Below are 67,639 nucleotides of genomic sequence, written 5' to 3'. Positions count from 1 at the left end.
GAGCCTCCATCTCACCAGAGCCAACCTCTCACAGTCCAGCACCTGCCTGGCCTTGACGCTGGCACCCACCGTCACCCACACCCACCCCCCAACCACACCACCTTCGCCATCCGCCGCCCACGGCTGGATCAACCTGGCCGTGCATCGGCTCATGTGGCCAGAGTCTAAGCTCCCAAGGGGCCACTGAGAGCCTGAGAGCTTTCCATGTCACTACTCTAGGGTCCACAGGGTTGTCTCATCCTGGCAGGGCTCCTACTGTGGCTCTCAGACATCCTCTCCCTGTCTCTGCCCACATCTCCCCGACTGGTTCCAGAGGATGGGGTCACTGAGATCAACCAGACTCACCATGGGGCTGGGAGGGCAGTCAGTGCCCGTGGAACGGCTGTTGGGCGAGCTCGCCAAAGGGCCCCAAGGGCTTCATGGAGTCCCTAACGTCCCACACTCACATCGCTCCTGGGTCCCAACAGCCCGAGGACACTGTTAGCTCTTCTCACTGGTCTCTCTGATACCTCAGAAAACCAGAAAAGACGTGTTCGATACCCATGAGGAAATACCCAGCTGCCCCCCCCCAGGGCCACGGGGGGTGCGGACCAGATGGAGAGCAAATGAATAGGGGAGAAATCGTGGTGACAGTATGATTATCCCCAAATTAATGTTGTACCTAACGGCAAACCTGATTTGGGGGGAAGGTGTGAGTCATAGGCAATTTACATATCTTCTTAAAAGAATAAAATTACAATACAAATATATTTGCTTCTATTGGTGCAAATGACCTTTTTTTTAAATTCTGATTATGCAGTTGGCCCACGATCAACACGGATTTGAAGCACGTGGGTTCTCTTACACCCAAATCCTTCTCAGTAAATGCAGTCTGGGCTGTAAATGCATTTCCTCTGCCTTGGGATTTTCCTACCAACATTTTCTTTCCTGCAGCTCCCATATGATGAGCACACAGTCTGTCACGCACAGAACACAACACCTGTGAGTCAGTCGACGTTTGATCAGTACGCCTTCCAGACAACTGCAAACTATTAGGAGTTCGGTTCCGAGGGCCTCCAGAGGTAAATGTGGCTATTAGGCTACACCGGGGGTGAGGCCAGGGCCCCTTACCCCTGCGTCGTCCAAGAGTCAAAGACACAAAAATCAGAAAGTGCTGAAAATTCAAAAGCGGGAGTTAAAATCTCTCTTGGTCAGCCCCACCCGAGGGCAGTGTTTTCATTATCAGTTTATGGTGGGGCCACCCGGCACGTGGTTACATCCAAGGGCTCAAAAAACCAACACAAGACAGAAAGGAGGGAGAGACTCCAGGGTGTGGGTATTCAAACCCCCCACCCCTGGAGCGGTCCCATGGGAGCCCCAGTCTGCACCAGCCTCTGAGGTCCCCACCCCCCTCTGGCCCCACCATCCGTTCCATGAAAGGGGACAAGAGTCACGGCTCCTCCAAGGTCAAGGCCAGCGGCCCCCATGTGCCTCCCCGAAAGCTGCCCGGTCCTCTTGGTGTGAGCGAAGCTTTAGTGTTTGCCGGTGAGGGAGGCTATGATTTTCGGTGGGACACATCGAAGTCGTATTAGTGATAGAACAGGGACATGCTATTGGAATATCGCCCGCATGGGTGGTAAAGAAATTCTGACGCTGTTGGCTGCCATGAGCCCTGGGGAGGGACTGCGGGCAGCACGGGTGCCAGGGGATGGCCACGGGACCATCACTGCCTCGTCAGTGGGTGTTGGCGGCAACAGTAGGTTCCTGCGCTGCTAACGTGTGAACTCGGCCTCCCCCAGGTCTTCAGTAAATTCCGATCTCCAAAGAGCCCGGCAGGACCGTGTGTGGTTCCAGACCCTGTGGCCATCTCCCGGTTTCTTTATAGCCCCCACACCTCCGGTGAGACTTGCCAAACGGCTGATGTCCTAAGTATTGACCTACTTCTCTGAGTCTGTCACCAAACAGGACTTTACTGAGCAGAGCTGTGGTGTCCAGCTGCAGAGAGGAGCCTCCCAGCGCTCAGCGGGCGTGTGGACAGAAGAGCAGGTGCTTGGGTCCCAGGACAGAGAATACGGCCTCCTGCACTCGGCGCCTGGCCTCGGGGCCCCTCCTGGGACGTCTCCAGCTACCTACCCCCCAGCAGCTGGGGTGCGGGGCGGCGGCGTGAGAGGCCCTCGGGGTGGAGGCGGGGGGCCTGGTTCTGCCCGGCTGGGCCCGAGAGCCCCGGGGGCACACAGGGGTGGTCTCCCTCAGTGGCTCCAGCTCATGGCACCTCCCTCCCTGCTGCTCCCCGGGCCTGACTCTGGGTCGTTAGGGAAAGTGCCCGGACGGTCGCCCTGTAGTTCAGAGGGCGTTTGGGGCACTTATCGGGCTGACCCTCAGCCCCCTGCTCCGAGCCCTTCCCAGCTGTGGAGGGAGGGGTCCAGGCCCCTAGGAGGAAGCCTGGCTAAGAGGTTAGCGTGTCCATCATGAGCCCCCTGCACCGGCCGCTGATGGAGCCTGTTGGCCGCTGCCCAAGGCCCATCTGGCAGGACCCAAGGACTGACCGCCTCGGGGAGCCCGCCATGGCTCCGGGACAGCGCCTGTGATCCCCTTCTCGAGTGAGGGGGTGAGGAGCTGTGGGGAGCAACTTGTGCTGGGGGGAGGGGAGAGAGAGGTTGGCGAGGCCGTGTCCACTGGCATCGATCTAGCTGCCAAGAGAGGAGGACACGGATCTGAGGTGGCCCCAGGCACATACCCGTTCGTGTGACATTCACGGTGACACAGAGCAAACCAGTGGAACAAAGGGGTCCTGTGTTCAGAAAAGCCAGGCACCCAGCAGGAGCTCAAGGAAGAGGAAGAGCTGGGACACAAACACAGCTGACCTTTCCTGCAGGCGGCCCCTTGGCAAACACAGGGCCCTCGGGATGCCCGGCCGCTCCCTGGGGCTCCGAGGTCAAGTGCAGCTCAGCTCCAGCGGGCTACCGCCCGGCCAAGGCTCCTTCTGGCCCCAGTCCTGAAGGAGCGCGTGAGCCAAATAATGGAGGAGGTGGAGCGGAGCCGACCTGGGGACGAGGCTCCTTCGAGGCATGACCGTCAGCTGCGGCATGCAGCCCCGTGTGGACGCTGCGGCCGGCCCCTTCCTCCCCAGGAGGGGGTGGCCATCCTGGGCTTCACGGGATGGCAGAGACCAGAGGGACACCGGGAGGAAGATGGACAGCCCAGAAGGCGGGGCTTGTGGGGTCGATTCGCAGGGCCCCGGGGGCCAGTCAGGTGACAAGGAGGTTCAACGGGGACAAACCCACCCAGACCGGAGGGAGAGCAGAAAGAAGGCAAAGTGTGAACCTCAAACACATATGAAAACAGGTACCTGTGTGGAGCGCGGAAAAGCATTAAAAACGCTGTTTGACCTCTGCAAATCTGAGAAAAACCGTATAATTTGATTAGCTCCTGCCTGCACACCCCGTGAAACAGCGGTGTCCCCTGATAGCCACTGGCCCCGAAGGCCGCTTCTTCAGACACCGACTTCCTCCTGTTTCCCTTAAGAGAAAGAGACGTCGGCCTCGGCCCCAGCGAGGGGCACCGGACCCTCGTCTCATGCCCGCCGGGCACGGTGCGAGGCGCTCGGTCTCGTCCGGCACCAACGTGCTCTCTGGGGACCGTGGCCGGCGTGGCACGTCAGCGAGGCCTGACCGAGTCCAACTGTGGCGCTCACTGTCCAAAGAGCATAGGTGTGGGCAGCACCCGGCGGTTTCCGACAGTGAGGGCTTGCGTGGAGACGGGCCGACCGCAGGAAGGGAACGCTGTTTCCCGTCGTCTCAGTGCAGGGCGTGGACAAAGCCGCCGCACACTCGGGCCAGGCCGCCTGGAGCTGAGCTTGCCCCTCCTCCGAGACCCATCCGCTCACCTCGGCACGGTGACCCGCAGCTGACGGTCCTAGGGGGACGCCAGGGGCACCAGCATGGAGGGCAGTAGGAATCCTCCCAAAAGCCATGACCACCCTGGGAAGCCAGCCACAGCCCTACACACTCAAGTGACCGTCCCACCGTCCCACTGAGCCCCAGACACTGCAGGCCACTGTCCATGGCCCTACCGTGGGGTGGCAGTGTGCGCCAGTGGCCGTGGATGACAATTCCCATGCGCCACATGCTAGTGATGCATACCCTGATGGGGGGGGCTGCGGCCAGATTTCCTTTGCCCCTCACCCTGCGTCTCACCGGAGCGCCCCTCATGCCCTCGCAGCCCCTCAGGAGCCCCGACTCCCAGCACCCCTCGCACCCTTTGCCCAGTGCGTGGAGACAGGCTGTCCGAGGGAAGGGCCTAGTCCCTCGGTCCCCGTGGGCCAGGCATCATACAGAAGCATCGCATGTGCACATGCTGTAAGCCTGTTCCTCTGCTCTGGTTGCCTTTAACCCCCATTTGTATTTTTATGGCGTTTCTCGTGACCCCAAGACCTACCTCCAGGTCATAACGGTACTAGCTCAACTTTTCTTTTCGGGTCACCAAAGCCTTGCTTCCCATAATTATACCTCGCCGTCTGCCTGGAACTCTGTGCACGTGTGTGAGTGTGTGTGGTGTGAGGCAGGGACATCATCTTCCGAACCTCGTCCCCGCAGGCGAGCTCCATCCAACCCATTCCCCGCACAGACGTTCTCGCTGCATTTCAGACCCCGCTCAGGTTTGGTCCTCAGCTGTCTCCTCGATTTTCAGGGTCCGTCGGGGCAGCCCAGCGACAACACACCACTCTCCTCGAAGCTGCGGCCCCTCCCGTGGGGGCTGAGACCGGCCAGCGCAGGGCGTTCACCGCTCGAGCGTCTCCTGAGCCCCAATCTGAGCTCCTATCGCCTCCTCATCCCGATGCTGTTTAATTGCTTTTCTTGTTTTTCTCATTTTTCTCACCAGTCTGGCTGAAAGTTTGTGGTCATGCACTGTTCCCAAACAGCCAGCTTAACCGCTGTTGGTTTTCCCCCATTTAAAAAATATTCTCGTTCCGTTCTTTATAGCATCTTTATAGCGTCTTGGTGTCTCGTTTCTCTAGGCTGCTGGTGTTATTCCTGATTTAGATGCGCAGCTCACGCGTTTCCGTCATTCCGCGGCTGTTTGAGAAAGGCAGGTGGCGCCCGGGAGGGCTTCCCGTGATTGCCCACCGAGGGCACAGGCTGGGGCTCAGCTGGCCGGCGATGCCTTCTCAGAGTTCGGAGGCTGGGAGCCCAGGATCGCGACGCCCGTGGATCCGGGGTCTCCTCCCTGGCCGAGGTCTTCTCGCCGTGTCCTCACCTGCTGGAAGGGGTGAGGCGGGTCTCTGGGTCTCTCGGCAAGGTCAGGACAAGGTCAGGAACCCGGTCTGTGGGGGCCCCGCCAAAACCCCAAAACCCCACCTCCTCGCCCCGTCTCGCTGGAACTAGGAACCCAACGGAGGAACCCACGGGGCCGCACGCATCCAGCCCAGCGTGCTCTCGGGATGCCTGGCTGTTTGCAGCGCCGTTGCAAGTCCTGTATTTTCCCCGTGATTTCCTCCTCAAGGCACGAGCGGGGGGAGGACTGGGCCACGGTCGCCTTCGCATACAGCCCTGCTCGCCAGCTCCATTCTCACAGCTTTGCGGCCAGAAAGGGGGGCCCCTGGTATTTCCCACGTTACCTGGGATGTGGGCCATTTTCCTGACTCTTCTGGGCGCGTTTTAACAGAAAGGAAGTCTTCAGTGGCCGGGCAGGGTCTTCGGACGCACGGATGTTGTCCTTCTGGTCTGGCGTCTTCTGCACTGCTGTGCGCTTTTACACCTGGGACCTCTGCGCCTGGTGCTGCCTTATCGTCTCCCACTGGGACCGTGGGTTCGCCAAGAGCCCCAGGTTCTTCCCGCTGGTTTCACTGCTTGCGTTTCGACATGGCCGGCTTTCGACTTCTTTTTTTTTTTTTTTTTTAAAGATTTTTTATTTATTTATTTGACAGAGAGAGATCACAAGTAGACGGAGAGGCAGGCAGAGAGAGAGAGAGAGAGGGAAGCAGACTTCTTGCTGAGCAGAGAGCCCGATGTGGGACTCGATCCCAGGACCCTGAGATCATGACCTGAGCCGAAGGCAGCGGCCTAACCCACTGAGCCACCCAGGCGCCCCGGCTTTCGACTTCTTGACTGTTCTGCCTTCTTGCTAGACTGCTCCCTGCGCTGTTTTTATATTGGTCTCTTTTTGTCCCTACGCAATGCTTCTGACCTTACGTTGTGTTTGGTCCGGGCGCCTAGGGGGCTCAGTGGGTGAGCCTCTGCCTCCGGCTGAGGTCGTGGTCGCAGGGTCTTGGGATCGAGCCCAGCATCGGGCTCCCTGCTCAGCGGGGAGCCTGCTTCCCCCTCTCCCTCTGCTGCTTCCTCTGCTCACACGCTCACTCTCTCTCTCTCTCTGAAATAAATAAATAAAATCTTTTTAAATAATTGTGTTAGGTCTGCCCTGTTCTGCCGTGATGTGTGGGGAATCAGAGATGATGTTGTCCGATCGCAGGCGGCTGGTCTCCCTCTCTCTGTAGGCTGGTTCTCTCCCATCCTGATACCACGTGTGCATGTGCACAATGTCGTGTGTGCGCATGTGCGTGTGATGCCATGTGTGCACGTGTGCTCTGATATCGTGTGTACACATGTGCATGCGATGTGCGTGATGTCATGTGTGCACGTGTGTCATGATGTCATGTGTGCACGTGTCTGTGATGTCGTGTGTGCTGTCGTGTGTGCATGTGTACTTGTGGTATCATGTGTGCATGTTGCGTGTGGTGTCATGTGTGCATATGTGCACGTGTGTGTGCGTGTGGTGCCACATGTGTGTTACTACACACCTATCTCCGCCCATCGCGGTTCTCCCCTTCTACCGCGGATCGATTCTGCTGTGTACACACAATGGACAGGCTACGTCAAGCTGCCCGCTCGGCCGGAGTATAGATGAACTCCTTAAATTCACGAGGTAAGTCCCTTCTTGATGCTGAATTCAAGGTTAGGGAGCCTGCCCGGGATGCAGGAGGGTCAGTGAGACCAAGCCCACAGCCCCCTGGTCCAACCTGCACCCTCTCTCTGGCAGCCAGCACGTCGGCCCCGCTGGTGGGGATGGAGGGTGCACGCCCTGGCACTTCGTGTGATCCCTGACGGCCTCCCTCACAGAGCGCCCCCGCCCCCGGCACTCAGACTCGCTTCCCTCCCAGATAAGATCTGCAACTCTGTCCTCTGGCCAGTGGCCCTTCTCTGATGGTCCGTGGCGGTTAACAAGATTTGTTTGGTCCGACAATAATGACATTTTATCCGCTCCACTGCAGAACTGGCCGCCGTTTATGGCCGGGAGGGGAGTGGCCGGCTGTCTGTGCCAGGTCTCCTGGGGGCCCAGGGCCGAGGGGTATAAAGGCAGCTGTGTGAAGAGTGGGCACAGCCTGTCTGAGCCCCAGAGAGCGACCTGCTGGCAGCCGTGAGCCCAGACTGAGAGATGACGACCCTGCTGCTGACCGTTGGGCTCAGCCTTATTGCTGTCCTGAGGGGCCAGGACCCCCCAGCCTCAGAAGAGGACCCCGTAGATGTGAGGCTCAGATGGGGCAGGGAGTGCTGGAGGGGGCTCAGGGAAAGGGGAGACGTTGTAGGGTCAGGCACTAACCTCTGTCCCTGGGGGAATGGTCAGAGCAAAAGGGGTCTGTGCCAGATAGGCCCCAGGGGACAGGGGGCCCTGGAGAAGGCTGGCCACAGGTGGGTCTGGCAAGGGCACTGAGCATTTGCTGGGGAGGGTGGTGGGCTGAGAAATCCTCATGCCTCCAGCGCTGGGGGGTTGGGGAGAGCCTGGAGCTGCAGAGGAGGAGGGGGACCTTGGAGGGGGTCGGCCTGAGCCCTGAGGAAAGGGAACCTTCTCCAGGTGTCAGGGAAATGGTATCTGAAGGCCATGACCGCAGACCAGGACCTGCCCGAGATTAAACCCGAGTCAGTGACTCCCATGATCCTCACAGTCCTGGACAGGGGTGACCTGGAAGCCAAGATCACCATGCTGTAAGTGTCAGAAGCCTGGGGGCCTATGACCGCCCCCAGCAACACCCCCCCCCACATACCGGAGAGCCAGCGTCTGGGTGGGACAAGCAGTGCACGCTGGTGCCCTCGTAATGCCGCCTCACACTTAGCACTGGGCAGCGTTGGGGGACCATGCCGGGGCTGCCTCACTGGTGGGGCCACGGATTAGGGGGGAAGCCCCGGAGGGCCAGAGTGGCTGATTGGGGGTGAGATGGCCCCGTCTCCTCCCCTGGGGAAGCCCTGGGGAGTTGCCCCACGTGGCATGTGGGTCCAGCAAGGACTTAGGGTGGGAGATGCCTGTGGCTCTGTTTCAGACCCAGGACATCACAGGGCGTTGTCCTAGGGCTGCTGGAGGCAGGAGGAGCACCCCAGGGCAGCATCCCCACGTGGCCCCTGTGTTCTAGGATAAACGGTCAGTGCCAGGACATGGAAGTCGTCCTGCAGAAAACTTCCGAGCCCGGCAGATTCACGGCCTGTGAGTCCTGGAGGTCGGCCAGGCCGCGCCCCCCCACACGGGCAGAGGGGGCTTCCAGCCTGAGAAGTCTGCTCCTATCTGACCCCTTAAACCTGCTGTCTCCTCTCATGAGCCAAACTGCCCTACAGACACGGACGGGCCCCAGTTCTAGGGGCACATTTGTCTCCAGGAGGGACGGGACTGTCCAGGGACTTCCAGTGATAGCTGTGCCCATGTCAGGGGCCAAGAGCACAGTCATGTTTGGAGATCGGGGGGCTGAGTGCCCCGTGCCCCAAGCTCTTCAGAACCCACAGCCCAAGACTTCTCTGGGACCCACGGGTGGGGTGCGGGGTGCAGGGACTTGGGGCAGGGTGGGGAGCCCAAGAGAGCGTGTGGGGGCTGGGTGGTCTGCCAAGCCGAGCCTGGGTGTGAGCGGGTTCTTTCTGGAGAATCCTGTGGCTCCTCCCGGATGTGTGCTGCTGTCCTCCCACAGACAACCGCAAGCGTGTCGTGTACATCTGGCCATCGCCGGTGAAGGACCACTATGTCCTTTACTGTAGCGGCGACTTCCACGGGAAGCAGGTCCAAATGGCCAAGCTCGTGGGTAAGGGTCACACATCCCTGCAGACGCTCTCCCTCCCCTGGGTCCCTCTTCAGCCTCCCTCTGGCTGCCCTCATTCCCACTCCTGGGCCTCAGGACCTGGTGCACAGCCCAGGTCCCTGCGGTGGGAGCCCAGCGGGAGCAGAGAGCTGCTGTGGGCACGGGGACTCCCGCGTCAGGGATTGGCCGTGCCACGCCCGGGGCGGCGGGGGTGAGGGGTCAGCTCCACCTCCTCCCTGGGGGCCCAGACCTCCAAGTGCATGGGGTCCCACCTGGGAAGGGAACGCCTCTGGGGCGGGGCGGGACCGCAGCTGCTTTCCTCCAGGGACATGTACAGGTGTGCTCCTCCCAGGCCGCCGCGCGGGCTCCCACTTGATACCCACAGCAGCCCAGCTCCCCTCCCGGCCCAGAGCCCTGGGTGCAACCCCCACGCGGGTGCGCGGGCTCCCACCCAGGCTGCGGTGGAGATGCCTCCCGGGCGTGCCCCTCAGCCTCCTGTCTCCTGGTTCCCACGACAGGAAGGGACCCCGAGAACAACCAGGAGGCCCTGGAGAATTTTCAGAAGTTCGTAAAAGCCAAAGGACTCAACCAGGACATCTTGGAACCCACACAGAGCGGTAGGAAGGAAGCCCGGCCCGGCCCGCCCAGTTGCCCCCGCCCCCCCCCCCAAACAGTGGGGCCGTGGCAGACGCTTTCGGAGCACACACTGCATCTGACTGTGGCTTTGCTCTCTCCGGGCCTGGCGGACACGCTGGGGTGCTGGCGGGCTCCCTGGGATCTTCTGGGTCATGTGCGTCTCCTTGTTCCCACAGAAACTTGCTCTTCAAGAGGAGACTAGGGTAAGTGGACAGTTGCCGGGGACCCATGCGAAAATGGCCTTGGAGCCCGTGGGATCTCAGAGGCACGTGGTCTGCCCCCAACCCTGGATCCCACCTGGGCCAGACAGACACGGCCACCAGCCCAGGGGGCATCGCCTACAGACTCCGCTTCCTAGAGCAGCCCCCCACCCCGGCAGCTGGAAAACCCCTTCTGGGCGGTTGCGCCATGGGGCGATGTGCAGCCAGGCAATGGGCCTCCCGACAGGCCCCAGGGTGTGAAATCCCTCCTCGTCCCAAAACGGTCGTTGTGACTCTGCTCACACGATGAGTCGCTTCAAAGATCCAGAAATACGGCGTCCGTGTGTGGGATTCTGCACATCTCCTGGGTCCTTCCCTGGCTGTGTGTCAGGAGTGGGGAACCCCCAGTTGCTGTCAGAGCCAGAATCGAGAACCGCATCCCGGCTCCTCCTCTGACCCTCCCCCGGGAGGGCAGTCACCTTGTCACAGGCTCACACCCCGGCTGAGAGCCTCGGGGAGGCCCATGGGAAGCTTCTCCGTCCTCTGCTCAGACGCTCTGCAGCCCCCTCGAGCCCGCCCCGGCACCCTGTGCGGCAGCCCCCGCCCCCCGGCCTCACCGACACCCCTCCTTCCCAGGGCAGGAGGCACAACCATCCACTCCACGGCAGCCCCGGGACAGCAGCCCCAGGACCCTCTGTCCTGCAGGACATGGAAGGAACCACCCCCCGGGGACCGGGAACCTGGACCCGCTCGACCCCTCCTGCCAGCCCCGCTCCCCGCCCCCCGGCCCTCCGCCCCGATCCTGTGTCCACATAAAGGGTTTCTGCAGTCCCTGGTGGCTCTGTCTGTCTGTGGGGTCCCTCGGGTGGGCAAGCCAGGGCGGGAGGAGGCGAGGACCCACTGATGTCCTGGTTCTCGGTGGCGGAGCCGCGAGTGGCTGGAGCGGGGTGGCTGCGGCTCTGCCGGGGATCCCATGGGGGCTTTCTGCAGGACTGACCCCCACGCAGCTCAGGTTCTGGGTGGTTCTGTGTTTGGGGGAGAGGCCTGATCCACAGAGCTACCCAAGTAAGGCTTGTGAGGCTTGGAACAAAGGGAAGCCTCGGCTCAGGTCGGGGTTTGCAGAGTCCTCTGGGCCCTTGGCATTGGTCCTATATCCGAGCAGCCTGCACGGGGCAGCAGGGAGGTGGGAGGGGGCCAGCAGCTCAGATCAGGGTATGGCTGGGGTCTGGGCCGTGTCGGGGCCAAGGAAGCCGGCCCCTGCTTCTTAGTCTGATCCATCGGAGCTCCCGCCCTCCCTGGTGCTGCTCGGAGCTGGCCGCGCGTGTCCAGGCAGTTTTGGGAAGGCGAGTTACACCCCCGGGGCAGAAGAACCACAGGAATCTGTTCAGACGCTTTTGCAGGTTCCCGGTGTTTTCTAAGACTCGATCTCCGATGGCCCAACACTACACAGTGAGACACAGTGACACTTGGAGATGAGAGGGAGAGCTCCCGGCTACGAGGCTCTGAACATGGAGGGCTGTTGGGCAGGACCAGACAAGGGCCGCACCGGGGACGGGGTACCAGGGGCTGGTGATGTCCACATAATGCACGTGGAGTGGGGTGAGCTGGGTTCCCGGGCTCCCTGTGTGGACTGGCTGCTGACACAACCTGGGGGAGCCTGGGGTAATTAGGCTGCGCAGCACCTGAGGGCCTCCTTGGAGCAGACACTCCCAACACCCAGTCCGGGTCCAGCAGCCCGGCTCCCAGGTCACCTGTGACAGGTGCACAGACACCCAGTCCAGGCTCCGAGGTCACCTGTGGTGGTGCACAGGTTTCAGGGCAATGTTTCCACTTCATGGCTCCTGTGGGGACACGGGAGACAGCTCAGAGCCTGGAGGGCAGTTGGGGTACAGGGTGCTCAGCCTTCCGTCAGTGAGGGCACTGAATGGACACGAATGCCAATGCACTGTCCCTCCGGGCAAGCATCACCGCACTTCCGTGGTGGCTCACAGAGCATCTCTGGACCAGCCCGGGGCTCAGTTGTGTCAAAGCCCCCGACTCAGTCTCTCCACTTCCTCCCACATCCTGGGCAACACCAGACAGACTACCGGGACCCAGTCCCTTGTCCCAGGCCCTCGTCCCAGGGTGTCTGGGGAGAACATAAGTTTAGATGTCCCTCGTAAGACTCCACGTTCCCCTGGTAGCCCGGCTGTCCCAGCGGGCGCCATGAGGACAAAGGGCGTGCTTCCGAACACAGCTCCTCGCCAAGGCTCGGGCTTGGAGGGACGTCCACTCGCAGAGAGTGACAGGTGTGTCAGGCTCCAGCACGTGGCCCCAAGCCTACGCCCTCAGACTGGCCAGGCCAACGGGGCCAACTCTGCCTGGGCTCAGCCAGGCACACGGCGTCACCTCCATGGGACGTTCCCCGAGCTAGGATCCGACCGGAGCCTCCCTCAGCACCGCCAGAGCCTTGCCAAGACCCCTGAGCTCTGTCCTGGGGGCAGCAGGGCTGGGACTGCTTTCTGGGGGTTGAGGGACATTTTGGAAGTGGTGGTGTCCCTCAGATTGGTGGTGAAGAAAGAAAAGAACCCATGGCCAGGTCTCAGGGCTTCTGAGAGACCAGGGGACCCGCAGGGACCCCCCCACCCAGTGCCACCACCCATTCCAACCACCCTCCCATCCATCTCTGGCTCACTCAGCATCTCGGCGGAGCTGTCTGGGGCCACAGCACGCGGGCTCTCCCGAAATGCAGAAACCCTCCGGCCCCTTCTCTCCCGACTCCCCGTGGGGGCCTGCTGGCCAAACAGAGGCGCCGTAGAGGGGCCGAGAGGGGAAAGCAGAGCTTCCTGTTCCCCTACCTGCCCCCCACTCCTGGGCCCTGACCCCCACCCGGACGCGGCCCGGCCCGGCGCCCCCGACCCGCCGCGTGCCCCCATCCCAGCGTTTTCACTTTGGCCTCTCTCCGGGGAAGCTAGCGGCTATGCGAGTCCGGGCGGGCTCCTGCTTTCTTTCCAGCCTTTACGGACGGCAGCCCACCGGCTTCTGCCCCCGGGGGTCCCTGATGAGCGCCGACGCCTACCTGGCCTCGTGTCCCCGTGTGCCGCATACCACCTCTCTCTGACAGTCTCCGGTTTCTCTGCGCATTTGGTCCCTCTCTCTAAAAAAGTAAATAAATAAAATCTACAGAAAAGGAGCGTATGGACTTTACCCTTTTAAACAGGCATTTACCGGGGTGTCTGGGTGGCTCAGGGTGTTAAAGCCTCTGCCTTCGGCTCAGGTCATGATCCCAGGGTCCTGGGATCGAGCCCCGCATCAGGCTCTCTGTTCAGCGGGGAGCCTGCTTCCTCCTCTCTCTCCCTCTGCCTGCATCTCTGTCTGTCAGGTAAATAAAATCTTAAAAAAATAAATAAATAGACAGGCATTTACCTCTTCTGGAGTCCAGCTTTACCCTGAGGTCCCCGCACGGCGGGTTAGCCCTGTCGCCCCTGCGGGGCGCTCCACGTCCGTCCTGCGGGCTCATGTTTCAGGGTGAGCCCCAGATTCAGACCGTCTGCCTGCGGTACTTGGGGTTCTGACTCCCTGGCTCCTTTCTTTCCAGGATTTCTCCCTTCCCTTTCTGGCGGCCACGATGGCCCTGTCCCGTCCCCTGGTTCTCAAGCCGGGAGGGGCACGGCGTTTCTGTGGGAGACCAGGCCTGCCTTCGGGATAGGAGCAGCGTGACCTTCCTCCCGGTGCTGACCGACCTCCCTCGGAGCGCTGTTTCCACACTTTGCCCAGCGTTAACTCCGCACCCCCGGGGTTACAGCTGGAGGTGGAGCGCCGGCAGCTGGTAAAGGACCAGCACTTGACAATCCCAACAGAAGAGGACGTGAGGACTGAGAAAGGGCCACTGTCCCCAAACCCTTGCGGGGCCCTCGGAGTGCGCATCGGTGCCAGCTGGGAAATTTGACCCGGCTTTATGAGGCGAAGACAGAATGTGGGCGTCCCAGGTGGGGTTCCCGGGGCGTGCACTCCGCTCATCCCCCCCCCCAGTTTGGCGGGGGTCGGTGGAGGGCTAGCCCAGGGCACAAGTGGCCGGCAGTCCTGCGGTGCCCCGGCTGCTTGGGGGTGTGCTCCTGCCCCCAGGAGAGCCCAGCGGGGATTCAGAGGGACTCGTGGTCAGGCAAGATGCCTGGGGCCCTGCGTCACTGCGTCACTGCGTCACTGCCTCTCCCCCACGCCTCACACACTCAGATAACCCAGCCCCAGTTCACCATTCCTCTCTCTCGGCTCCAGGCTGACACTGGTCCTGGCGAGCTGGGGGACTTGCTGCCGCTGGGTAGAGCAGAAGGGAGCACCTGAGGGCCTGGGGCTCCCGGGGGCTCCCCTGCTGGTGCTGCCCTACCCGGGAACAGCCATGACGAAAGCCTCAGACCCAAGCACTTGGGACCCCCAGAGACCAGCGTAGGGATGGCCCCTCTGGCAAGTGGCCTAGAGAATGAAGGGAACCCAGAATGAAGCCGGTTCCCAGGAAGCCATTGCCACCGCGAGGCCTGACGCTTGACCGGAGTCAGGCCCCTGTGTCCCGAGGCTGCTGGAGGACACAGCGATGCTAATGCCCTTACAGAAGATCTCTACTGACCTGAGCCCCAAGGTTCGACAGCACCTTCCAGAAAGCTGCCGTCAGCAGGTCACCTGTCCCCCACAGGGTCCCCAAAACCTCGCTTCCAGCAGGGGCCATGTTCCAGCTGTCACCTCATGCCTCACGCCGCCAGGGCCCTGTCTGCCACCGACGAAGTGGCTTTCCTTGTGTTCTGGGCAAACACGAGCACACACGCGGGGAAACCGCTACCAGAGTCCTCACAGCCGGAGGGGCTACAGGAAGGGCAGCTAGACACGCCGCACGCTCTGGCCCTGGTGGGGAGGGTGCTGAGGACGCAGGTTCCCCGGCGGGGCTGGGGCACGTGGTGGTCCTTGTCCGCCTCCACTGGCAGCGTTTTCACATACAGTCCTGCAAACGTCCGCTCACGCATAGATTTGCGTAGCCACCAGCGAAGTTGGGATGTAGAGCCGTTCCATGCCCTGACACTACGGGCAAAACCTCCCTCCTACTGCCTCCCCCGCCCCCCAGCAACCACTCTTCTCTTCTCCAGCGGCTCCGCCTTGTCCAGAAGTCACATAAACAGAATTGGGGTGCCACGTGAGGCTGGCTGCCCTCGCTCTGCAGCCCACCAAGCTGTTGGCTTGGTCCGCTCCTCACTCCGTTGCTGTCATTCCATCGCGTGGAGGGGCCGTGGTTTGTCCGACCTGCTCGAGGGGAAGGCCCCCGGGGGCATAGCTGTCTCTTCGCCATTATGACTAGAACTGCCATACACGTTTGCAGACACGCAGCCCCGTGTGTTCATTCCTGCTACATAGAGAGCTGGGAAAGTTCACCCCATTGTACGGGAGTATAGAACCGGATTTGTCAGAGATCGCCGAGCCACTCCCCAGAGCAGCTGTGGACTGGGGTCCCACTCGGTGTCGCACACTCCAGACGTGAAGCGCGTCTCCTGGACGGCGTGGCTGACCCTGTTCATGGCCAGTGGCTCTGCACCCCAGCTCCAGGGCCCTTTGCCACCCAGATGTTCGCTTCGGGGAAATGTCTGTTCAAGTGTTTTGCTCATTTTTATCGGGTTGTTTGCTTTTTTACTGCTGAGGTTTGAGATTGTTTCAAATGTGTTCTTATCCAGATTATGAAATTTACAACTGTTTCTCCCAGCACGTAGCTTTTTATTTTTTCTTTCACTCTCTTAACAACTGACTTTGTAGAGCAGAAGTTTTGGGTTTTTATGACCTCCAATTCACTGATCTGTCCTATGCACGATGCTTTGTGTGCTGCATCTAAGAGTGCTTTGCCTGACACCAGCTCCTGAGAATTTCTCTTGAATTATGTTACACTGAGGCCTGTGATCGATGTAGCCACTTTCGTAAAGGGGGGCATGAGGCTTACGTCAAGGCTCCTTTATTTGCGTGTATGTTCGATCGTTCCAGAACATTTGTCAAACAATAAACTGGCCCAATTACGTGGCCCCAAGTCTGAACTCTCTGTTCTGCTTCACTGACGTGTGTGCCCTTCCCCAACAGCCACATCACACCCACAATTGTAAGCGTGTGCATCAGGTGACGTCCGCCAGGAGGGCTGGGCCCACCGTCCTCCGTGGCCTGCCAGCGTCCCCCAGCGCCCCAGAGTCCCAGTAAACCTCAGCTGGGCTATGGACACACGCTGACTCTCGGGCTCCTTGGTGCCCTTGTGAGGGTCAGTGCCAAAGTCTCTGCAGAGCTGGGACATCAAGGGGTCCAGGGGACCCTGTCCTCTCTGTGATGTCGTAGGGGCAGGGATCGCACCTGCCCCTGGCAGAGGCTCAGCACACACAGGGAACAGGAGAGCCTTTCTCGAAGCCTGGACCTGCCTCCTGGTCTTGGGCCTGAAAGGGCACTGGGCCCACCCCTTCCCCACCCTGGGGAGGGCTGGGCTGTGCTCCAGAACACCTTCCAGGGGGCAATTACCAGGGTAATTACAAGTGACACGTTCAGTTCCATCACCCAGCAGAGAGCATGTGGGGGCAGGGCCCTGATGCACAAGGACGCCTTCGGAAGGCCCCAAAACACCCACCTGCAGCCCTGGCCTCCTGCTGGGGTCGGCTCTGGACCACACGACACACACCCCAAGCCCAGGACCTGCCCTGGTCCTGGAAGGAGCACAGGGTCCTTACTCAGAGGTCAATGGGGACTCGACCACAGGGTCCAGGCTTTGGTGCCTGAGCCTCTCAGCTGGCTGCGTGAAACGGGGGCAGGGGGGCTACCACTCAGGGCTGTGGGTCAAACCCCATGAGGGAGGGGAGCACTCAGCAGGCGAGCCTGGGGCCGCCGGGGGAAGGACAGGGCTCCTCGGGGCCCAGCTCCTCCCTGCCCTGCGAGCATGCCTGTGAGCAGGGGGTCCCTGTCCCTGACAGGGGCAGGTGCAACACGTGAGAAGACAAAGACACACGCAGCGTCCCTGCAGAGAGGGGAACACGGCGTGCTAGGCTGGATGGCGACCCCCAAAAGATACGCTTGCCTGGAGCCTGGAGCCTGATTCGAAAACAGGGTCTTTGCAGAGGTGATCGACTGTCACAGACCAAGAAGTCAGGTCAGACTGGACTGCGGGCTCTACACCCCAGGGCCAGTGCCCAGAGGAGAGAAGAGATGTGGGTCACAGGACAGAAGCCGCAGAACAGAGCAGGGAGCTGGGAGAGTCAGCAGGGACCCCCGACCCCACTCTGCCCCACTACCTCCTTGGGGCTTCACTGGGGGGTGAACCTCAGTCCAGTGACACCTTGCTCTCAGACTTCTGCACACCCAGCCTGGGAGAAACTAAGTTTCTGGGCTCTGAGTGCCAAGCCTGGGGTACTTTGTCATAGTAACCCCAGAGGAAGCACAGAAGTGTCCCACAGACCCAGCAGGATGGGAGGAAGGCAACATTCCGGTAGCACATCTGGGGCCTCTCCCCAGGGAGGCATGGTTGCAGTTGAGCCCTGAATCCCAAAACAGGGCCCCTTAAGGGACGATCCAGGGTGCAACGTGGCAGGTCCGGGAACTGCAGCTATGGGGGCCCCCAAGGCGGTGAGGGCAGGCCTGGGCAGACCCTGGGTGGCCCGAGATGAGCCGAGGGGCGACACTGTTGGTTTTCTGCCTGAGGCTCCCATTCCGAGAGCTCTGCCCCACCCCCATTCTGTGAGCCTCCTCCTGCAAATCACGCCCCACTGGGAATGTGTGACCCTGGGAACACAGGGGCCTGAGGGCTTAATGAGCTGTTATTCCAAACCCTAGGCCCTCCCTGCCAGCTGGCCGTGGATCACAGGTGTCTGTGCCAAGTCCCTGGGGACCCGGGGCCAGGGTATAAAGGGCGGCCCCGTGAGGAGCCCAAACAGCCTTTCTGAGCCCCAGAGACAACTCGTCGGGCAACCGTGACCACAGAGCCCTGGAGATGAAGACCCTGCTCCTGGCCACAGCCCTCGGCCTGATCACCACACAGGCCCAGGACCTCCTGTCCTTCCAGGACCCCGATGTGTGGCTCATGTGGGGTGGGCTGGGCTGGGGCAGCAGAGGGTCCGTGGTCAGGAGTTAGACCCATTTCCAGGCTCAGCCCCGACCTCAGCAGGCTATGGTCAGGGAGAGCAGGAAGATTCAGAGCCAAAAGGACCCCTGTCTCGTCGCCAGCACCGTGGGACACCGGGCTGGGGCTAGAGCAATGTGCTGGAATTAGGAAGGGACCCAGAGATGTCAGGGGAGCAGGTGTCCCTGAGAGCCTCAGACGTGCTGGCGGTGTCTGGTGGGGTTTGGAGGTGGAATTATGGGGGCACTGGGGCCCGGGAGAGCTGGTCACACGTGCAACATTGCCTACAGAGGACTTGTCTTTCAGATTTCGGGGAAGTGGTACATCAGTGCTCTTGTCTTAGAGACGGGCTCCCCAGTGGCCCAGGTGTCCCCCATACTGTTCACGGTGCTGAGCGGTGGGCACGTGTGTGCCTCCACTGTGTATCGGTGAGCACGAGCCGGGCCACGCAGCAGCCTCCCTGTCCCACGGCCTCAGCACCCCCCAGGGCCCACCTGTCTGGCCACAGGTGTGGGGTGACACCAAACATCCACCGAGCCCTGGAGGTAGAAGGGCCCTGGGCAGGGTTGGGGTCCCGTGTACTGCTCCAAGGTCGGGACGTGGAAGTAGACACCAAGCCCTCGGCCAGCTGACGTCTGTCCCCCTCCTCCAAGATCGACGATCAGTGCCATGAAGTGGAAGTCACCCTGGAGAAAACGGACACCCCCGGCAAATACAGAGCCTGTGCGTCCCCGGTGCTCGGGGGGGCAGTGGGCGGTGCCCCCCAAGAACCAGAGCGTCCCGCTCCCCAGGCAGACTTCCCGCCCCGCCCCCACGGCCCAGGTCAGGTCCTATCCCCAGGACTGGGGGCCGTGGTGCTGTGGACCCCAGTCCTGGGGCTCAGGTCAAGAGGGGAACCTGGGAATGGGCAAGGGGACCCCAGGGGGTGGCCGTCAGGGGAGCCTCTGTCGGGATCAGTATGGTCACGTGCCCCCTCCATGGCCCCCTGCAGTTGGAGACAGGAGTTACCTGCAGGTAGAGGAGGTTCCTGTGCAGGACTACCTCATGTTTTACTGCGAGGGACAGTGTGAGAGGAGAAGATTCAGAACAGCCAAGCTCGTGGGTGAGGTTCCTGCCGCTGCCACGTGCACCCTCCCGTGTCCTCCCCGGGTCCACGCCGGACACCGCGGGCTCACCTGCTCTCCTCACTGCAGGCAGACACCCTGACGTGAACCCAGGAGCTCTGGAAGCATTTAAGAAATTCACCCAGCACAAGGGCTTGCCACTGAAGGACATCCACATGCCTGAGCAGATGGGTGAGAGGATGGCTCTGCCACGTCCCCATGTGCCCCTCTCAGGTCCCCTCCTTCCCTGGGGGAGGGACCAGTGCAGCGACATGTCTCGGACACCAGGGGCCCCTCTGGGTCTTCAGGGCCGAGTGTGAGCCAGGACAGTGATGGGGGTTGGGCCCTTGTCTGGGGAGGGGTCTCATCATCCGGGCTCTTTCTTCGTTTCTGCAGAAAGATGCATTCCCACACCTTCCCACACGTGATTAGGGTGAGTGACCCTGGAGGAAAGTCGGGATCCCCGCGGGCCCCCAGAGCCTTCCCCAGAGCCACCGGGCCATCCCGAGTCCAGTGGGCGTGATGTCCCTGCCGGCCCCTCCCAAGGCCCCAACTGCTCAGCCCACCTCCCTTGTGCTGTGAGCATCTGCCACCAGGATCTCTGTCATGCGGCTCGTTAACATGGAGCTGGAGGTGTCCTGAGGTGCCCGAGGCCCCCAGATCTGCTGTGAGCACAGCCCAGATGACAACAAAGTGGGGGTCCTTCTGGGGTCCCACGACAGCCCGCCCCACAGTCACGCCTCGGGGGCATCTCCCACACGTGCACAGAGCTGTGGTTGGGGGCAGATGGAGAAGGACCTTCTTCCTCTGCTCAGACGCTCTGCAGCCCCCGCGAGCCCGCCCCGGCACCCCGTGCGGCAGCCCCCGCCCCCCGGCCTCACCGACACCCCTCCTTCCCAGGGCAGGAGGCACAACCATCCACTCCATGGCAGCCCCGGGACAGCAGCCCCAAGACCCTCCGTCCTGCAGGACGTGGAAGGAACCACCCCCCGGGGGACCCAGGCCTGCTCCACCCCTCCTGCCAGCCCTGCTCCCCACTCCCCGGCCCTCCACCCTGCTCCTAAGTCCACATAAAGGGTTTCTGCAGTCCCTGGTGGCTCTGACTGTCTGGGGGTTCTCTTGGGTGGGCAAGCCAGGGTGGGAGGAGGCAAGGACCCATCGATGTCCTGGTTCTCGGTGGCGGGGCCGCGGTCCAGCGGGCGGAGGCGGGTGGCTTCGGCTCTGCCGGGGGTGGGGTCCCGTGGGGGCTTTCTGCAGGACTGACCCCACTCAGCTCAGGTTCTGGGTGGTTCTGTGGTCGGGGAGAGGGATGTGAGGATGACAGGTTCAGACCAGAGGTGGGGACCCATAGAGGTTGGGCTCACCGGGTCCATTTCCCCACGGGCTGGAGGCCAGGCTTCCCGGGGCCCACTGGGATGCAGACAGCAGGACACCGGAACCTCAGCCGGGGCGCACTCTGCTCCTGCCCGCTCCATCCAGGCCCAGGGAGGGGGCACAGCAGGAGGAACTTGCTTTCACATTCTGGTGCGAACACAGCAGTTTTCCGAAATCACTGGCACCAGCAGCTTTGCAGTGAATAGCTTGACCCACAGCCCACGGGGTCTCCCCTGGGGTGGGAACGGCGGACCGGGCTGGCCCCCCTGTAGGCAGGAGGTGCAGGGAGCGGTTTCCCAGATCACAGGTGTCCCTGGGCCTCTCCCGGCTACAGCAGGCCCCCAAGGCAGACAGCAGGGCCCAGGCAGGAGACAAGGCGCAAGGGGTCCCTGCTGCAGAGCAAGACCCCTGCCGGTCCAGGGGGCGGAACGAGAGGGCCTGGCCTGGCCGGCCTTGGCCTTGGCATTGCATGTCTGGCTTTCTGTAGCGACAATGCTCCTCAGCCCACTTCCTTGCGAAAGCGTGAGGCCATCAGCTGGGTCCCCCACAGGGAGACCACAGGCATGCTGTCCCATCCACGGTCCCCTGTCCTGGGAGCCCAGGGCCTGGCTCCATTTGTCTACCTGGTGCCTGTAAGTAGCTGGTCCCCTTTTGCAGAGCTGCCCCAAGGGCCAGAGAAGGGGCTCCAGGGTCCTTAGAGGTCTGGGGCTGAAACTCAGGGCGTGGGTGCTAGGATCAGGCAAGTGACAGTCCCGGGCAGATCGGCCCCAGGAGGGGGAAGAGCGGGCAGAGCTGCGGGGGGTCCTGGGGCCCAGCTCTGGGCTTCCGCAGAGCCTGTTTTGGGGTCATCTCCCCAGTGGGGAGGCGGCAGAGGCTGTGGTAGAGTCACTTTCCTGCCTGGACAGCCCAGCCCAGCCCAGTTCCTGCCCCGGCACCGTCCTCTCCCAATGACCCCAGCCCTGCCTGAAGGCCGGCCAGATGCTGGCTCTGTGCTGCTCAGTGGTTCGCGAGGAGGCCTGGACCCAGGAGGCCCAAGTGTCCCGGGGAGGACAGTCACTGGCCAGGTGGGGCAGGAGCCAGATTCCACCTCCATGGAGGCCCAGGAAGCCCTCCCCTCCGGCCCCTGGCAGGGGCTTTGCTCACAGGGGCTGGTCCGAGCAAAGTCTGCCACGCACGCTCAGCCTGCACCGACGTCCGCACTCTGTTCCGGAAGAGTCTCCATCGCTACCCCGTGCTCCGTGTCTCCAGTCCAGCCAGGCGGACTCCTCCCTCCATCCTTTATTGAGCTGAAATTCGTGTAATGAAACACAGACCGTCCGCTCAAAGGGAACCATTCGGAGGCACCTGGCCATTCCCAGTGCTAGGCAGGCCGCACTCTCTCTGGTCACAAAGTGTGTTCATCCCCCCAAAGGAGACCCTCCCCCATCCCCCAGCCTGTCAAACCCCGATCGATCTGCGCTGTCTGGGAATCTGCCTGCTGCTGAGGGGCGGGGCGTCACGCTAGGCGCTCCTTGCATCCGGCCTCTCTCAGCTCACTGTTCTGTTTCCAAGGCCCCCCACGCCACGGCGGGCCCCCCGGCTTCTCCCCACGCCGTGGCGGGCCCCCCGCGCCCCCTTGTCTAGAGCACGGCAGGTCCCCCCCGCAGGAGCCGAGCTGCTGACAGTGGCTCCAGCAGAACACTCGTGCCGGCGCCCTCGGGGGCCTCACACCCGGGGCCTCCCCGTCCCGTGACCGTGGCCCTTCCTCCATCAGCAAGGCCAGGGGAGTCCAGGGGAGCCCTCCACGTGTGGCCCCCTCGCTGTCCCCCCATCCTCACATCTGCCACTTCCAGGACTGTGCACACACTGGGCCCCCCTGGATGGGGAGGAGCAGCTCCCACTCAGGGGCCTGACGGGCCCCTCATCCATTCACATCTCTGCCAGGAACCACAGAGATGGACAGAGGCTGGTCCTTGATGGATGCAAAGGGCACCAAGACAGAGGCATTTGGAGCAGGCTGGACACGGTGCCTGGAGTCCAGGAGGTCCGAGGGGAACATCGGCCCCAGGGTGAGAGTGAGGGGGAGGCAGGGCCTGTCCGGGGCTCCCAGGGCAGGCACTGTGAGGGACTGGAGGACACACAGGAGGCTACCCTCTCCTCTCCCAGGCTCCTAACTCGGAGATGTGCTGCTTCCTGCTTTGGTAACACTCTCCCTTCCAGACGGGGCTTCTCGGAAGGAGCCAAACCCAAGGGCTAATTATACATAATTAAGAACATCCATTCACAGGATCCGAACAAAGCCATTTAACCACCACCTAAACTGCAAAACCCAGGGGCCTTTGTGAAGGTGACAGAGGCAGGACCCTGTCTCTAGGTCGGCCCATGGCCAGGGACGCATTGGCAGCCAGGAGCAGAAGGGAGGGTCCCCGAGCTCGCTGCTGGCCCCGTTGGCCATGGGGCTGAGCCTGCTCTCCAAGGCCTCCAGGACCCAGCTTCCAGCGGACACCACATGCCTCCTCCCTGTGTCCTCTGGGGGTACCAGTGGGAAGAGAGGCCGGGCAGGAGGACCTGGGGCCCACGCCCTTCTCTTCCTGGCCCATCAAGGTGCTGGGGCAGGCCCTGCAGAGGTGGGGTCCCGGGGGCTGGGAACAGGGCTTAGCAGGGCAGAGTCCAGTGTGGGACAGTGACGGTGACGATGATGGCCAAGTCCTGGGGATGGATGGAGGGGACGGTGCCCAGCAGTGGAAGCGTGCTGACGCCCCCGAACGGCGCTCTTGGAAACAGTGAAGACGGCCACGTTACATCGCATGTCTGTTCCCACAATAAACAATTTTCGAAAACAATTCCATGGATAATTTTTTAATGGGAAAACCTTATTATGGGTTTTCTTATACAAAGTCGTAAACCTTCATTTATTCGAGTCGTCTGTGGGTCCCCTGCGCGTGTGTTTTAAACTCCCTGATGAAGTTCCTGGACTTGTTTTGTTTTCTTGCTGTTTTATCATCTTGTTACTCTTCCCAGCAAAGCCTCGGCTTTCCTGGCGACGTGTAACCGTCTGATGCCGGAGCGCGGCTGGCCGGGAAGGATTTTGCCTCTGCCCTGGCAGCTGGCTGCGCCGCTCACAGGGGCTGCTGCGTGCCCGGGCTCCTCGGGCTTTCTGCACCCACGGTCGAGTCCTCTGCCTGCCGCGGTCACCCTGCTTCCCTGCCGCCAGCCTGTAAGCTGCTGTTCTGTCCTCTCGTCTGATCGTAGGAAGCAGCGTGACTGGCTCAGTGGCAACGGTTTTAGTGGGCGAGCTTGCGCTGTGTCTGGGACTTAGGCCCTCCGTCCACGGAAGCCACTGGCCGTGCCTCCCCTGCCCGCCCCCCAGCTCCTTCCCGCCACACCGGACGCTCGCCTGCCTGCAGCCTCTGCTCTTTGCCTAGAGGGACGACCAGGCCATCCCAGCAGCTGGTGCCAAAACGGCGTTCGGTGAAAAGCTGCGCGCCCCGCACCCGCAGTCCTGCGCCTCTTAGGGAACTACAAATAGGAAGTTTCCTTAACCTTGCAGGGCAGACACAGCGGCGGGGAACGGGGACACGCAGCCGGGGCGGGATCCGCGGCTGTGCAGGTGGCCGGTATGGGGGAGCAGGGAAAGGGTTTGGAGCCGCCAGAGCTTGGGAACCCTGGAGCAAGACGTGACGACCCTGGGGGGCTTGAAGCCATTTTGATCTGGGGACCCCACCCTCCCAGTGCACACTCACCAGGTTGTCACCTTTGAGAGTGATCATGGGTTGGTTTTGTTTCTGGTTTTGTTTTAATGCGGAAACTCACGTGTGCAGAGACGAGGGGACGGCTGATGACCCCCCTTGGACTGCGCCCTCCAGGGACCTGTCACTTTCCTTCTGTCGTTGGTGGAACGTTCTGGAGCCCCACCCCTCCCTGGCCTCTGTAACGAGGAGAACAGCTCCACTGCTGGGCTGGCATTTTAAATGAGGCTATGGGCCACAAGCACACCTCTCACAGCTCTGGGGACCATCTCCCACCCGGACCTGATGGGTCCGTCCCTGCCTCAGTGGGTCTGAGAAGTTCTCCAGGAGATTTCAGTGAACCTCTAGGTTCCTAAGTAATGGGGACCCTCGAGGTTCGTCCCTTCTGGTTCCTGGAGAAGGTGAACGGGAGCATGTCAGCATTTGAATCCCCTTTCCTGCAGCTGAGTGGGGGAAGGGGCGGCAGCCAGAAAGGGAGGCCGGTCGCAGTCGTGCTGTCCACTAACAAAGTCCCTGTGGTCCGAACGTCCAGAGACACTGCTGAGAATGCCCAAGAGAAGGCAATTTAAGAGGTCATTCCTGGTCGTTTGAGGTCGTTTGAGGTCGCCAAGGTCGTTTGAGCGCCCCCTGATGAGCCTGGCTTCCCAATGGGGTGCTGCAGGGGTCCCTGCGCAGAGCCGGGGAGCAGAGGGGAGGCTGCTGGGAGACAAGCAGGTTCAGCTTCCTCAGAGGAAGTGTTCCTGCCACCGGCGCCAGCCCGCACCCACCCGGCCCCGGCCCCGGAGCTCCCCTCTGGGGTTTCCAGGAACTGTCCAGGCCCCGGGCACACAGGGACCTTCCTGTTCCCACTGAGAGGGAAAAGGCCTCCTACTGTCCTGGGGGAGGAAGCCCTGGGGGTCTGGGGATGAGCCCCGGGGGATTCGGGGAACCGTGTGCCCGGGGTGGGGGGTGGACGGGGCTGGCTTGCAGGCCCCCGGCCCCCATATAAGGGCCCGAGCCCGCTGCCCGGCCTTCCTCACTCCCAGGAGCTCAGCGTGTCACAGCCACAGCCATGAAGTGTCTCCAGCTCGCCCTGGGCCTGGCCCTTGTGTGTGGCCTCCAGGCCATCGTCATCCCCCAGACCATGGAGAACCTGGACCTACAGAAGGTGGGAGGACGGCGGGGGCGGGGGGTGAGCCGCAGGCCGGGCAGGGCAGTGGGAACTCAGGGGCGACACGAGCACGAGCGGGACCCTTGAGGTCGGGAAACCCCCACCTGCCTCTCCGTCTTCGGGGCAGCTTGTCCCTTGGTTTCCCAAGATCCAGAATGTTCTAGAGAACTTGTCCGATGTGTATCCTGACCCATCTGGAGAACACAGGGGTGTTATTTCCAGCGTGGAAATCGTGTAGCCCAGTGTCTGGTGGACGGCCCAGGGTCCTCCAGAGCTCACTGACGGCCGCCCCAGTTAGACTGGGCCTCTGCCGGGGTGGGAGGGAGAGCCCTGGGGGGCCGGGCCCCTTCCCACCCCCCATGGCACTCAAGGCCCCGTCCCCAGGTGGCTGGGATGTGGCACTCCATGGCCATGGCGGCCAGCGACATCTCCCTCCTGGACTCCGAGGCCGCCCCCCTGAGAGTGTACGTCCAGGAGCTGAGACCTACCCCCGAGAACAATCTGGAAATCATTCTGCGCAAACGGTGGGTGTGCCCCTGCCCGGGGCTGGGGGCCAGCAGGGAGGAGGGTGAGGGGTAGGCAGGGGGGTAGGCAGGGCAGGGTCCTAATGGGAGCCGGCTCCGTCTGGGTGGTTCCCTGTGGCCTCGTGACCCCACCCCGGGCTCCGGGCCAGCAGGCCGACCACACAGGGTGGACTCAGGTCTGTGGACAGAGAGGCCCGTGTGGAGGCCGCTGGGCAGTCATGGGGCCGGGGCCCTGGGGGCCTGGGCAGGTCCTGCCATGAGCCCTGTCTGCTATGAGGGACCATAGCGAGGACAAGTTCAGGTCACCCCCTAATGCTGTCACCACCTTTCAGGGAAGACAACAGGTGTGTTGAGAAGAAGGTCTTTGCGGAGAAAACTGAGCGTGCAGCCAAGTTCAGCATCAACGGTAAGCGTCCCCAGAGCCGTCCCTGGGAGGCGGCTGTCCTGGTGGTGGGAGGGCGAGGTGGGCACGTGCGCGTGCCCGGCTCTCACACGGGGCGTGCTCTGCCCAAGCTCTGGGCCTCCGGCCTCCAGCCCCTCGGGTGTGGTGTGCAGCCCCCGCTGTGAGAGTTTCCTCCCCCACGACTGACTTCGGAGCGTCTTCTGGCTCACACGGAGCAGGGCTGCCTCCTGCTCGCTCTGGACGGCTGGGACCCACAGCTCCCGCCGAGCTCCTGGACTCCACTGGATGAGGGGATGCAGCGCGCCGTCGGGGTCGGTGGGACAGGACGCAGAGCACCTCCTTCTCTGCATTCTCTGTCACAGATTGCAACGTTCGTGGGGGGTGGGGGGTGAATTATAAAAAACACAAATGGAGAACTTAGTGGTAAAATAGAAATAAAGGAGGCACTGAAATGTCTTGTGGGGATTCCCCCAGCAAATTCTACTTGTTTCTCTACTTAAGAGTTGCTCCAGGCCACCCTGACCCTCCTTCTCCTCTCCAGAACCCATGCCTCTCCAGGGCCTAGGTCTTCTGCTCCCCTCCTCCCTGGCTCTCTCCTCCCCGTGCTGGTCATGCCCCCCGCCCCCGAGCCCTCCTGCTCCTCCCTGCCCCACCGGAAGGCTGGTCTGTGTGCAGCCTCTGCTCTCCCCACCCGGTCCCGCCACACGCCCGCCTCTCGCCCACCACAGGGGCTTTGTGCTCCGCCGCTCCTCTCCCTTTCCTCTCCTGCTGCCTCTGGCCATGCCTGTGCCTGGTGCTGCCTGGGGGAAACTCTGGGTGCCCACCAGCACATGGGAGGGGTGCTCCTGCTGGACAGGACTCCATCTCCACTTTGGCCCTTCTCTTCACCCCCAGATCTGGAGGAGAACGAGGTCTTCGTGTTCGACACGGACTACGACAACTACCTGTTCTTCTGTATGGAGAACACGGGCGCCGCCCAGCTGAGACTGACGTGCCAGTACCTGGGTAGGCACTGGCGATGCATGAGGTCACCCTGAGTGGGACGGTGGCTGAGGACCCCCTGCCGGCACCTTGCGCACCCAGAAAGCGGACAGTGCCGCACTCTATGGGCCAGCGGGCCTGGGGGTGTCCGTTTTTCCCCAGGGGTAGCCAAGTCCACTCACTGCATCAGAAATCGAAAGGGGCCAGGAAGATGGTTGCTGGGTCAAGGGGCTGGGCTTAGTGTTACTGGCTTGGTCAAAAGATTAATACTAATTAGAAGCTTTTGTTGGCGGTGATGTTCTTAATGAAATGCCAGCCAGGAGAAGCCATAGCATAAGGCAGACACACTCCAGGTTTGCCCTAATGAAGCACTTTCTGGGGGCTCAGCTATGCTGGTGAGACCCTGGCCTAGGGGGCTGGGCCCTCTCCTTCTGTCCACACGCCATCCCGGGAGGAAGGGGAGGGGAAAGGGACCCTGGAGCCCAGGGCTGACCTGCCGCCCCCCACAGCCAGGACCCTGAAGGTCGACAACGAGGTCGTGCAGAAATTCGACAGAGCCCTCAAGACCCTGCCCGTGCACATCCGGCTCTTCCTCAGCCCGACGCGGGTGGAAGGTGATCCCCTCCACACCCCACGTCCCTGCTAGCCCCCGCGTGGGGCTCGCTCACCGGGCAGCCGCGAGCGCTGGGCCCCACTGCCTCCCATGGTGGCCCCCCGCTTCCCAGACCGCCCAGGATGGGGGAGTGGGAGGTGCAGAGCCCTTGAGGTGGGGTCCTCCCGCCCCACCCCCTCTGCCGCACCCCACTGGGCCCAGGGCTGTCCTGGCGACTTGTGACCCCCCCGCCCCCGCCACGGCTCTCCCCTCCCCCACCAACAGAGCAGTGCCTCGTCTAAGTGAGCTCCTGCCTGACCTGCCTCCTGCGGTAAAGTACCAGCCCTGCCCCCACGTCCTGGGCACATGCACGGGAGGGGGGCATCCCAGGGGACCCCCAGCTCCCCTCCATTAGGCCCTGGTCCCTCTACAGGAATGGCTAGAACCTGGTGTCCCTCCTGGAGACCGCAGGGGCCAGGCTGGCCATGCCGGCCAAGTGCCCGGCTCTGTCCCAGAAACACTTGGGTCCAAGCATGTGCTCTACTGCGGGACCCCATGCTTTCTTTTGGGGTCCATGCAATTGTTTGAAGAAGGTGGAGGAGAAGAAGGATGGGGAGGGAGTTGGGAATGGCTGGGTGGAAGAGAAAGCTGAGAATGTGAGGGCCAGGGGCCGCATCCTTAAGGATAGACGACATCCCCACCCCTGTCCCCTCCCCCCAACAGCATGCTCTCTGCCTTTGTCTGTCTTAGTGACCTGCAAACCCCATTGCTCGCCTCCCCCACAGGAGAAACCAGACCAGCCCCCCCACCCCACCCCAGAAGGCAGAAGTTTCCTTGTCCTTTCGAAGAAGCCGGCCATCCGGTCCCATCCCCTTCCTCCTTCCTGGGTCCGTGTGCTCGGGCTGGAGCCTGCTCTCTGAGGGTTCCAAATAAAGCCTCAAGATCTCCCTTCCGTGAAGTGTTGTTGGGGGGCCTACGGGGTATGGGCCTGGGGCTCTACTGGCGTTCTTGGGGGGTTCCAGGTGACATCAGCTCCTGGGGGAATTTCCTCTGGTTTCTCATCCACAAAACAAGAGAATCCACTTGTGCAAAATTTGTAAAATATCTAGGAAATACCAGCATCAACGAACTAGGAGGAAAGCTCAAAGCCCTTAATCTTTAAATTAGTTAGCAAAAGGAAACTAAAATAAATGAATCTGTGATCAATTTAGGTTAGAAAAGAAGCATTAAAATAAGGAAAATAAGGTGCCTGTACCCGCAAGGTGAGGGCAGGGGTGAGGCTGGACGGGCTTAGCTCAAAAGCAGCTGGGAAAAACCACAGACACGACATTTCCGGAACGATTAGTGAGCACAGGCGGAGAGAGATGTGATTAAAAGCACCGTAAGGGATCCAGCTGTTTGGCTGTAACCTAAGAGACTTAAAAACTCCCAAATGGAAGATTTCACAGCAAATGTCATCATCCCAAACAAACCCAAGAAGACTAGAGAAAAAGTCGATGGGTCCCCTACCAAGGCAGACGGACGCACAGGCGCAGAGGCCCCGCCCCTGCGCCGCTCACTCCCCAGCCCCGCCACCAGCATCAGGAGGGTGTAGACAGGTCCTTTCGGAACAGGAGTGAGCAGCTCCGGGTCTGGGAGGCAGGCGATGCGTTCACACACCATTACACCCAACAGCCAGCACAGCAGAACGAGGCCACCACGAGAACAGGGTCCCCTGCACTGTCTCAGGTGGTCCCTTCATTCCCGTGGCCATGCGGGAAGTGCCTGCAGGAGGCCGGCACCCAGTACTGTTCCCAGGGAGCACAGCGAGCTCTACCTGCCCGATCGGGGGGCCACAGTGGGGGACAGCGGCCTGGCGACAGTGCACACACCCGCCCACCTCCCACCTTCCCGCCAGGACAGCCACGCAAAAGCCCGTGAGAGGCATAGTCACCCCTGCATTCCGGCAGGGGAGCATCTGTGTGAATCTCAAACGAGTTTCCAACAGACCGTGTTCAGAGAATAAAGGAGGAAGAATGACTTCTCTGTACGTGGTGACGTCGGTCAGCCTCCTTCCTCTAAGTTCTCTCAACTGACGCGGGAGGACGGGCAGGAAGGATGAGCGGACCTGCGCGAGCTGGTCTACACAGGCAGGAAGCCGGGACGCCGGCGCAGAAACTCGTGGGCACAGATTTTCAGGCGACTTTAAGTTTTGAACCAGTTCGAATCTTATATATTTTAGATGTAAACTAACATAAAAAACCGAGGGATGCCTGGTGGGCTCAGTGAAGCGTCTGCCTTCGGCTCGGGTCATGACCCCAAGGTCCTGAGATGGAATCCCACCTCGGGCTCCCTGCTCAGCAGGAAGACTGCTTCTCCCCCTCCTCCTGCCCCTCCCCCACTCGTGCTTTCTCTCTCGTGCTCTCTCTCTCTCTCAAATAAATAAATAGATAAAACCTTAAAAAACGAAAATAAAATAAAAACTAAAAGGCAATAAGCCATAAAACGATGAACACGCAGAAACAAAGAAATCTAACTTCTGCAAAATTGCCCATTTCAGAGAAGAAAATGTCGATTTTTTTTATTTTTATTTTTATTTTTGCCAGTGACAGGCTTTGACACCCCACGGCAATCCAGCCGTCACGAAGCTGGATTTTCCAACATGAGGGGGCATAGACTGGGGAGATCTCGTCGAGATCTCGCTCAGATGCCGCACCCTCTCTGGTCACGCCCCGTTCACTGTGGGGCCTGCACCCCTGAGACACTGCCCCACCTACTCGCACTTCAATCTTTTGCGGACTGTATTCCAGGGAAAAAGAAATCTTAAGGTCAACCTAGTAGTAACATTCGTGTTGGTGACAATATTGGTGTTCTCATCAGTCAGAGTCCAAATCGAAACAGATGGGACTTGAGAAATGGCTTTGAAGGAGGCTCTGTCCCCAGGCAAGGAGGGAGGGGGCTGGGGCTAGTGGTGCCAACCTCTTCCACGCGCAGTCGCAAGAAGGGACAGGGAAGGGTTCACGTTGTCATCAGAATAAACCCAAAGATCAGGGGAGCAAAATAGAGTGATGAGAAATTTGTGTAGGAATTTGGTGGACAATGAAGGTGGGGTTTCGATTCAAAGGAGAAGTAAGTCTCATTTAATTAATAACACATAGGCAGCCTGTAGTAGTGCGTGTCTCACAGCACGAGTGGGGAGTCACTTCTCAGCTTGCGATTTCTGGAAGTTTCCACAGGATTCGTGTTCCTGCTTTCTTAAATGGTGGATAGAATTTAACAGTGAGGCCAATTGCGCTTTGAGATCTTAGCAAGGGAGAGAGAGATTTTCATCCACAAAATCAAGATCTGCAATAGATCTGTGTTGAATCGGGCTATCCATTGCTTCCGTGATAGGCTTTGATAATTTGCATCTTTCCAGGAATTTATGCATTTTGTCCAAGTTATTAGAATTATTTCTATAAAGTCATACAAATTTTCCCTTAATAGGAAGAGGGAGAGAGAGAGAGCGCAAGCACACATGAGTGGGGAGGGGGCAGCGGGAGAGGGAGACTGAGAATCTCAAACTGGGGCTCAGTCTCACAACCCTGAGATCATGACCTGAGCTGAAACCAAGAGATGGACACTTAACCGAATGAGCCACCCAGGCACCCTTTTTAGTTAGTTAGTTTAGTTTTGGTTTTAGCAACCTCTAATATAGTTTTTGTTTCCATAAGATCTGTACTGATGTCGCATTCTTCATTCCTAATAGTGATACATGTCCACTAATCAGGGTTTTCCAGTTTTGTCTGCCTAGAGGTTTATCCATTTTCTTGATCTTTTCAAAGATCAAAACTTTAAAAAAAAAAGATTTTATTTATTTATATGACAGAGAGAGAGCGTACAGTAGATAGAACAGCAGGCAGAGGGAGAGGGAGGAGCAGGCTCTCTGTTCAGCAGGGAACAATTTGGGGCTCCATCCCAGGACCCTGGGATCATGGCCTGAGCTGAAGGCAGATGCTTAACCAACTGAGCCACCCAGGCATCCCACAAAACTGGTTTTGATTTATTCTTTTCTATAGGTTTTCTGTTTTCTATGTCATCGGTTTTTGCTATTACATTATCTCTTTCCTCTTGCTTGCATTAGTTTCAAGTTGTTCTCCTAGCTGCCTAAGCTGCAGGCTTAGATTTTTCAACTGAGCATGTTTATGTGGCCTAATATAAGCATCAGTGGCACAAATTCCCTTCAAAGTGTGCATCCACATATTTTACTATATTTTGTTCTCATTTTTAGTTAATTGAAAATACTTTGAGAAGAATCAAGTCGTATCTTTGTCTATTGAATTCTTGGTGCTTATTGATTTGTAGGAACTCTTTATATATTAAGGAAATTAGATATTATTTGTGCTATCAATTAAAAAATAATTTTCCTCAGTTCATTATTTCTCTTCTTACTTGGCTTGTGGTGTCATTTCAGTGTGTTTCCTTTATGTGGTTAAACTCACCAGTGTTTCCTTTTGTTGCTTCTGACCACTGTTGCAGGGTTTTGATCATCTTGAGAGAGGCCTCTTATATTCTCACATTGAATTCCTGAATTTTCATTGTTTCATTGTTTTCATTGTCCAATCTTTTGCTCCATCAGAAATTCGTTTGTTTTAATTCATGAGTTAGGACTCAAACTGTATTTTCCAAATGTCCACGCTATTCTCCCAAGAGCATTTATTAACTACTGAGTTTCATAGGCTGAGAATCATTCCTGATTCTCATGTGTGTGTAAGTCTGTTCAGAGGCTTTTCATCCATTCTACTGGGCTGTGTGTAGGAACCCCAGTGGTTTGGTTTTGTTTGCTTTATCTTTGAAGCACAGTTGACCCACAATGTTCCATTAGGTTCAGGTGTACAACATAGTGATTCGGGGTCTCTAGATGTTTGTGTGCTCACCGTATGTCCCCATTCTCGCTACTGCGATATCACTATGTTCCCCGGGCTACACCTGTCATCCCCGTGACTTACTCATTCCATAGCTGGAAGCCTGGACCTCCCACTCCCCTTCACCTATCTTGCGTATCCTACCTCCTTTGGCAACCATTAGTTTGTTCTCTGTGTTTATGGGTCTGTCTCTGCTTTTGGTTTGTTTGTTTTGTTTTTTCTAGATTCCACATATGAATGAAATCATATGGTATTTGTCTTTCTCTGCTTGACTTACATCACTTAACATAATACCGTCTAGATCCACCCATGTCGTTGCAAATGGCAAGAGCTCATTCTTTTTCATGGCTGAGTAATATTCCATGATCTATATCACATCTTCTTTATCCATTCATCTATCAATGCCGCTTGGGCTGCATCCGTATCTTGGCTATTGTAAACAATGCTGAAACAAACAGGGATGCGTATATCTTTTTGGATTAGTATTTTCATTTTCTTTGAGTAAATACCAAGCAGTGGAACTACTGGATCATATGACCTTTCTATTTTTAATTACTCCATACTGTTTTCCACAGTGGCTGCACCAGTTTGCATTCCCACCAACAGTGCATGAGGGCTCCTTTCTCTCTGCATCCTCACCAACACTTGTTATTTCCTGTGCTTTTGCTTTTAGCCAATCTCACAGGGGTGAAGTGGTGTCTCGTTGTGCTTTTGATTTTCATTTCCCTGATGATGAGGGATGTTGAACATCTTTTCTTTTACCTGTTGGCCATCTGGATGTCTTCTTTGGCAAGTGTCTATTTGGACCTCTGCCCATTTTTTAATGGGTTTTGTTGTTGTTTTGTTTTGTTTTGTTTTGTTTTGTTTTGTTTTGTTTTGTTTTGCTGTTGAGTTGTTAAGTTCATTTTGGATATCAACTCCTTACCAGGTCTATCATTTGCAAATATCTTCTCCCACTCAAATATCTGCCTTTTTATTTTGTTGATGGTTTTGTTCACTGTGCAGAAGCTTTTTGCTTTGGTGTGGTCCAGAACCCCAATGTTTTAATTATTTTATCTTAACATCTGGTATGGCTAATTCATCCCTATTAGTCTTCTTTAACAGAATTTTGTTAATTATTCTTACTTATTTAAATCTTCAAATATACTTTAGGATCAAATGGTCTGGTGAAAAATATGGCTGATATTTTTATGGACTTGCATTACATTTACGGGTTGACTTGGGGGAGAGCTGACATCTTTATGAAATGTTCCACAATTGTGACATGCATTCCCTTTGTTTGTGTCCTCTGTTGGGTCCTTAAGAGTATAATTCTTATTCACATGGAGTTTGTATAATTTTTGTTAAATTTATTATTAAAAATAATTTTGAATTTTATCAGAGCCTTGATAGTATCACCAGAAATGATCACACAATTTTTCTCTTGTGATCTATTACTATGATGAATTTCATCAATAACTTTACTAATACAAATTATGCTCACAATCTGGAAATTAAGCTCCTATGTATTACCCTCTGAAAGCATTACTGTGCTCTATTTGATAATATTTTAATAATTTTATATTGATATTCAAAACTGAGATCAATCTGTACATTTCTTGACAGGTTTTGGAAACAAAGTCTGAAATTCATAAAAATGATTTGGAAAGTTTCCTTATGTTTTTAGCCTTCAAATTAACTGTCCCTTAAAGATGTGTTAGATTTTTCTTGTAAAAGACTTTTTGAAACTGGTATTTCGGGGGGAAATACCTCCTTAATAACTTATTTTTCCTTTTTCTAGTTTTTTCCAGGAAATTAGTCAATTAATACTCTATAGCTCTCTCACTGTCAGGATGGGTAACATATTTTTCTAGAAACTCCCTATATTTATCCAACTTTTTATTTATTCCATAAGGTAAAGTAAACATTTCCCTCCTAATGGTTCTTTACTTTCTTCTCCTTTTATGGTCATTTTCCCAATAGCATTTATTACTTGATGTATACTCTCTTTTTCCCTTTATCCTTGATTAGGGCACTGAAGTTTTCGTATTTTACTGGTATTTCTCAAGAACCATCACTTGACCAAATATACCATTTTTCTATTTTCTGATTCAGTAATTTCTGCTTTTATATTTGCAGTTTCTTCCTTATCCTTTCTTATGGTTATGTTGTTCCCCCCCTAACATTTGAGTGGTATCGCTAATTAACTCATTTTCATTCTTTTTATTTATTAAAATTATCTTTAGGACACCAGATTTTCCTGAGAACTGCTTTACTTGGGTCTCTCAGAATCTGAGGCACTATGTGCTCATTTTTATTTTCTAAATAATCTGCAATTTTCTCTTTCATTCAAATGTTGCCCCGCAATCTCCATATTCTTGAGGTAAAAAGAACCATAGACTGGTCTAGCTCATAAAGAGGGTAAAACCCAACTTTGATCATCCTAAAACATGAGTTGAAGTGTCAGCAAGTGTCTGTCCTGGTTTGTCCTCTGGATCAGGTGTTTCTGGGTTGGAGAAAGCCTGAGGAATAACAGGGCCAAGTTCAGGATTCTGAGTCCAAATTTTCCTTGTAAATATTTATCAGCACAACCTTAGTACCCTAATTACCACTTGCAGCCCTAACACTGAATGGTGTTCACCTCTTTCCTGTCCCACTCAGTTAATTATCAGATCCAGCTGTCACTTAGGTTATTGGGAAGTCCCAGATGGAGCCAAGAATGGAGCCTGTGAGACACAAAGGTCCATTGTGAGCAAGGGCCCCAGGACCCTACAGAGTCTGGCAGGTGCTGGGCTCACCCTGGGTTCAGGAAGGTGGCCCAACACCAGGTCAAGGAGGGCCCTGGGAGCTGGATGTGACGTTTTCTGTTCCAGAACCGGCTTCTGGCTGACTTCAACAGCTCTGGACACGAGGCCAGCCTTGGTTACTAACTTTGTGAGTATAGGTCAGGGACTTGGCACATTCTATCTCATTCTTGACATCTGCACAGGAAGCTGATTGGGAGGGGTCAAAAGTGACAATGGACATGAAAGCACCTTGGAAAGTTGCAGAGCTTGAATGAGAAATTAAATGGCCTATGAGTTAAGGAAGCCATTCATCTATCCATCCATCTAGCCAACCATCCATCCAACCATCTACTATCCACCATCCAGCCAGCCAGCCAGCCATCTATCCATCCATCATCCACCATCCCTTATTCCTTTTCTCAAACACCATTTGTGGTTCTGTGTGCCCTGTTTTTACAGTCTTTGCTATCTCAACACTGCCTCAATAGAGCCCCTTGGACAGTCAACTCTGAGATAAAGTCTGCAGAGATTTACTATGTGGAATATGGGTAACTTTCAAAATGCAAAACCAGCTGTTGCTGCTACACAAACATGGATCAAATGGCATTATTGGTGCTGTCGCAGATGCCTGTGTCAAGCAAGGCTGGCAGGTACAGCTGGTAAGAAGCAACGAGCCCTTCTTAGGTTCAGAAACCGTATTATGCACATTGACAGCAAGAGCAAGATAAGCAAGGGTGCCAACCCCCATGTCCCCTGTCTTACGGGATGACGGCAGGTCCAGAAGGATCTCGATATGGTGATGCAACCACGGTGGTGGGGCGTCCTGTTGTTGAGAAGCCCCTTCCCGACAAAGCTGAGTAGCTTTTCCCTGGGAGGCAGAAACCTCAGACTGCATCGGAACTCAGCAGGAGAAGAACTCTCCTGTGGCAGCCTCCTAGGAAGGTGTGGGGCAAGTGGGAAATGATCTCAGAGCAGCCTCTCCCAGGCTTCCCCTGGTCTATGTTCCAGAAGGATCACAGGGCATCTGTCAAGGCTCCTGTTCAGTAGGGTGTAAATCTCCACCCGCCTATGGGGTGCGTGCAAGGCAGCGAGCGTGCTGCAGGGAAGCCCGGCCGTGACGGTATGGGCCCCCAATACGTGGGACCTTCAGGAATGCCCTTCTCAGAAAGCAGTCCCCAAGCCTTGCCTTGCACAGGGAGGGTGGGTTTGGCAGCTAGCGTGCGGCGGAAAGGCATTCAGCAGGAAGATTGTCACTCTGCTGTGCTCAGAGGCATGGGGGTGGGGGTACCAGGGTGGGCTCCCGAGCTGCAGGTATGGGCTTGGGGCAAAATTCAAAGGTGAGGCAAGGAATGCAGGAGTGTAGGCCCTAGACGGGGGGCTAGGGAGTCAACATCTATAAGTCTCGGGAGCCGGAGATCCCCGGACAACCCCACCGACTGTGAGCCCTGCTGGGGAAGCTTTAACCCACTTGAATCCGAATCAGAGGTGGAGAGAGTCAGCCAGTAAACAGACCTTCTCAATCCCCAAACCCAGAAGTTCTGCCCTCAGGTCTTGAAGGAAGGCCAGATACACACCGTCCTGTGATCCTGTTGTGCGTTCGGCCCAGAACGCTTCCCAGCACAGGGGGTGCCCACCTCTGCTCGTCGGTGTTTCAGGATCAGCAACACGGTCCACTGGTACGCAAGGCTTTTCCCTCCGTGGTGCCTGGAGCGAGACGAGGGCAGGGAACTGGCCCTGAGAGCAGAGCAGAGGACGGGGACAATTTACAGGTGAGACGCGAAGGTCAGTTGGAGGAGGATGGAAAATTCGGGGATGACTCCCAGGCCCCCCGCGGAGACGTGGGGAGAGTCAGGTCTCTGGGAACAGAGCCAGGTCAGAGGTGCTCTGGTGGGAGCTGGGGGATGTCCAGGCACGGGTGCCCACTAGGGTGCTGACCTAGGATTCAGGAGACTCACAACCAAGATGAAAGCTAGAGGTCAAGCAGCCCAGACTCTTGGGAGCGGGTGAGACCCCCCAGCAGCTGAGCACGAAGGGCGAGCACTCTGGGCGTGGGGAGTGAAGGGGGCTGGAGAAGGAAAACAGCCCCAGTGGCAAGGGACCCCAGGGTCGGGAGAGGTGTCCCCACAGGAGCCAGGACTGGTCAGCAGGCCGCCCTGGTGGAGAGGCCACCAGGGGACGACACCGGAGACCACCTGTGCAACCGCGGGGCCGAAACCAGACTGCGTGGCGGAGAGGGTGGGGGGCAGGGCGCCATCGCCACCCAGACCCTGGGCCGAGCAGCCTGGGGCAGAGAGAGCCAGCGAGGGGGAGGGTGGGCGGACAGGAGGGGGCGGGTCACGTTCTTTGTTGTTCTAGGGAACGTTTCGCCCCTCGTCGTGACAGCGGTCTCCCTTTGTGGGGAGGCTGTGGAACAGGCTCCAAGACAGACACACAGAGCGCTCCGTTGATGACGGGCCGGCACCACTGCCCGGCGAGCTCCTGTGGCCATCGTGAAAGGTGGGCAGGAGGGAAGCGGGCCCCACTCCAGGCTGGCCCAGAGCTGGGGACAAACGGGAGACCGGCGGAGTGGGGAGCGGCAGAAAGCCGGCCCCTGAGAGCAGGCTGAGCCTCCATCTGTGCTGGGCACGAGGGGCCGCTCTGGTCCTGTGTCCCCACAGAGGCGCGAGCCTGGGGGTGGCCACGGGGACAACCTTCAGCCACCTGGGACCAGTTTGCGCAGCTGGACAGCATCGGCTGCCTCACGCCCATCACGGCAGCTCGGAGCCCCAGGTGGACACTATCCAGAGCTCCCCCCTCGCACCTGTGCGGGGTCTGCCACGGGGGGGGGGGGGTCCCCAGAAGTGTGAGGTCTCCCGCAGAGGAGGCCCTAGAGGTGTGGGGTCCACTGCAGGGGGTACCCAGCCGTGCCAGGCAAGCTCACCCGCAGGCAGAGCGGCCATCGTCCCGCCTGCTCTGTGAGGCGGGACAGAGAGTCCGGTGTGGGTTCTGTCGCGGCCTGTGTCCCTCGGAGACGCCGTTTCCCCCACTGGGCTCGTGTATTTGAACAGAGTGTGGAAGGAATCCCTCCTTTTCCGTGTTTTCACTTGGCAAGGGCAATGCATGGGGGTAATGGAAAACCACATTCTTGTCAAAAATTTGTGACTTTTAGAAATCTATGGAATTCGGGGCACCTGGAGGGCCAGTGAAATGTCTGCCTTCGGCTCCCGTCATGATCTCAGGGTCCTGGGATCGAGCCCCACATCGGGCTCCCTGCTCAGTGGGGAGGCTGCTTCTCCCTCTCCCTCTGCTGCTCTGCCTACTCGTACTACTCTCTCTGTCAAATAAATAAATAAAATCTTTGGGGGGAAAAAAAGAAAAGAGAGAAAGAAATTCATGGAATTCTCAGAGCAAGACATAAGGTCTGCAAATGCCTACGTCCACCCAGGCCCCGGTCACCATTCTCTGCCGGGACTGTCACACCTCACCTCCCCAAGCCCTCCATCCCCTCGTCGGGGTCCCCGGCATCCCCAGCACCTGGGCCTATGGGACTGTCTAACACTACTGGACGTGAGAACCCTCGTTGTCCCTTCTGGCTGAGGAGCTCCCGAACTGGGCCGGAAGCAGAAACGGCTTTGTAACCAGGGGCTCATAAAATGTCACCAGACCAACCGGCAGGTGGGTCATAGAGGACAGCAAGTTGACCAACGCAGAGTTCGTGAGCCCCGATGAAGTCATAAGGAGGAAACTAACCAGAAGGGGTCCTCGCCAGTCAGCCCCACACCAGCGGGGTTTTTTCTCTTCTTTTCTTCCCTGAATCATGTAATTACTCCTTCCCTCGCTCTCATCAACACTCCTTGCTCTCCCTTCTGGTCCCCCCGGAGCCTGTGTTCCCTGAGTTGCCATCCAAGACCCCAAAATAAAGGCCTGTGTTTTTTTTTTTTTTAAGATTTTATTTATTTATTTGACAGAGATCACAGGTAGACAGACAGGCAGGCAGAGAGAGAGGAGGAAGCAGGCTCCCCGCTGAGCAGAGAGCCCGATGCGGGGCTGGATCCCAGGACTCTGGGATCATGACCTGAGCCGAAAGCAGAGCCTTTAACCCACTGAGCCACCCAGCCGCCCCAAAGGCCTGTGTTTTTAACAGTTTGGGTTCCTGATTGACAGGCTCACTGCTAAGTCCCAGGTCCCCTGGTCCCCCTTCCTGCCCACTGTGTCCCCACATCTGCCTCCCTCTCTGGAGCCAGTCAGCTTGCCAGCCATGTGCTCGTCCGCCTGGGCCCAGGGGCCTGCTCTCTGCCTTCCCGCCGCTGCTGCCGCCCTGCCCCTGCCCCCAGACCTGCGAGCAAGGGAAGGAAGCTGGTTCCCGTGCTTTGGGGCATCTTGAACCTGCTGAGGGTGGCTCTGGGCAGGAGCGCGAGGGCTGTGGGTGTCCCGCCGGAGTCCTCTGGACACTGCATGCGAAACATCTGAGAGCCAGCCTTTGCCCCGAGACGATGACCTGTGGGCCCAGGCGGCCGTGCAGGAGCAAGGAGGGGTCCCCATGGGGCACAGCAGACTGCATAGCCACGTCCAGCCCCAGGCGAGCATGCTCAGGACAGCTGTGTGAACTGGGTGACCGCGGGAAGGGACCAGGAGGGTGACAAACTGTGCCCCCTTGTGCAGGACAGATGGCCACCCACAGGCACGTCGTCCACAGACCCTGGGGCTGGCATGGGGCTCTCCCACCCTCCGGGGCACAGCTGTCCTCGGTGCTGATTCTGACCTGCTGTTGCCCAAGTTCGTGACCCAGGAAGTGTTCCTATCGCTGGCACCAGCCTGCACCCACCCGGCCCCGGAGCCTCCCCTCTGGGGCTGCCAGGAACTGTCCAGGCCCGGACACACAGGGACCTTCCTGTTCCCACTGAGAGGGAAAAGGCCTCCTATTGTCCTGGGGGAGGAAGCCCTGGGGGTCTGGGGATGAGCCCCGGGGGATTCGGGGAACCGCGTGCCCGGGGGGCCTGGACGGGGCTGGCTTGCAGGCCCCCGGCCCCCATATAAGGGCCCGAGCCCGCTGCCCGGCCTTCCTCACTCCCAGGAGCTCAGCGTGTCACAGCCACAGCCATGAAGTGTCTCCAGCTCGCCCTGGGCCTGGCCCTTGTGTGTGGCCTCCAGGCCATCGTCATCCCCCAGACCATGAGGAACCTGGATATAAGAAAGGTAGGGGCATGTGGGGTGGGTGCTGGGGGCCAGGGCTGGGGCCGGGGTGACTGACGGAGGGCAGGAGGGCAGGAGGGCCCGGCTGCAGATATCCAAGGGCAGACACTGAGGCATAGAGCTCGGGCACATCTCTGTCCGCCCGAATGCTGGCTCCAGCCACCTTACCTCCCTGTCCCCCTCTCGCCCCCGGAGTGGAGTCATGTAAGACGGGGCCACGCTCTGAGTGGGAGCTTACTCAGGACAGAGCCGGGGTGGAGACGGTGGGCGTTACGAACATGCATGAGACCCACATGGGCTTCGGCATGGGGCAGGGACCCTCAGATGTGGCACGTCCTAGCGCACTTGCAGGGCTGCCTGGGAAATGCGTGCAGGAGACCACCCAGTAGGCGGGGGTGGGACGGAGAGCCCTGGAGGGGCCGTGCCCCTTCCCACCCCCCATGGCACTCAAGGCCCCGTCTCCAGGTGGCTGGGATGTGGCACTCCATGGCTATGGCGGCCAGCGACATCTCCCTCCTGGACTCCGAGGCCGCCCCCCTGAGAGTGTACGTCCAGGAGCTGAGACCCACCCCCGAGAACAACCTAGAAATCATTCTGCGCAAACGGTGGGTGTGACCCCGCCCTGGGTTGGGGGGTAGCAAGGGCCTGGCTCCTGGTGGGGCAGGGGTCAGGAAGGGAGGCGTGGAGGGGGGTGGGAGGGCAGGGTCCTGATGGGAGCCGGCTCCGTCGGGGTGGTTCCCGGTGCCCTGGGGACCCCCCCGGGCTCTGGGCCAGCAGGCCGACTACACAAGGTGGCCCCAGGTCCACGGGCAGAGCGGGGGCCGGTGCTCGAGGAACGGAGTGTCCCCATGACAAGGTCCCTAGAAGTGCTATAACCCAGCCCCTCCCAGACAGGGTCAGTTTTCTGACACGGGCTCTCGGCCACCAGCAGGTGTCCCGGCCGGCTTGGTCTGCCCCATTGCCGACTTGGCCAAGTCACCTGATCAGGGCCACGATGCTGCTCACATTTGGCCACACCCTCGTGACACTGCCCACAGCCGGCCCGGGGCCAGATGAGGCTGGGCTTGCGCAGGGCTTGTGGATGCTTCCTGGAGCCACTCCTGTCCCCACACTGGGGTTCACGGATGACCCCCCACACTCTTTGGCTTTTCAGGGAAAACCGCGCCTGTGTTGAGAGGAACATCATGGCGCAGAAGACTGAGGACCCCGCCGTGTTCATGGTCGACGGTAAGTGCACTGACTCTGCACCTGAGGGCCCCCCATGCCCCCAGGCATCTCCCCTCAGGCAGCTCTGGACAAGCAGTGCCCCCTCCCACGCTGGGCACTGGGGGCTCACTCGGAAGCCCCACATCCCAGCAGCAGGAAGGAGTCAGGACCTGCTTCTCCTGTGCCTACGCCACGAAGGCCACGAAGGGCACTCCCGGGGGGAATGAGGCCTGGGGACCCCACTCCGTCCGGGGCTCAGCCTCCTCCTGGCCCCTGCGCTCCCTGCTGGGCGTGGGAAGACAGCAGAGCCGCATCTGGCTCGTTGTGACATCTATACGGCCATGCAGGTGGAGGTCTGTGTGGGGACACGGCTGAGGGCGGGTATGAGGGGACCTCCCTGCTCAGGGACCCGGAGCCTATGGCTCCTTGGACGTGTCCCCCTAAGCCAGACCTCTGGCTAAACACACTGTGCATTTGCCTCTCGGTCCTGGAACCTCCTTCAGGAACATTCTGGACCTCAACAGCCTCAGTCCCACCTTTCCATACCACACTCTCCCCTGGGTCCAGCAGCCCCCCGCCCCACCCTCAGCCTCCTCTGGGACAGACCCCGGGCCCTCCCCATGGCTGCCAGCCCTCCCCTGCCACCACAGCCCACCTGCCCTCTCCCGAGTCTGTGGGGCTCTCTGAAGCAGCTGTGGAAATGAACGGCAGGGGAAGGCGAGGCCTGGGAAGGAGGGGGCGGGCCCTCGGCTTTGGGGAAGTGGCCGTGCCGGTGCGGGAGGTCCCAGGGGCACACAGACAGATTTCGGGCCTCTGTTCCGGCCTCTGTTCCAGACCAAGGGGAAAGAAGGATTTCCGTGCTGGACACAGACAACACCCACTACCTGTTCTTCTGCATGGAGGCGCCCACGCCCCACGCTGGGAACGGCATCATGTGCCAGTACCTGGGTGCGTATCGGAGCCCTGCAGGGGCTGGGGAGGGGGGTTCGAGAGGGGGAGGGGCCGCCCCAGCCCCCAGGGCTCCCGTCAGCACCGGTGTGGGGGACTCAGGGACAAGCGACAGGCCGAGCGGGTGACTGAGGATATGTTCACAAGCGGAGGGGCTGCACAGGACAGTGGGTAGAACGGGTCAGTAAGAATCCGAAACCAGTCTGGAAGGAGATTTTTAGTGGTCTCAGAACTGTTCCGACATGAACGCAACTCTGGAGGGCGACACTCGGACTCACCCACGGAAGCTCAGTACCAGCCTTGCTGCTGTCCTTGGGTGTCTCCCCGGACCCCGAGGGGCCCACGGCGCGGGGGCAGCAGAGGTTCCCGGGTCTGTAAGTCCGTAGCTGCTGGTGCGGGAGCCCCGGCAGCCCGGGGCCGGGAGCCCTCTGTTCCCAGTGCCGTCCCAGGAGGAAGGGGAGGGGACAGGGACCCTGCAGGCGGGTGGGCTAAGCCCCGGATGCCACCCTGGAAGCTGACCGCAGGACGCTTCCCAGGATGTCCTTCCTGCAGTCACTCCCTGGCCGGGGCCCCCACAGCTCCCCGAGGTCGTCAAAGACCCGCGGCCCAGGGACTGACCCGCCGCCCTCCACAGCCAGGACCCTGAAGGTCGACAACGAGGTCATGGAGAAATTCAACAGAGCCCTCCAGACCCTGCCCGTGCCCATGCGGATCATCCTGGACCTGAGCCAGGGGAAGGGTGAGCTCTGGCCTGTAGCAGGCCGTCCTCCACCAGCTGTCCCAGCTCAGGGTCCCCGTCAGGGGTTCCAGAGACGTCAGGACAACATCTTCCTTCCCTGTGGCCCTCATTCCCCGGGATCGGGGGATGAGAGGTGCAGAGCCCCCGAGGCAGGGTCCTCCCGCCCCACCCCCTCTGCCACACCCCTCTGGGCCCAGGGCTGTCCTGGCAACTTGTGACCCCCCCCCCCACAACTCTCCCCTCCCCCACCAACAGAGCAGTGCCGCGTCTAGGTGAGTTCCTGCCTGACCTGCCTCCTGCGGTAAAGTACCAGCTCTGCCCCCACGTCCTGGGCACACGCACGGGTGGGGGGCATCCCAGGGGATGCCTAGTTCCCCTCTATCAGGCCCTGGTCCCTCTGCGGGAATGGCTGGAACCTGGCATCCCTCCTGGTGACCGCAGGGGCCAGGCTGGCCACGGACACCCTCTCTCCCGTGGCCTTCCTGGGATGTCCTCCCCATGTCCCAGTCAAGCTCTCGCACAGATGTCCCCGTGGCCTCTTCTGGGCAAGGGTGTGGGGGCTGGTGTGGGCTGCCCACCACTCAGCCTGAGGTGGAGAGGCTGTCCCTCATCCCCAGGCTGGGAGGGCCTGGCGAGGGCCCAGCAGGCTCCCCAGGAGTCACAGGGGAGCCCGCGTCCATTTCAGGTCCCAGAGATGACATCGCCCCCTTCCTGCCCCATCAGAGGAATCAGGAGGGACCGAGCCCACCCGGGGCTCCCAGACCTGCTCCTCCTCAGGCCGCGGGGTCCTCGGGGCCCCTGCTCTGAGCCTCTCCTCCTCCAGCAATAAAGGAATCAAGCAGCCAGCAGTCTGCCTGGGTCTTTCTTGGTCGTCGGGTGCGGGATGCACAGCTTGGGGAGTGGGGTGGGGGCGGGGTGGTGTCAGCGTGGGTCCCAACAGGGCCCCTTATCATCCCTGCCCCAGCATAAGGAGTGTTGGACACAGTCTCCCGTTACTGTGCATGGCACCTCCCTCGTCCCAGGACCGTGGAAGCCCTGTGTGCTGACAGGGAGACACCTGGAAACTCATAAGTTTTCAGGTCCATTTCTTGAGAGAGAAATGTCTCGGGGGTCTTCTTGGTTCCTCCTGTTGTCCTGCCATCCTAGAGGTGGGGGTGTTGGATCTCCAGGGTGGGGAGGGGACACAGCCTGCGCTGTGGACGGACAGATGCCGAGACAGCAGCATCACAGGGCCCCCTCCCCAGCCCCGCCTTCCTGTTAGGGCTCCGGGCTCCCAGCAGGGGAGCCTCTGCAGAGGGGACCCACTCCCCACCAAGAGATAAGTGGGAGCGGGAAAATGTCCCGACCTTTGCACACCGAGGCTCTGAGGTCCTTCCTTGAACCCTCACCAGCCCCCCAGAGGGCAGCTGTCCCCTGTCCACCCCGAGGGAGGGTGGCCAAGCAGCTCCCAGCCTCCAGGGCACACAGCCCGGTCGAGGCACAGCTGGATGTGGACCCCCACCCCCGCCCCCAGGCCCCGCGGTTCCAGCCCTGCTCTAACTCCGACAGAAACCTCCTCTGAAGGGTCACACCCAGGTTCCAGCCCCGGAGACTCAGTGATGGGGTCCGACCATAGGCCGTTGGATGTGCGGGGTGCCCCGCACAGAGCCAGGGTTCTGCCCTCGTTAGTGGTCCTCTGGGCCACGCAGCCGACATGGCAGTGAGGTATGGGTGCTGTGGCCAAGAGAGTGGACTGCAGGCTGGCCTGCTGTGGCCTGTTTGCTGGGGACCCGGGCAGACCCCCTCACCGCCCTGTGTCTGCTTCTTCTATGCCCCGTGGAGAGGACAGGGAGTGGCGGGTGGGACCCCAGAGAGAGCTCAGGCTCCTCCAGCTGTGGGTCCACCACCACCGCAGTCTCACGGTCCTGCCTTCGTGGCCACCGCCACCCCCTGCCACTGGGGCCTCAGGACCCCACATCAGGGCCACCCTGAGGTCTACAGACTGCCCTGCTTCCTGCTGGGTCCCTCCTGCCTTGTTGAAAGTCAGCAAAGCCACTTCCGTGCTCCTCCGTGCTGCCCCACAGATACGAGCCCTGAAGATCCCACCAGCCTGGCAGGGGGACGAGGAAGGCCATGTGGTCCGGGACCCTGGGGTCAGACAGTGGCAGGCTGCCCTGGGTGCCCCACTGGAGAGAAGGTGACCGCGCCCCAGCGTGTCCTGACACTGGCCAGGTAGGTAGCAGAAGGCAGCCCAGGGTGGATCAAACCAGAGTCCCTCCTGTGACACCAGGTTACCCAGTGCCCTGGCCAAAAAGACCCGTGGGACCCCTCCCACGGGAAGCCGCCTCTGGACGCCCCCGCTTCCACAGGAGGCCGGGCCTGAGGCTGGGCTCATTTCAGAATCAGGCTTCACCGACACTGAGCACCCAGCTTCGGTGCGAACCCCAAGATTATTTGGCACAAGAGGGTTCTCAAAGGAGGTTCCAGGGCAGACCTGGCCTTTCTGCGGAAGAGCGGTCAGGGCCGGGGGACGGGGCTCAGGTGCCTTCGGAGGAATGAGAGTGAGACCCCTCCGGAGATGAGGGCTCCCAGAAGAAGGATCGGGAGGGCAGCCTCGGGACGAAAGGACAGGAGTGCCCGGAGATGGGCTGCTGCGGGCAATTAGACTTTTAATTATGGCAAAGTGCACAGAACGTGAATTATACCATCCCAGCGTTTCTAAGTGCGTAGTCGGGGCGTCAGCGCGCTCACACCATGGTGCGCCGTCCCCTCCGTCTGGCCCCCAGAACGTGGTCGTCTGCCCACACTGGACTCTGTCCCATTAGACAGTGTCTGTCCTCCCTCGGCCCCCGGCCCCCCATCCTACTGTGCCCAGGAACTTGACTCCTCCGGGCCCTCACGTAAGTGGAACCTTCAGGACTGGTCCGTCGGAGCCGGGCTGATGTGTCCAGGCACCACGTCCTGCAGCTCCAACCACATGGTAGCAGGTGCTGGGATTCCCTCCTTCTTAAGGGGGAGTCACGTTCGAGGTGTGGCCGGGTCGCGTCCTGCTCATCCATGCGCCTGTGCGTGGGCGCTCGGGCTGCTCCCCTCCTCAGGGCAGTGTGGACAGCGCTGCTGGGAACACGGGGGCAGAACGAGCTCTCCAAGATCCACTTCCAGACCTCTGGGGCACGGCGTGGCATCGTGGGATCATAGGCAATTCTGTCTGCTTTTCTGGGGAGCTGCCATCCATCCCACAGCAGTAACTTGGCTTTTAAGAGATTCTCTGTGGGGCCACCTGGGGGCCTCTGTCGGTAAAGTGTCTGCCTTTGGCTCAGGTCATGATCCCGGGGTCCTGGGATCCAGCCCCGCATCAGGCTCTCGGCTCAGCGGGGAACCCACTTCTCCCTCTCCCCACTCGTGCTCGCTCTCTCTCTCTCAAATGAATAAATAAGAAATGTATTAAAAACAAAGAGACACTGTTTGGTGACACCCGGGGGGCCCCTTCAGCTCATTACAGTGTCTGTTCTACGACAGCGATGTGAGCGCCAACACGAGTGCCCGCTGCTCGGGGGGCCCCAGGCTGCAGGGTCCTCCCCGTATGCCGTGGATCCGTGCAGGGGGGAGCCCGCACCAGGAACAGGGCTGTTTCCAGGAGAAAGGGGCCCACGGTTGTGCAAGCCTGGGGGCACCTGGTGCCAGCCCCACGGTCACACCCAGCAAAACGCAGACTCACACTCCTGAGCCACGCAATCGCCTGCTGGCGGGGAGGGGTCCCCGGGAGACAGAGCAGCACATGCAAGAGGGGCTTTCACAGAGTAAAGGCCCACTGATCCTCCCTGGCCCCGGGAGTTCAGCCTAAGAATGTAACTCCCAGCTCCCGCAGGGACGGGCCTGCTCTCCGGCCCCACTTCCAGAGCACAAGGGGGTCCCAGGGGCGGGGAGCAGGGGGAACGCCTGCAGGGCCCAGTCTCGTCCCAGGCCCCACTGGCTGGGGCAGCGACCTGGGAAAGTAGGACCCCCGGGGCCTTGGTCTCCCACTCCCCAGATAGCACCAACTGCGGGAGGCCAGGCACGGCTTCTCACCCCACGTGTCTCTGCAGCGGAGCTCTGCGGAACACCGTTTCAGGACAGACAAATGGGTGCGTCCCGCACTCTGAGCTCTGTGGCCCCCACGGGCAGGAACACGACAGTACCTCTGAGCCCCGTGCCAGGCAGATGCTCCCGTGGGTGGTGGGACTTTCACCTCCCAAGTTCACCAGAAAACACAGCGTTTGCTTCTCACCTGCGGACCCATCTGGAAGCCGGGCGGGATTAGGAGCGCGTCCTCCCGCCTTGCAGCCACGGCACAGGGGACGCCTGCCAGAGCCACCGGGCCTGGCCCACTGGGGGTCTGCGGTGGACAGAAGCCCGTTCTCCCCCAGTTCAGAGACCCAAAGCCCAGGGTCAAGGTGTGGACAGGGCCGTGCTCCCTCCGAAGGCCCCAGGGAGGGTCCGGGCCTCTTCATCCCCAGGCACTGTGGCCATGCCAGGCGCCCCTTGTCTCTGTCCCTCCAGATCCTGGCTCTGCCGTCACACGGCCTCCTCCCTGGGTCCCCACTGTGTCCATTTTCTCTTAAAAGGACACTAGACGTTAGCCCCTGCTCCTGTGGGCCTCATCGGATGTAATCACAGCTGTAGAGGCCTTGTTTCCAAATAAGGTCACATTCAGAGGTTCCGGGCGGACATGGGTTTTGGGGGGACGCCAGCCCACCCAGTGCGCTGCCAGTGGCTCAGCGTACACCATGAACACGCTGACCGTGGAGGGCTGTCCCAGGACTGCCGGCGGGGTGGGAGAACCGGAGGGGCCGCTGCGCGCAGGGTGCCCCTGCAGAGCCCGCCGGACGCCCACCTCACTGGGCTGCAGGAAGGTCCGTTCCTCCCCCCTTTGCTCAACCCCCACCCAAGTTCCCGCAGACCTAGAACCGTGGTCCTCTGGGCGCAGAGCCTCCCTGAGCAGGAGCCACGCCCACATTGAGACCTGCCACCTGCCCCAGGAGACGCAGGGGTCACGGGGCTTGGATGCCACCGGAGGGCCACACCCGAGTGACTGCCTTGCCCCTGAGATGGGAGCCCAGTGGGCCCAGGACCACCATCTCGCAGGAGGGGTGGGCTCCCTTCTGGCACAAGGATGACTGGTCCCCACGGAAGAGAACCCAGAGCTAGAGCAGAAGCGTCCTTATCCTCCAAGATGCGGACGGTGATGACACGTGGGCACCAAGGCCCCAAGCACAGGCCGTGGGCCACCCGGGAAGGCCCAACACTTCTGGGCATCGGGAGGGTGAGGCTGTCCTTCCGTGGGACGCGCTGGAGGCAGCTGTCCCCCTTCCTGCTCCTTCCTCTGCCCTGAAGCCCGCCTCCCCCCGCCACGAGCAGGTTAACCGTCGGACGTGTCGGGCTCCACTTGGGACACAGGGCGCCCACATCCCCTGCCGGGGCTTCCCCGACAACAGGGGTCAGCAGGACACGTTCTTCTGCTAGGGACACCCCTGGAGCTCCTGGGTCCCTGGTGACAGCTCACACAAGGAGCCCCAGGAAGCGTGTCAGGAAAACGTGGGAGCGGGCAGATGCAGGATTCCCACCATGTGGCCTTCACCGCCACACAGAGCCATGTGGAACCTGCCTGAGCTGCCTGCGCGTGCACCGCCCCCCGAGGGGTCACCCTGCTGATGCCCGCAGCGGCCGCCGGCCCGTTGGTGCCCGTCCGTAGCTGTTACTCAGCGTCCCATGTTCACAGATCGCTCGCTGCCGGCCAGGCCCATCCTTGGGGCCACCAGAAGCCACCCAGTCCCCTTCCTGCCATGGGTGGGTACGGTGACCAGGGAGGAGCTGAAGCCCGAGTGGAGAGTGAACAGGAGAAGCACCAGGAAGGACTGGAGACTTTCAGGGAGGCCAGGCACGGCAGGTGGCCCGAGGGTGGGGGGCGCCAGCAGAAAGATGGGTGAAGGTGTAGGTGACGTCTGTCCCTTGTGCAGGACAGATGGCCATCCACGGGCACGTCATCCACAGACCCTGGGGCATGGGGCTCTCCCACCCTCCGGGGCACAGCTGTCCTCGGTGCTGATTCTGACCTGCTGCTGCCCAAGTTCATGACCCAGGAAGTGTTCCTGCCACCGGCGCCAGCCTGCACCCACCCGGCCCCAGCCCCGGAGCCTCCCCTCTGGGGTTTCCAGGAACTGTCCAGGTCCCGGGCACACAGGGACCTTCCTGTTCCCACTGAGAGGGAAAAAGGCCTCCTACTATCCTGGGGGAGGAAGCCCTGGGGGTCTGGGGATGAGCCCCGGGGGATTCGGGGAACCGCGTGCCTGGGGGGCCTGGACGGGGCTGGCTTGCAGGCCCCCGGCCCCCATATAAGGGCCCGAGCCCGCTGCCCGGCCTTCCTCACTCCCAGGAGCTCAGCGTGTCACAGCCACAGCCATGAAGTGTCTCCAGCTCGCCCTGGGCCTGGCCCTTGTGTGTGGCCTCCAGGCCATCGTCATCCCCCAGACCATGGAGAACCTGGACCTACAGAAGGTGGGAGGACGGCGGGGGCGGGGGGTGAGCCGCAGGCCAGGCAGGGCAGTGGGAACTCAGGGGCGACACGAGCACGAGCGGGACCCTTGAGGTCGGGAAACCCCCACCTGCCTCTCCGTCTTCGGGGCAGCTTGTCCCTTGGTTTCCCAAGATCCAGAATGTTCTAGAGAACTTGTCCGATGTGTATCCTGACCCATCTGGAGAACACAGGGGTGTTATTTCCAGCGTGGAAATCGTGTAGCCCAGTGTCTGGTGGACGGCCCAGGGTCCTCCAGAGCTCACTGACGGCCGCCCCAGTTAGACTGGGCCTCTGCCGGGGTGGGAGGGAGAGCCCTGGGGGGGCCGGGCCCCTTCCCACCCCCCATGGCACTCAAGGCCCCGTCCCCAGGTGGCTGGGATGTGGCACTCCATGGCCATGGCGGCCAGCGACATCTCCCTCCTGGACTCCGAGGCCGCCCCCCTGAGAGTGTACGTCCAGGAGCTGAGACCTACCCCCGAGAACAATCTGGAAATCATTCTGCGCAAATGGTGGGTGTGCCCCTGCCCGGGGCTGGGGGCCAGCAGGGAGGAGGGTGAGGGGTAGGCAGGGGGGTAGGCAGGGCAGGGTCCTAATGGGAGCCGGCTCCGTCTGGGTGGTTCCCTGTGGCCTCGTGACCCCACCCCGGGCTCCGGGCCAGCAGGCCGACCACACAGGGTGGCCTCAGGTCTGTGGGCAGAGAGGCCCGTGTGGAGGCCGCTGGGCAGCTGTGGGACCGGGGCCCTGGAGGCCTGGGCTGGTCCTGCCATGAGCTCTGTCTGTCCCTGGACAGTGGGGTGGGGTAGAAGAGAGAGCTGGGTGAGTGTGGGGGGCAAAGAGGAGGACCCAACCCCCACAATTACCAGCCAAAGGCCGATCACCCTCGACTATGGGCACAAGGACACTCCTGGCCTGATTTCCCTCTGGTCTGCCCTCTCGAGGCTCTGTCCCTCTCGGTCACCTGCTGGGTCTAGAGGTCACAGTGCATGCAGCCCAGGCGCAGGCCTCCTTCCCGGGGCCCTCCTGGAGCCCGGCTTCTGCCCCAACCCGTGTTTGGCTCTACCACAAGAAGCCCGGCCGGCCCACAAAGAACCTTCTTTCAGGGAGGACGGTACGTGTGCTGAGCAGAAGGTCATGGCCGAAAAGACCAAAGTCCCTGCTGAGTTCAAGATCAACTGTGAGTGCTGGGCTCCTGGGCCGCGCCGGACAGCCGCCGCTCTGGCTCGCCACAGGGCTGGGGGGGCCTGTGTTCCGGCCTGAGGGTGCCCCGCATTGCCAGCTCTCCCGGCCCCTGCCCCCACCTTCAGTGCTATGGGTGTAGAGCCTCGGGTAGGTCCCTTCTGGGCTGCTCTGACCCTGGCGGCCACGAGACCAAGCTCACTGACTGTGGCCAGGACCTCAGGGAGCATCTGCATCCACCGCCCTCCATGCTGCCTCCTGGGCCTATCCTCCTGCCTGGCTTTGACCGGAGGAGGCCTCAGGTGACAGCTGCTGGCTGGCCCCAGGGGCTCCAGCACCTTCTGCTGCACAGGGGCTGGGACGTCGGCCCTTCCTGCGATGCTGTGCCCCTGGCAGCCCACAGGGACACCCCCCACCCCCACCCCGGCATGCCTCTCATCACCATGGCGACAGACCCTGGCCCCTCAGACCAACCTATTTCTGGAGGGTCCCCTTCTCCTCCCAGGGGCAGAAACCCACTTCTGAACCACTCTGGGCCCCAGGACACAGGACTGAGTGATGAGCGAGCCCTGTCTAGGAGGGGCTCAGCATCTGTGGCGGGATCCGCGGTGAACAGGGAGGGCCGCACATCTCCCTGGGTCATGTGGGGTTCTGGAGAAGCCCCCCGCCCGGGCCGTGCTGGTGGTGGCCACAGAGGACCCCATACACCCCCACCCCGGTCTCTCCCCAGATCTGGAGGAGAACAAGTTCTCTGTGCTCGACACGGACTACGACAACTACCTGTTCTTCTGTATGGAGAGCACGGGCGCGGCCCAGCCGAGACTGACATGCCAGTACCTGGGTATGTCCCCCGGCCAGCACCGGCCAGCAACAGGCCTTGAGTCCCCAGGGGAGGGCCCCAGGGTCTTGTCAGGAGAAGGTGGGCAGGTGCTGAGAAAGGTGGTGTCTTGGGGCCGGTAGGTGGCTGGTCACAAGGACAGATGTCGGCCGAGGGGCCGTTTAGCGGCGAGCTCCCACGAAGTCTCCGTGTGACAGGCAGGCCCACAGCCCTTGCACACTGAGTTTTCTTTATTCCACCAAGTAACAAGTCAGATACAAAAACATCTGTAAACTGTAATATCCTGAAAACAAGTATAAGGTGCCATTTCCCGGTCACAGGAACAGCACCACCGTGTGCTCCCCGGGTCCCCTCAGCAGAGGCTCCCGGGTCTATAAGTCAGAAGGCGCTGGTGCGGGACCCCCGGCAGCCCGGGGCAGGGAGCCTTCTGTTCCCAGCGCCGTGCCGGGAGGAAGGGGAGGGGCAGGGACCCTGGAGCCCAGGGCTGACCCGCCGCCCCCCACAGCCAGGACCCTGAAGGTCGACAATGAGGTCGTGCAGAAATTCGACAGAGCCCTCAAGACCCTGCCCATGCACATCCGGCTCTTCTTCAGCCCGACGCGGGTGGAAGGTGATCCTCTCCACACCCCACGTCCCCGCTCGCCCCCGCGTGGGGCTCGCCCATCGGACAGCCGCGAGCGCTGGGCCCCACTGCCTCCCATGGTGGCCCCCCGCTTCCTAGACCACCCAGGATGGGGGAGTGGGAGGTGCAGAGCCCCCGAGGTGGGGTCCTCCCGCCCCACCTCCTCTGCCGCACCCCTCTGGGCCCAGGGCTGTCCTGGCAACTTGTGACCCCCCCCACAACTCTCCCCTCCCCCACCAACAGAGCAGTGCCGCGTCTAGGTGAGCTCCTGCCTGACCTGCCTCCTGCGGTAAAGTACCAGCTCTGCCCCCACGTCCTGGGCACACGCACGGGTGGGGGGCATCCCAGGGGATGCCTAGTTCCCCTCTATCAGGCCCTGGTCCCTCTGCGGGAATGGCTGGAACCTGGCATCCCTCCTGGTGACCGCAGGGGCCAGGCTGGCCACGGACACCCTCTCTCCCGTGGCCTTCCTGGGATGTCCTCCCCATGTCCCAGTCAAGCTCTCGCACAGATGTCCCCGTGGCCTCTTCTGGGCAAGGGTGTGGGGGCTGGTGTGGGCTGCCCACCACTCAGCCTGAGGCGGAGAGGCTGTCCCTCATCCCCAGGCTGGGAGGGCCTGGCGAGGGCCCAGCAGGCTCCCCAGGAGTCACAGGGGAGCCCGCGTCCATTTCAGGTCCCAGAGATGACATCGCCCCCTTCCTGCCCCATCAGAGGAATCAGGAGGGACCGAGCCCACCCGGGGCTCCCAGACCTGCTCCTCCTCAGGCCGCGGGGTCCTCGGGGCCCCTGCTCTGAGCCTCTCCTCCTCCAGCAATAAAGGAATCAAGCAGCCAGCAGTCTGCCTGGGTCTTCCTTGGTCGTCGGGTGCAGGAGGCAGGGTTCGGGCTTCGGCACCACGGCCCGCGACATCTGGGGATCAGCACTCATGACGGGGTCTCTCTTAAACCTGACAAACACGATAAAAGGGTCTCAGGGGGCAGCGGGCCTGATAGGCTGCGGGCCGCATGACCTTCACAAAGGACGGGCAAGGAACGTGTGGGCCCTGATGTAGTAAACACCGACGGAGAACCACACGTGCGTTACTCGCCCATCAATCTGCGCTCTTCCGAAAGCGCAGCCCCGGGACCCTCACAGTCGTGTCCAGAAACAGGAGGGTGATTGCTACCAGGAAGCCTGGACACAAGCTCCACATGCCGATGCGCCGACCTGCTCTGGGCTGGGACGGAATAGAGGTGTCCCCAGTCAGTGGGTCCCGGGAAAGCAGTCAGAGGTGGAAAGGAGACCTGTTTTCCACACGTTCAGTGTCCCTAATGTAGGGTACAGAGAGAAGCAGGGTATCTTAAATACCAAGAACAACTTAGGGGCGCCTGGGTGGCTCAGTGGGTGAAGCCTCTGCCTTTGGCTCAGGCCATGGTCTCAGGGTCCTGGGTTCGAGCCCCACATCGGGCTCTCTGCTCAGCGGGGAGCCTGCTTCCTCCTCTCTCTCTGCCTGCCTCTCTGCCTACTTGTGATCTCTGTCTGTCAAATAAATAAATAAAATCTTAAAAAAAGAACAACTTAGATACAATATATACACATATTTTTATATGTGTAAAATTAGATACATGTGTTATAGATACACTTCTGGAAAAACACTAATCACCATTTGAGCTAAAAGGAAAACTTTAAAAATTAATTTAAAATATATATATTTTTTAATTCTTTAACTGAGGCGTAGATGAGCCGTGATGGTATATCAGCCTCAGGGTCCGGCCTAGCGGCCTCGAGAACCGTGTACCCAGCACAGCGCTCAGCCCCGGAAGCTGATGTGGTGGTCATGTCCGTGTGACTGACTGTGCTCCCCGTGCTGTATGTCTCGTCCTCGCAGCTCCACGTGTCATAACCAGAGGCTGTACCCCTCCTCCCCTCCACCGGGTTGGCCCCCACACTGGCAACCACCAGTGCGTTCTCTGTATTTGTGAGTCTGTGTTTTTGTTCGTGATTTATTTTTCCATTTGTTTCTCAGATTCCACATATACGTGAAATCAAATAGTGTTTCTCCTTCTCTGTCCTGCTCAGCATCCTCTGGGTCCGCGCGTGTCGTCACGAACGGCGAGACTTCCGTCTGGGTTCGGCACGGGCAGTGCGCCGTGCTGTCTGCGCACCGTGTCTCCCTCACCCGCTCATGACGGCAGGACGCGGGCTGCCGCCGGGTCTCGGCTCCTGCGGACGTGGTGCCGTGACTCGGAGAACGAGCGAGCAATGGGCACTGGCGGGAGGGGCAGAGGGAGAGAGAGACCCAAGGAGGCTCTGCACTGAGCGTGGGGCCCAATGCTGGGCTCGACCTCACGACCCTGAGATCATGACCCGAGCCCCCCAGGCTCCCCTATTTTTTAATTTTTTAAAGAACAATAGCTACAGAAAATAAAGAACAGCCCCAGACCTTCTCAGCCAGCTGCGATCAGGTGGCTCCTGGCCCGAGACCGGTCGCCCGTGGGTGTAGACATAGACGGGAACTTGCTGGGCCGGCCTGCGGCCAACCTGGAGGAGGAGGATACAAGAGAAGGGAGAGGAGGACGGCCCTCCCCGCTGGGGATAAAGACCCAAACCTCTAAATAATTTATCAGCAGGTTGACTCTAACAATGAATTCAACACATCATGATTCAACCCAGAGAGTCAAGGACGTTTCTATGTTAGGAAACAGCAAAACTTCAACAGCTAGGAGATCGGGGAAATGCCCATACAGGCAGCTTTTTTTTTTTTTTTTTTTTTTTTAATTTATTTGACAGAGATCACAAGTAGGCAGAGAGGCAGGCAAAGAGAGGGGGAAGCAGGCTCCCCGCTGAGCAGAGAGCCCGACGCGGGGCTCGATCCCAGGACTCTGGGATCATGACTGGAGCCAAAGGCAGAGGCTCCAACCCACGGAGCCACCCAGGCGCCCCCATATAAGCAGCTTTAACTGAGTTTTTAGAATATGTTCCAAAAGTGTCATATCCCTTTCATGAGGCAAACTTTCCACATATCGAAGGTGTCGTCCACCATCAGCTGGTTGACGCTGCGTCACCAAACAGCTTTAAGATCTCAGGGTCTTAAAACGTCCGATTTATGTCGTGATTCGTGATTACTGCGACTTCCTCCACAGATTACTGGGCATATTGGACCTCACGGCCATGCAGGAATCTAGAGGATCGAACAGCCACCCCGGGAGGTCTCCGGTCACCACACCAGAGGGAAAACATAGACACCCAGAGGGCGCAGGCCGTCCGCTCCGGGCTCTGTGCGGAGAGGCTCACGCGCCAACTCCCTTCCCCGCTTCTGGGCCGCCGTCGTCACTCAGCTAGAAGGAAGCAGAAATGAAATACAGTCCTACCTAGGCCTGGAAAGGAGCACGCTTAAACCGATCATTAAAAACAAAAACAAAACAACAACCAAAACACACAACCAGCGAACGTCATTCTTAGTAGTAAGAAACTGCTCACTTTCCCCCGAGACCGACAGCACAGCGTAGCCGACCTCCCTCAGCAGCCCTGTTGAGCCTCGTGCGGAAGTTCTCGGTGCAGAGAGAGAAGGAGAAGAAAGAAAAGGCGTGAGCGCTGGGAAGGGAACGCCTAGCATGACTGACCGGGCAAGAAAGACAGAAGACACCAATCATTAACTTGGGAGCGGAAGTGGGATCTCGCCACGGCCCCTGCAGGGGTCAAAGGACAAGAAGGGAATGTCATGACCAGCTCTACACACACGAGTGCGACGCTTTAGATGAAACGGGCCAATTCCCCGAAAACTACAAGCTACCACAACTAATCCCGTATGAACCAGACGATCTGAATAGCCCTACACTGGCAAGAAATCGAATTCCTGATCCTAAAACTCCACAAAAAGACATTTTCCGGCCCAGATGATTCCACCGGAGAATCACAGCACATCTTCGAAGAATCGGTCTGAATGCCGCACAACCTCCTGCAGAGGGTAAAAGAGGAAAGAACATTGCCTTATTTGCTTCATGAAGCTAATATTGCGCTGGCGCCAAAACCACAGAGTTTTTTTTTAAAAAAGAGAAAATTGTAGGCTAATGTTTCTCATCAATACGGATGCAACAATCCTTAACAAAATATTAACAAATAGAATTTGGCAACATATAAAAATAATTATACACCGGGGACGCCTGGGTGGCTCAGTGGGTTAAGCCTCTGCCTTCAGCTCAGGTCATGATCCCAGCGTCCTGGGATCGAGTCCCGCATCGGGCTCTCTGCTCAGCGGGAGCCTGCTTCTCCGTCTGCCTCTGCCTGCCATTCTGTCTGCCTGTGCTCACTCTGACAAATAAACAAAATCTTTTAAAAAAAATAAAAAATAATTATACACCGTAACAAGGTGGGATGTACACCAAGGATGAGGGGGCCATTCAGCACTTGAAAACCAGACAGTGTAACGCACCGTGTTATTAGGATCGCAATGAAAAATCATGTGAGCATAGCAGTCAATGTAGAAAAAGCATTTGACAAAATTCAGCATCTACTTGCAATTTTTTTAAAAATCCTCAGAAAATGGGAATAGAGGGGATTCCCTCAACTTGATAAAGGCATCTGCAAAAAACATAGGATTGACACCGTACTCGGGACGCCCGGATGGCACCGTAGGGTGAGCATCTGACACTTGGTTTCAGCTCGGGCTGCCGTCTCGGGGTTGTGGGATTGAGCCCCGAGCGTCTGGCTCTGCCCTCAACGGGAAGCCTGCCGAGATCCTCTCTCCCTCTCCCTCTGCCCCTCCCACTCGTACGCTCTCTCTCTCTAAAATAAATGATTACGTCTTAAAGAAAACAAGAGAATTAACGCTGTCCCTAGTGGGCACGATGAATGCTGTCATCCATGATGGATGGGTGGTGAGTGATCGCGAAGGCGGTGAGGATGTCCGCTCCCCACGTCCCACTCATCACAGTGCAGTAGCTGCCGACCAGGGCAACGGGGCACACAAAGGTAATGAAAGGCATACAAACCCGAAAGGAAGAAAGAAAACTACCCATGTTTGCAGACGACACGATGATCTAAGTGGGAAATCCTCGGGAATCTACAGAAACAAACAGAAGGAAACTTCTGGAAGTGCTGAGCTCATCGAGGTTTCAGGATATCAGATAAACACAAAAAACCAATGACGTTTCTACATCCTAGCGAGGACGTGTGGACACTAACATTAAAGATGCCAGTGTTAGTCACCCCCAAGTTGGTGGAAGACGGGGGTGCGAAGCTAGTGAAACGCGCAGGGTCCGATGCTGGGGGATGCACCGTTGCTGAGGGAAATCAAGGCGCTTCTCAATAAACAGGCCTACGGTGCTCGTGAGCGGAGACTCAACGGACAGAAAGACGTCCGTCCTCGGGCTGGCGTGCAGCGTTCACGCAGCTCCTACCGAAACCCCAGCAGGGCTTTTTGTAGACATACGTGAGATTTTTCTAAGTTTATATGGAGCACGAAGGCACTAGAAGAACCAACATAACTCTGAAAAAAATAATTGAATCGGTGGAATCGGCCCATTAAACTTCAAATCTTACTGTACAGCCAGAGGAATCAGGACTGCGGTGTTTGTAGGGGCAAAGACACACCAATCAGTGGGGCGGGGTGAAGAGCCCAGAAACGGACCCACACACGCCCGACTGGCATGCAGTTCCCGGGACTGGGGTGTCCTCAAAACTGTGCTAAATCCTCCCTAATGTGAGTACAAGCCCAGACAAGGTCCTGGCAAACAGTGGCCTCTCCTTCCCTCGCTCTCCACGGGTCCTTCCTAGGAAGGAGCCTCGTTTCTCCAAACCACAGCCTGGCCCTGCTCGGCTCGCTGGCCCCTGCCTCCCGTCCACTTCCCACCTAATTACCAAAACTGCTCCGAAGAAATCCCGCGGCTGAGCCGCCTGGCCTGCGTTGAGTGGGGAGCCCCGACGGCAGAGCCCCACTCCGCTCCAGGACACCGGTCCCCACGCCCCGCCTTGTCCTGGTGCTTTCCGTGGCTCGTGCCCATCTCTAGAAGGTAGAAGTCTGTTCCGTGCCTTGGGCCTACGGATTCTGAACAGCCTGGGCCAGGGGCGGCCTCGGTGGTCACAAGCCAGCAAGCCGCTCTCCTTTCCTCACCTGGCACCCTAAGGACGGAGCCGCCGCAGGACGAGAAGTGGCTGGCGGGTCCCGCCCAGCATGGAGCGCTGCAATTCCCCGGGAGGCCACTGGGTGTCACCCGCGGCCCCTGATTGCAGGAACAGCCCAGAAAACACAGAAATGCAGAAATGCGGGGGGACGTTTGCCCCAGAGGCTCACAGTCCGGCTCCTGCCCATCTCCCTCTTCACTCAGGCCAGGCCCAACCCCTCCTGGAGAGCCATGTTGGACGTCCACAAGAGGGTCTCGCTGGTCCTTCAGTGACCTCCACGGCATGGGCTGGACCTCGGGTCTGCAAGGACGCGTCAGCCAGAGCCTTCTGAGCTCCCCTCTGATGTGGCCGTGACTGTCCCGGGTCCCCCGAGGCCAGGCGGGCAGTGACCAGCATGTGCGAGCTGCCAGGTGGAGCCTGGGCCCATGTCCCTGGCGTCCTGCCCAGCGCACCCGTCCTCTCCCCCAGACCGCCCCCCCCAAGACAGACGCTAGACCCCTCCCGGGGCAGAGGGAGGCCCAGAAGAGCCGTGGGCTGTCATCTGAGGTCCTACCCTGGATGCCCACGGGGACACCCCTTGGTGAAGGTGCTGGTGACCTTTCGGAGGCCTGGAGCTGCTCTCCCTGTGTCTGGCTGGGGTGATGGGGGACCCCGGAAAGCCCGGGAGGGACAGCACCTCAGCCCCAGGCGCGGGTGGGCATAATGATGGTAAGAGCAACCAGCCTGTCCGTGGGGGCGGCTCTCAGTCCCGGGGCTCCCGGTGCAGGAGGGGGGCGCAGGAGGGGGGCACAGGACAGGGCTCGGTCAGGGCAGGGTCCAGGACCCAGTGCACACAGCAGACACTCTGGTGCTGACCTCTGATGTCCATGGCTTGTATGACCGGGGCGGAGGGGCAGGGGGATGGCAGGAGGGAGGGACAGAAAGATTTGGGAGCACCAGGACGAAAACCCCTACCCCAGGCTCCGGTCCAGCCCCCAAACACGCATGGCTCCCCCCACCCCTCCACGCGCCGCCCCCGCTGCCCAGCAGAGGTCTTTTCATTTCCAGCTTGTGCACATTTTTTAACTTTTGTGGGAAAGGATCTGAGGCTTGGGAGCTGCTCTCCGGGACGTTCCCAACACCCACCGCCCCCACCCCCGCACCGCCCAGAGCAGTTTCTACAACTCTGCATCCGGGCACTGCCGGCCCCCCCCCCCTCTTTGGCCACGGCCCTCCTGGCTGACTGGCTGCCCCCGCCGCTCGGGGGCTGGTCTCCGGGGGCTGGTCTCCCACGTGGCCTCCCGGCCCCCTCCCTGCCAACCCCGCCTCCTCGAGAAGGTGTGACCCTGACGGCCTTGCAGCCCAGGGATCTTGCCAGAACATCACCACCAGCTGCCATCACACAGATGAAATCCACATTCTACACGTGACCCAGGAGCCTCTGTGCCCTGGCCTTGGTGACCTCCGGGAGCCCCCTTACCTACCCCACACCCCCCCCCACGTTCCCACGCCCCTCAGACCTGGGTTCCCTCAGTCAGCCGTCCCCCACGTGCCTCAGGACTCTCGCACATGTCCTTCCACCCTCTAGAGTACTGTTCCCTCCTCCCCTCGCCCAGCCTCACCCCAGCACACAGCTTAGCGGTCACCCCTTCCACGAGGTGGGCACCGTGTGACACTGTCATTCATGTGCCCACGCGTGGAGCCCCCGGGCAGGCTACACGTTCCAGAAGGTTCTGTCAACCTGTCACCGCCTCCCCGTGCCCACAGGTGCCTGGCAGGAGGCAGGGGCCCGCTCTGGGACAGAGCAGTCTGCCGCTGTGCCAGCCTCCTCCCATCAGGGCTTCTGGACCATTCTCCCGTTCCTCCTTCCGAGGGACACAGTCCCCGCTCTGCAGACCCCCCGCCTCTGGTGTCTGGGCTCAAGGGTAAAGTCTGTCTTCAGCCCTACCGTGACTCCGTCGGCCCAGCTCTGGTCTCCGGGCCCTGGGGTCGGGCTCTGCCTGGGGCCGGGCTCACTGTGGGCCTCACACAGCCGCCCCGGCCGCCCCCAACAGCACAGGAACAGCAGTCCACAGCTCTCCCGCGCGACTATGAGGTCCTCCCCAGCCCGAGAGCCCCCAAAGCAAGTCAGCGCCACCTGGGCATGGGGACCGGGACCCAGGTCCAAGGATGGAAGCAGGACGCTCCCACCCAAACATCCTATCTGACCTCAAAGCCCTGGAAAACTGCAGCCTAAGCCTCCTGTCCCCTCCCCCTAGGTGGGGGCAGCGACCACCTGCTCTGCCCAGCCATGTCCTCAGAGACCCCAGAGCTGACCAGCCCCCCCCCAGCTTTCCTGCCGCTCCTGGGTGTTCCTCGCAGCCCCAGGGGATTTGGGGCGCCCGTCTGGGCGGCCACAGCAGACGGGATAGGATCCTCCAGCCCCGCCTGGGTGAACCCAGCGTGACCGGTTCTCACTCCTGGTGTGACCCAGATAGCCGGGCTCCAGTGGACATGGCTCACGGGAAAGTGTAGAGTCAGTCAGAGAATTCGACACCATAGCCTAGACTGATGGGGGCCCCCAGACCCCCTCCGGGAACCACGCAGGAGGACGGCCGAGGAGCCGAGTCCGGAGCCTGGTGACCCCGAGGCTTCACCGACGCTCAGAGCACCAGCCCCATGAGGATCCAGGGTGCTCGGCCGCCTCAGCAGGCCACGGGTTTGGGGGCCGGGGGGACCAGCGGGAGGACGCAGGGAAGGAGCAGGCTCCCAAGAGAGGGGACAGACAGAGGAAATCACCTAAAGACCCCTGACATGGGAGCCAAGTGTCCCTGGCACATGGAGGGGAGGGTTCCCTCTGGGCTGGTTCCTCAGATCCTCCAAGGTGCAATCCCAGGGACATTGTCTTGTCCCCCCATGTCCACCTCTGGAGCGTCCTGACCTCCCTGTCCCTTCCCCATGGCTGTCCTGTCCTCCCTGTCCCCCTCCCCCATAGCTGTCCTGTCCTCCTTGTCCCCCTCCCCCATGGCCATCCTGCCCTCTGTGCCCCTCCCCCATGGCTGTCCTGCCCTCTGTGCCCCTTCCCGAGCTGTAAAGCTGTAAACCAGCTCTGCCTCGGCTCCAGGCTCTCGTCTGCACCCTGGCCCGCAGGGTCATGCAGCTCGGAGGGCCCCGGGAGAGGGTGGTGGGCCAGCGGCTGCTGGAGTCTGGTTTGAGTGGCCATGATGGGAGAGGGTGTGGGACATGCTGTGGGCAATATGAACCAGCCCCATGGGGCCCCGGGTTCAAGCCAGCGTGCCGAGCGCCAGCCTGAGAGTCTGCGCGCCTCCCGCCTTCCCTCCCAGCTCACCTCCCAGGACGGTGGAAGGGGAGGAGGGGGAGGGCAGTCCCGGCTCAGATGAGCACGGATGCCCCCAGAGGAGCACCTGCCAGGAGGAGGAGCTGAGCTCCCAGGGGTGAGGTGACGCCCAGGACAGCCAGCAATGTGGCCAGACTGCCCCGACGGCACCCGCCGCCCAGGTCAAATGACACCCGCCCCATCCCTCAGAGATAAGGGGGGGTGTCAGGGAGGCCACATCCTTCCGTGGGAATAATTCTGAGTGTTCAGGGAGCCTGGCAGGGACAGTTTTCTGACAAGTGGCCTCTGGAGGACGCCCAAGAAGAAAGGACCCGGCCGCCAGGCCTCCTCTCCCTCGGGCCCCAAGGTCATGGCCCCGCAGAGGGGGCCACTGCTGCTGCTGGCCCTCAGCCTGGGCCTGGCCGGTGCCCAGAAGACCCTAGATGACGTGCCGGTACAGCCCGGGTTTAATGCCCACGAGGTAACAGAGCCAGGTCAGGGCCCAGACACAGTCCTGGGACGAGGAGGCGGGTGCCCCTGGGGGCTTGGCATGGCAGCGCGGCAGCCTCTGGGAGCGGGACCCGGGGAGAGAGGCCAGCTGAGAGGCGAGGGGCGGCTTGGGCCCAGGCACAGGCTTGCAAAGGGACAGCTGCTCCTCGCGGAGTCTGCCCGGCCCAGACAGGAATGGAGGGTCCTTGCACTCCCGCTCGGCCCTGGGGGCAAGGAGGGGCCCAGGGTCCCCCCTGCCTGCCTGTCCCATCTGCCCAACACCCAGCACTGTGGGGAGCGTGGCTGGAGCGAGGCCAGCACTCGGTATGGTTCTGGGGCGTCCCTCTCACCTCCCCAGACCCGGCCAGGGCATCTGGAACCCAGCAGGGGTCAGCGCTACGACCAGACACGGGAGAAGCTGAGGGAAGCGGGGAAGGGAGAGGCAAGAAGGGGACTGGGGGAGACAGAGGGCAGCCTCACAGAGGAGGCCATTTCCAAAAGGCCAGCTGTTTCCCCCCCCCCCACCAGCATACCCTGCTGGCCCTTGAGCTCCCTGGGCGGCGCTCAGCGCTGGGGTCCTGGGGCCTGAGAGTGGAGACTCGGACCAGGGAGTGTCCATCCCCCTGCACCCCGCAGGTGGAGGGACGCTGGCTGACTGTCCAGCTGGCTGCCAGCCGCGCCCACCTGGTCTCCCCAGACGACCCCCTGAGGCTCGGCCTCCATTCCATTTGGACACGGGGCGAGGACGTGGAGTTCGTCTTGTTCTGGACGTAAGCATGGCCTCTGCAGCCCCTCACAGAGTGAGCCCGCCCGGCGGCCTCCCAAGGGATGGTGACCAGTGGGGAGGACCAGAGGGACATAAGGCACTAAGTTGCAGGCTTGAGACCCCCCAAGAGGTGTAAATCTAACTTCAGAAGCCCCAGAGCCTTACCACGAGGGGCTGGGGACAGACCCGCACATGCCCGGTCCCTCCCACCGTGGAAACCACAGAAGCCCAGGCAGGGCTGGGCTTCACACTGGTCAGGTGATGGGGAGCATCTACGGTGATGACACGCTGTGCTGATGTCAGCCATACCTAGACCTGTCCTGCACCCAGGGCCTTGAGGACCCCAAGTTAGATCCACAGCCTTGTTGGTGCTCGGCCATAGACACCCACCCCAAGGGCCGTGCGTTCCCAGGGTCCGCAGGCACCCCGCCCACGCCCCACCCACTCCAGCGGAGACACTGAAGACCCCGGGGCGGGGGGCCAAAAAGGAGGGGCCTATGTTTGGAGCCCAGTGACTAGGGACAGCCAGGACCAGGTCCCCACCCAGAGACCTGGAGCTCCAAGCCAAGGACAGACTGGGTCCCACTCCTTCCGGGAGGTTTGGCTCCATTCCAGCAACAAGGAAATCGCTGATTCCTCGCTCCTGCCCTCTAACCCTGTGCCCCAGCTGGATGACCTCAGGAGCCCAGGGAGCCGAGAGACTCAGGCAGACACCTGGGACCTCAGCCAGGGCGCCTCTGATGTCCCCAGGGGCTGGGAGACAGGAAGAGGACTTGACCACCATATGCCCCTCTTTTCCCCAGGGGAGAGGGGGTGTGCAAAGGAGTGAACATCACCGTCCACCCAACCGGGCTCCAAGGCCAGTTCCAAGGTTCCTGTGAGTAGCCCGCCCTCTGGCCTGGGTGCCGTGCTGGACGGGGACGCTCGATGTCCCGAACCAGGGTGAGGGCTGGAGGGAGACAGCCTCCCGGGGTCCTGCACTGTCCGGGGTCCTGTCGGGGGCTGAGGAGAGAAGCTTCACCTGTCACCGGGCCGGGGTCGCCCACAGTGGAGGGAGGCAACAGCGTGCACGTCTGCTTCGTGAGCACGGACTACAGCAGCCTCATTCTTTATGTCCGCCTCGAGGACGCCGACGAGGTCACCAGCCTGTGGGCTCTTCTGGGTAGGTGGCGGCTCTCCGGATGCTGGCTGGGGCCTCTGCCCAACACCTGGGCTTAGGGGACGGGGGCTCCGGGGGTGCTGGCGCCACCAGGGACTCTGTGGGTGCTTTCCCCGGGCGCCCGTCCCTCAGGGGGGCAGCCCTGCACCTGCCCGCTGGCTCCCTCTGGAGTTCACTCAGATTCGCCCGCGGTGCGCACGTGTGGGAGTGTGCGTACATGTGTGTCTGCGTGTGCGTGTGCATGCCCGCCCGCGCGTGTGTCCCGGGAGCGGGGACACTTAGCACAGAAAACGCCCCCTGTCTTGACCAGGGAGCTAGTCAAGGATCCTAAAGGTCCTGAGTCCCGTCAGGCCCAGAAAGTGGAAGAGGCACATGGGGCAGACCCGGGGAGGTGTGGAGGATGGGCTGGGCGGGTGGGGGCGCCTGAGGACTAGATGGAGGCGGCGGGGGGTGTCCCGGGCTGGCGAAGTGGCGCAGGCGGCAGGCTGCCGTGTGAAGGGGGCCCCCCCGCGGGGGCTGGGCCTGATGCACCCCCAGAAGGAGCGCTGTCCCTACTCCGCCAAGGGGCGGACCTGCTCCCGGGGCAGACGAGGACGGAGGGGCCAGGGCTGAGGCCGCAGCCACCAGCCAGTCCGCAGCAGGGCTCGGGCCGGAAAGAGGAGGGGGCGCTCGGAGAAAAGACACGGCCTCCAGACTCTGGGCCCCTCTGACTTCAGCCAGAAGAACGCGCGGGGACCCCTCGTGGCTGCGGAAGTTCCTCGAGTACGCGGCCAGATTCCACCTGCAGAAAGCCCCCATCTTCAACCTCGACGGTAAGCACGGCGCTCCGGACACCCCCCCACCCCGCCCCGAGACCAGGCCACCGTGCTGGGGCCTCACCCGCCGGGCCCGGAACCCCTAGGAGCAGTGACAGGCACAAGACCAGAGCAAGCAAAAATACGGGCAGCCTCTCTGGGGCCGCAGCGGGTTGGCCCAGTGCCGGGCGCCTTGCCTGCCAGATGGCACGAAGCCCCTAGAACACAGCGACCTGGGCACAATATCCATCCCCAATCTGTGGATTCGGACGCTGGGATCCGAGGGGCTTGGAAACAAGGCCAAGGCCACCCAGCAGAGCCCCTCACCCCCACACCCCTTCCCCGTGTACCGTTCAGTCCATCAACACACGCATACCAGGCTCTTTGGGGTGGCGGTGGGGGAAGTATGGAGAACAAGGCAGACACACCCTCCAGCCCTCTCCCGGGTTACCCGGGGTCACTGCAGGCCACCCCCTGATCTGTCAGGGACAAGGGAGCCCGGAGCAGGGGAGGATGGCCGCGCGGCAGGGTCAACAATGGAGGCAAGGGGGACGACCCGAGGGGCGGTGGGGGGGTGGAGTCTGGGTCAAAGTGAGGGCACAGGGCCGTGGCAGGACACGGTGGCCCGTGGGTGCCGGGCTGCAGAAGGCAAGCTGCTCCCCAATGAGGGCAGCCGGCTGCACACCAGGTTCAGTTGGTTTCAAAGGGAATGGACAAAACCTTGGGATCCCTATCCTGTCCTCTCCCTCCACAGCCCGGTGCCCCGCAGCTGAAGCCTAGGTCAGGGCCGCCGGAGATGTCCTGCCTGGCCCTCCTGACCCCTGCCCTGGCCTCCCTCCCCTCCCCCTGCCTTGCTTGCCCTGGGGCCTCCCGAACCCCTGGGCCACCTGAGGCAGCCCCTCCAGCCTGAGCCTGAGCCCGGCCTCCAGCCATCCCCTTCCTGGCCTCTCCCAGCTGGGCCCAGGGGCGTGAGAATGCTCTGAGTGGCCGGGAGGGGACCGGCAGCCCCCACGGCTCTGGGCCACCGCAAACACGGCACTGCAGTGGCGCGGGGGACAACCCCACTAGGGTCTGGGCTGGGGCTCCTCTGACCTGCTTCCACCTGGATCCTGCTCTGGGTCAACTCTGGAGAGGTGTGCTGGGCCGGTGAGCCAAGCCTCACACCCGCCCAGGTCAGAGAGCGCAGAGGGTGCCCAGTACCCACCCACGCACTCCCGGAGAAGAGCCAGGGAGACAGGCCGAGGCATCTGCACGACAGGGGAGCCGAGACAGGCCAGCACCCTTTCCTGAAGGTCAAGGGGGCCACCAGGACAGTGACTGGACCCAAGCCGCCCCCTCTTCCCGGGTGAGCAGAAGACAACCAGGGAAGGGCAGGCTCTCGGGAAACTGGGTCAGCGGCCTCCACACGGACCGTCTGGAAATGTCAGAGACAAGTATGACCAGATCCTGCCCCAGAACTGCTCCTGCGAAGACAAGACCACGCCCCCTCCGAAGGCCACGCCCCTTCGGAAGGCCACGCCCCTTCGGAAGGCCACGCCTCAGCAAGGCATCATCCACCACGCCCAACCCAGCGCTTGAGCTCAGCACCATCGCCCCTGAGCCACCCGGCCCCCAGCAGACGTCCACCTGCCGCTCGCTCAGGCGCTCCTCGAGACCACCGGGTGCTCAAAGCACGATGCTTGCCTGCGAACCAGAAAACCCAAATTCCAGACATAGAATGGCCGCGGTACAATGAGAAAGTAATGCTCATTTAGCCAGAAATCTGCAGACTTTATACGGAGAAAAAATGTTCAAGTCCTTCCTCTGGGACAGTGAAAAAGTGACTTAAGTAAATGGACATGGGGTTTCCTGCATAGTCTTCAATATCATAAATACGTAATAATCCTCAGGGTAACCTGTGCCTCCAAGAAATTCAATCAATATTACAGTTGGGCGGGGCAAGGGCACCTGGGGGCTCCGGTGGTGAAGCGTCTGCCTTCCGCTCAGGTCACAATCTCAAGGTCCTGGGATCGAGCCCTGCATCGGGCTCCCTGCTCAGTGGGGAGCCTGCCTCTCCCTCTGCCTCTGCCTGCCTCTCCCTCTGCCTCTGCCTGCCTCTCCCCGCCTTGTGTGCCCGCTCGCTCTCTCTCTCTCAAATAAGTAAATAAATAAAATCTTTTAAAAAATATTCCAGTGGGATCTTTACCCCGAACCAAAAACCCAAATCTAGAACCCACACGAAAGAACTAAAGTTTTGACATGTTTAGAGAGAAGCCCCACAGGTGCCGTTCCGTTAGAGCGAGCAGGACCCAACAGCAATCACAACTGCACAGACTCAGCTCGGGGACAGAAGAACC

The 67,639-nt window shown here is 60.2% G+C and overlaps 4 protein-coding genes across 7 annotated transcripts; all 4 read left to right on the top strand.

Moving 5' to 3' along the window:
• The first annotated feature begins 7,410 nt into the window (after nt 1-7,410).
• LCN1 (lipocalin 1) lies at nt 7,411-10,593 on the top strand. The gene is made up of 7 exons (XM_047698864.1): nt 7,411-7,500; nt 7,828-7,958; nt 8,381-8,451; nt 8,924-9,034; nt 9,550-9,648; nt 9,844-9,870; nt 10,509-10,593. Exons 1-6 carry the CDS (start codon nt 7,411-7,413, stop codon nt 9,867-9,869), a joined length of 528 nt encoding a protein of 175 aa, XP_047554820.1. The 3' UTR covers nt 9,870; nt 10,509-10,593.
• Nucleotides 10,594-25,138: 14,545 nt separating this feature from the next.
• LOC125082928 (beta-lactoglobulin-2-like) lies at nt 25,139-53,529 on the top strand. Of its 4 annotated transcripts, none has more exons than XM_047698856.1 (7): nt 25,139-25,314; nt 25,702-25,841; nt 26,174-26,247; nt 27,139-27,249; nt 27,735-27,839; nt 52,942-52,987; nt 53,410-53,529. In XM_047698856.1, exons 1-6 carry the CDS (start codon nt 25,219-25,221, stop codon nt 52,956-52,958), a joined length of 543 nt encoding a protein of 180 aa, XP_047554812.1. In that variant the 5' UTR covers nt 25,139-25,218; the 3' UTR covers nt 52,959-52,987; nt 53,410-53,529. The 4 variants fall into 4 exon arrangements, with proteins under 4 accessions (XP_047554812.1, XP_047554813.1, XP_047554811.1 ...); XM_047698857.1 differs by lacking the exons at nt 52,942-52,987; nt 53,410-53,529 and adding exons at nt 28,103-28,119; nt 28,603-28,746; XM_047698855.1 differs by lacking the exons at nt 52,942-52,987; nt 53,410-53,529 and adding exons at nt 28,103-28,119; nt 28,568-28,746.
• On the top strand, nt 40,403-44,373 carry LOC125082934 (beta-lactoglobulin-2-like). Its single transcript, XM_047698868.1, has 6 exons — nt 40,403-40,640; nt 41,103-41,242; nt 41,791-41,864; nt 42,678-42,791; nt 43,426-43,530; nt 44,216-44,373. Exons 1-6 carry the CDS (start codon nt 40,545-40,547, stop codon nt 44,335-44,337), a joined length of 651 nt encoding a protein of 216 aa, XP_047554824.1. The 5' UTR covers nt 40,403-40,544; the 3' UTR covers nt 44,338-44,373.
• An 8,497-nt stretch (nt 53,530-62,026) lies between the features above and the next one.
• On the top strand, nt 62,027-67,328 carry LOC125082927 (uterocalin). The gene is made up of 6 exons (XM_047698854.1): nt 62,027-62,576; nt 63,221-63,354; nt 64,154-64,227; nt 64,399-64,512; nt 65,226-65,321; nt 66,058-67,328. The coding sequence occupies exons 1-6, from the start codon at nt 62,466-62,468 to the stop codon at nt 66,081-66,083; spliced, it is 555 nt and encodes a 184-aa protein (XP_047554810.1). The 5' UTR covers nt 62,027-62,465; the 3' UTR covers nt 66,084-67,328.
• The last annotated feature ends 311 nt before the right edge of the window (nt 67,329-67,639 follow it).

The sequence above is a fragment of the Lutra lutra genome, chromosome 13 (assembly GCF_902655055.1).
Source record: "Lutra lutra chromosome 13, mLutLut1.2, whole genome shotgun sequence".
NCBI classification, from domain to species: Eukaryota; Metazoa; Chordata; class Mammalia; order Carnivora; family Mustelidae; genus Lutra; species Lutra lutra.
This window is presented reverse-complemented; position numbering and strand designations above follow the sequence as displayed.

Coding starts and splice junctions, on each gene's coding strand:
- LCN1 (XM_047698864.1), top strand. CDS start 7,411: ATGACGACCCTGCTGCTGACCGTTGGGCTCAGCCTTATTGCTGTCCTG. Junction 7,959..8,380: donor GAAGCCAAGATCACCATGCT/GTAAGTGTCAGA, acceptor CCTGTGTTCTAG/GATAAACGGTCAGTGCCAGG. Junction 8,452..8,923: donor GCCCGGCAGATTCACGGCCT/GTGAGTCCTGGA, acceptor GTCCTCCCACAG/ACAACCGCAAGCGTGTCGTG.
- LOC125082928 (XM_047698856.1), top strand. CDS start 25,219: ATGAAGTGTCTCCAGCTCGCCCTGGGCCTGGCCCTTGTGTGTGGCCTC. Junction 25,842..26,173: donor GAAATCATTCTGCGCAAACG/GTGGGTGTGCCC, acceptor ACCACCTTTCAG/GGAAGACAACAGGTGTGTTG. Junction 27,250..27,734: donor ACTGACGTGCCAGTACCTGG/GTAGGCACTGGC, acceptor CGCCCCCCACAG/CCAGGACCCTGAAGGTCGAC.
- LOC125082934 (XM_047698868.1), top strand. CDS start 40,545: ATGAAGTGTCTCCAGCTCGCCCTGGGCCTGGCCCTTGTGTGTGGCCTC. Junction 41,243..41,790: donor GAAATCATTCTGCGCAAACG/GTGGGTGTGACC, acceptor TTGGCTTTTCAG/GGAAAACCGCGCCTGTGTTG. Junction 41,865..42,677: donor CGCCGTGTTCATGGTCGACG/GTAAGTGCACTG, acceptor CCTCTGTTCCAG/ACCAAGGGGAAAGAAGGATT.
- LOC125082927 (XM_047698854.1), top strand. CDS start 62,466: ATGGCCCCGCAGAGGGGGCCACTGCTGCTGCTGGCCCTCAGCCTGGGC. Junction 62,577..63,220: donor CCGGGTTTAATGCCCACGAG/GTAACAGAGCCA, acceptor TGCACCCCGCAG/GTGGAGGGACGCTGGCTGAC. Junction 64,228..64,398: donor AGGCCAGTTCCAAGGTTCCT/GTGAGTAGCCCG, acceptor GGTCGCCCACAG/TGGAGGGAGGCAACAGCGTG.